The sequence below is a fragment of the Podarcis cretensis genome (assembly GCF_951804945.1).
Source record: "Podarcis cretensis genome assembly, chromosome: 4".
NCBI lineage: Eukaryota > Metazoa > Chordata > Lepidosauria > Squamata > Lacertidae > Podarcis > Podarcis cretensis.
This window is the reverse complement of record NC_137173.1, coordinates 106,159,225-106,231,313: the sequence shown is the minus strand read 5'-3', so window position 1 is coordinate 106,231,313 and position 72,089 is coordinate 106,159,225.

Genomic DNA, 72,089 nt, shown 5'->3' with positions numbered 1-72,089 from the left:
GGGGTCATGGTGCAAACATGCAAAGGGGTTAGCAGAATAGGAGAGAGGACTGGAAATGGGGATGACTTGTGTGCAAAGGCAAGTTGAGAAAAGGAAGTAGGCAGGGGGGAAGGAGGGGGAGGGGGGAAATGGAGGGGTTTCAATGGAGTTGAAGATGAAAGCAGGGGTGTGAAAGGGTCTGAAGAAGACCCTTCTGCCACCCAATAACATTTCCATGAATGTTATTGGAGATATGTTGGAGGGTATGGAGTTATCTGACCCCTGTGGCATCTGAAGGCAATCCTGTATAGGGAAGTAGTTTTTTAAATGTTTACTATTTTATCATGTTTTTTTCTATATGTTGGAAGTTGCCCAAAGTGGCTGAGGCAACCCAGTAAGATGTGTGGGGTATCAATGGTAAAATTATCATTATGCAATGGGACATCCCTATTTTAATTGGAGAAATGTTGGAGGGTATGTCATGGTTCCCAGAGTATTTGGGGTTGATTGTAATAAGGTCCCCCCTCCCCACATCTGTCAATCGGCAATGGATGCAGGCAGGTTTGGCAGCCAGTTGTGGGGCAGCCCACAAAGTACTGTCTGCTAATACAGCCAGGGCTAAGGTGTATGCAATTTAAGTGCTACAGCAATGAGAACAGCAATGGCTGGTGAAGGTGAGGCCAAGGAGGCCAGGTAAACCATCTGCACACATTGAGGATGCACTCAAGAACATGTCCCAGAATGCTTAGCAATTGAATCTATATGAGAAAGGTATTTTAAAAATAGAAAGTATGAAAACAATTGCCCTGATGCTGTTATGCAGGCACACAGGGTCCATGGGCTAACACATTTTGATGGGGGCTGGACAACTGACCTTTTCATCAGTTCACCAAACATTCCACAGTCCTGAACAGAATCCTTCAGTGGGATTTTTCCCTCACCCAAATATCATCTTGTCTATTCCCCAAGCCATCCACAATATAGAAAAAGAGGGAATGTTTCAAAGTATCAGTAACCTTTGAAAATATCTAAGCTTTGCTAAGAGCTGTAAGCTACAGCCAAAACTGAGCGGTTTTCTATGAATACCACATTATTTTACCCTTAGATGCTGATGAAAAATGGCACAGACATGCTTTCCCCACAATGGAAACTTGAAAAACTGCAGACTGCAGACTGATTTTTCTGGAATCAGCTGCTATTATTATTATTATTATTATTATTATTATTATTATTATTATATTTGTCCTCCATCTTCCCTTCTATAATTGATTTTATGATATTGTCTCTTGAGTATAATTGTATCTGGCTGAACCGGGGCCAAATATCACAACTGATATAGTCTGAGGTTCTAGAAATGAAATCTGATGTATAGTTTTGTATGCCTTTGGTCAGCTGAGTTCAAAGGTCCTGATTGAAGGAGCATGACGTTGGCTCAGTGGATGTACTGTTGGAGTTTGGAACCCCCTTTCAAAACGAAGTCCAAGTGCTCCACTGAGAATTGGGAGCGCTCCAGTTTCCACAGCACTGTGATACTGAGCTCATGGCTACAAGGGCTTCAAAAGTTTCAGTTTTCCAAAGTGTGACGGAAGTTGAATAGGTACGGAAAATATCATGTTGTTTTGGCCCGCAGATGTCCTAACCATTAATGTTTCCTTGTTTGACCACTCAGATGATTTCTGATTGCTTTTCTCCTAGTACCTCTTTCCTCCTTGTGCCCTCTGTGCTCTGTCCCTATGGACTCTTCTTCCTTCTCCTCATTGTTCAGCATATATAGCTTTTGCTCCTTCTAATGCTAAACAAAGTTTTCGTCTCCCTCCTTTAATACTATGGCATATAGAGAAGACCATTCCCTGTTTCTTCAAATGTAAGGAGAAGCAGATGGTACACCAGGCTTGAAATCTTGGTGCATTGTGCTCCTGGCATATGCTGCCAACTCACTTGCCACCTGCTTTCTAGATCAGCTGTAGCTTCCTAGTAGATTCCTATTGTGTTTGACTTCAACCAGCATGGAGCTTCACTGTGGGTTTATGAAACTATAGAGTTGTCTATTAGTTTCAGTTATTATAATTGCCACTTTGGATTTTATATGAATAGTTAATTGGTTCAGTGCAGAGTAATCTATGCTCACTATTATAACAGCTCTCTCTTTCAAACTTCTGACCAAGGTGACAGTTACTGAATTGTGGAGGCAGCAGACATGATCTGACAAGCTTCTGTGCATAGGAATCACTTATTTATTATAAAACTCTCTGAAAATGCAGGACAAAAACGTTGGCAGGTGTATTAGAAAAATGAAAGACTTTGCCTATCTTTCAGCCTAACTCACTCCTGCATCCTTCAGACGATGATGTAGCAGGTAACAACTACCTGAACACAATATACATATTAACTGAATCTCAGTGCTGCAAAAATGGCAGTAAAATGCAGGAAGCCAGTAGTGCTGGCATGAAGCATTCTGCCATAAAGCGCAACTGCTGAAAAATGCAGTGTGCTGCAACAAGGAGACAATTCTTCTTAAAGAGCTCTCAGTTCTAAGCATTCAGGAAACAATCTTCCACGGACAATATGATAGTTTTAATGACAGAGTACTTCTCCCTCAAGTTCCCTCTCAGTAAGCTGAGAAGCTGCGACTCTCCCAGGTCCTTTAAATTTCTTTCCCAGTTGTCTCCTTCAAAGTTTTTCTTTTTTCTTTTCCTTACACCTTTTCATTTTGAAGTAGTTTCCTGTACCCTGGAACCATGTTAGTCTTCTTCCAAACTCCATTACTAGACTCTTTCTTCTCAGTTGCAAGGAGGTCAGGGAGTTCATGCTTTAAAGAGAGGTTAAAAATAATATTAAAAGGTTTATTTGGCTATGTTGGAAGCAAGAGGAAGAAAAAGAAAGCAGTAGGTCCTCTGCATGGAGAAACACAGAAAAATGCACACCCCCCCCCCAATATTCCTCCAACAAAAATAGGGACATCCTAAGGAAAAGTGGGACATTCCAGGATCAAATCAGAAACTGGGATTGTTGTTGTTGTTTAGTCGTTTAGTCGTGTCCGACTCCTCATGACCTCATGGACCAGAGCACGCCAGGCACTCCTGTCTTCCACTGCCTCCCGCAGTTTGGTCAAACTCATGCTGGTAGCTTCGAGAACACTATCCAACCGTCTCGTCCTCTGTCGTCCCCTTCTCCTTGTGCCCTCCATCTTTCCCAACATCAGGGTCTTTTCCAGGGAGTCTTCTCAGTGGTGTAGTGGTTCCAGGGAGCCAGTGTGGTGTTGTGGTTAAGAGCGGCAGTCTCATAATCTGGGGAACCGGGTTCGCGTCTCCGCTCCTCCACATGCAGCTGCTGGGTGACCTTGGGCCAGTCACACTTCTCTGAAGTCTCTCAGCCCCACTCACCTCACAGAGTGTTTGTTGTGGGGGAGGAAGGGAAAGGAGAACTCTAGCCGCTTTGAGACTCCTGAATGGGAGTGAAAGGCTCAAATCCAAACTCAAATCCAAACTCTTCTTCTTCTCTTCTCATGAGGTGGCCAAAGTATTGGAGTCTCAGCTTCAGGATCTGTCCTTCCAGTGAGCACTCAGGGCTGATTTCCTTCAGAATAGAAAGCATCAATTCTTTGGCGATCAGCCTTCTTTATGGTCCAGCTCTCACTTCCATATATCACTACTGGGAAAACCATAGCTTTAACTATACGGACCTTTGTTCATAGCTGTCAAGTGTCCCTTATTTGAAGGGACAGTTCCTTATTCCAGCGCCATGTCCCGCTGCTGTCCCTTATTGAGAGATGTCCCTTAAATCTCCCTTAAATGATGTCCCTTAAATTTCAAAGGAAGCAGCTCCTCTCCCTCCCTCCCTGCTGGCCAGGGAGGAGGGAGGCTCCAACTGTGTTGCTTGGCTGTGTTGCTCACCCAATAAGAAGTCTAAGAACGACTGGGGGTGGAGCTTGCACTCCTTGTGTGTGGCTAGTTAATGCAAGCTGAGGGGTTTTTTGAATGCTGGACGCCATTTTGTTGCACGTGCTGCTGCAAACTTTGCAGTGCAAAGCCAGGCCGGGGAGCCATCTTAAGCTGAGGCTGCATAGGCCTTGTGGTGCATGGGATTCAGATTCTATTCAGTTGAACCTCTGGTTACAAAGTTGGTTGAACAGTGTTCTCGAAGCTACCAGCATGAGTTTGACCAGACTTCAGGAGGACAGGAAGATTGGAGTGCCTGGAACAGGTGAGGCTGCAGGTCCCTTATTTTGGCTGCTGGTCCCTTATTTTCAAGGCTGCTGGTCCCTTATTTTCAAGTCTGTAAGCTGACAGCTATGCCTTTGTTGGCAAGGTGATGTCTCGGCTTTTTAAGATGCTGTCTAGGTTTGTCATTGCTTTTCTCCCAAGAAGCAGGTGTCTTTTAATTTCGTGGCTGCTGTCACCTTCTGCAGTGATCATGAAGCCCAAGAAAGTAAAATCTCTCACTGCCTCCATTTCTTCCCCTTCTATTTGCCAGGAGGTGATGGGACCAGTGGCCATGATCTTTGTTTTTTTGATGTTGAACTTCAAGCCATATTTTGCACTCTCCTCTTTCACCCTCATTAAAAGGTTCTTTAATTCCTCCTCACTTTCTGCCATCAATGTTGTGTCATCTGAGATTGTTGATATTTCTTCTGGCAATCTTAATTCCGGCTAGGGATTCATCCAGCCCAGCCTTTCACGTGATGAATTCTGCATATAAGTTAAGTAAGCAGGGAGACAATATACAGCCTTGTCGTACTCCTTTCCCAATTTTGAACCAATCCGTTGTTTCATATCCAGTTCTAACTGTAGCTTCTTGTCCCACATAGAGATTTCTCAGGAGACAGATGAGGTGATCAGGCACTCCCATTTCTTTAAGAACTTGCCATAGTTTGCTCTGCTCGACACAGTCAAAGGCTTTTGCATAGTCAATGAAGCAGAAGTAGATGTTTTTCTGGCAGTCTCTAGCTTTCTCCATAATCCAGCGCATGTTTGCAATTTGGTCTCTGGTTCCTCTGCCCCTTCAAAATCCAGCTTGCACTTCTGGGAGTTCTTGGTCCACATCCTGCTTGAGCCTACTTTGTAGAAATTTTAAGCATAACCTTGCTAGCGTGTGAAATGAGTGCAATTGTGCGGTAGTTGGAGCATTCTTTGGCACTGCCCTTCTTTGGGATTGGGATGTAGACTGATCTTCTCCAATCCTCTGGCCACTGCTGAGTTTTCCAAACTTGCTGGCATATTGAGTGTAGCACCTTAACAGCATCATCTTTTAAAATTGTAAATAGTTCAGCTGGAATGTCATCACTTCCACTGGCCTTGTTATTTGCAGTGCTTTCTAAGGCCCATTTGACTTCACTCTCCAGGATGTGTGGCTCAAGGTCAACAACCACACTACCTGGGGTGTACGAGACATCCGTTTCTTTCTGGTATAATTCCTGTGTATGGCTTCTCTAAATCAGGAAAAGAGGGGCACTTGGAGGGTCTGCCATGACAAGAGGTGGAGGATAAGGTCATCTCTGGCCGACTCGCCAAGGATTACTCCAGGGACGTGAAAGCCATACAGCCACACCTGATGGTCTCAGAACCATAGCCTCCAGCTGGGTCACTGCTGCTACTGGAACCGGATTGCTTGAGGAAACAACATTCTTCCTCAAGAATGTGGGAGGGGGTCAGGAAGACAAGAAAAAGAGACATCAAATTTCATTTTAACAGGGTTTATTTGCTAGATGAGACTACAAAGTAGAAAGCATTGGAAAAAAACCCACAGATTATCTCATGTCCTTTTGAGTTGCTGGGATATTTCTTTGTGAGTTCTTATGCAAAATTTCTACATAAAATTAACTCCTTAAAGGTCACAACCAGGAAAAAAAACATTGTTTCTGTGATTGTAAGTTATTCGAAACTTTTTGCAATATTGTGTTTTATTTGTTGTAACCCACCCTAAGGCCTGAGGGTGAAGGTGAGCAACTAAATAATAGTAGCTGAGCAGACTGATGTCTCCACAGAAAGTATCAGATAGATAACATGCTGGATGCCGCCTCTCTCCTCATGATCACAACGTCTCTTCTGTGTTTTCCAATATCACAATCAAGCAATTCTACTGCAAATGATTTGTAGTTTTGGAAAGACTGGAAGCTGCTTTGAATTCCTAAACAAAATTTCCTAAACAATTCCTAAATTGTCTCAATAGGCAAACAGGCAATCTTTTTTAAATGTATAACATGCTAGTAAAGTCAGCTTCACTCTGCGGACCAAAATATGTGTTCTGAGTGCAGAATACAAGTGTGCCTCAAGTAAGATGGCTGTATCCAGGATGAATTGGGTATGTAGGTGTACAGTGGTACCTTGGGTTACATACGCTTCAGGTTGCATACGCTTCAGGTTACAGACTCTGCTAACCCAGAAATAGTACCTCGGGTTAAGAACTTTACCTCAGGATGAGAACAGAAATCACGCAGCAGCAGCGGGAGGCCCTGTTAGCTAAAGTGGTGCTTCAGGTTAAGAACAGTTTCAGGTTAAGAACGGACCTCCAGAATGAATTAAGTTCTTAACCCGTGGTACCACTGCATTTGGGGAAATTCAAGAGGCAACAGGCTAATCTTTTCCTGTTGCCACTTCTAGGGCTGAAGAGATAGGTGCCTGATTCTACATACCTCGTGTTTGATGGGCAAGCTGTGGATTCTGCACAAAAAAATATGTACAAAAAAGTCAGAATTAGCTCTTAGTCTTCAGCTCTTATTTCATGTTGTTTCCCACCCACTTCAGTCTGTTTCTGTGTTTTGCCAAGAACCTCACAATCTTTAGTGCATATAACAGTTTTCTTTAATTATGATGACTAATTTCTTGCCACTGCTGGTTTCCTCCCACTTGAGCCGACTTCAGCAAATGCTAATCACAAATATTTTAAAGGCCATATGGCTTTATCTAGCCAAAAACATTAATACAGTGATATTTGTGCACCCTATTCAGTGCAGGGCTGAGACCACAAACTGAAATATGAAGTGAGATATATTTTATGTATATAGCAAACATTAAGCCAGGTGATTTACATTGGTTTTTCTTAGACTCTTAGATTACTTTGGAAAAATCATACAAGGCCAACACATAATGATGGCAGATTTATTAAAGACAAGTGATGTATTAAAACTTGGGAAGTTATATTTTAAGTTAAAGGTAAATTAAAGCCATAAATTTAACATGGGCACAGATGAGCCCAGTCTTCAGCAAGCAGTAATCGGGTGCTTGCTTGTTTAATTACCTGGGAATGGATTCCTTCCTCCTTACCTGCCAGGGCACATCCTGCTCTCTTCCCAACACCCAGATGCCTGACGTTTTGTTCATTAGCATAGGCCTGCTTGATCACTGCAATGCAAGATAATTTTGTTAAGGGGAGATGATTGTCTCACCACATCATAATTGGATTTGGAAGACACATCTGCTGTTTTTCAAAGTGACATCTTTGAGACGTTGAAAAGGCAACTTCCTAAAATGGCTTTCTCTGCCTTGACAGTAGAGGTACAGTGAATAATTGTAGAATTGTAGAGTTGGAAGGGACCACGAGGGTCAAGTAGCCCAACTCCCACTGCAAAGCAGGAATCTTTTGCCCAATGTGGGGCTAAAGCCCTAAGATGAATAGTCTCATGCTCTACCCACCAAGTATGGATCAACAGCACCTTTGCTTTCCAAAAAAGGAAACGTGGTTCTTTGTCACAGCCATTTAGCTCACGTGATGAGAAATTATGCCCGGTATTTTGTTTATAAGACAGGATATGGTCCTCCTCACCCCACATGAGATGTGTGATAGGAGTTGCCCTTAGGATTCCATCAGATCTGTGAACTTCATCTCCCACACGACCTCTTGGCAAAGGGCAACTAGTACTGAACACAATGCCACACATACAACCGTTACCTGGAACAGGAAGCATTTGTGGTGGCTTTCCAGTGATGATAATAAGCTCATCACAAGAGAACATTAAAACAGAATCACTAAACCTGCAACTCAGCACACTGAACCCAGCTCTGCCAGGTGCTGTTCTCATGTCAGCCTTTTGAGAAACCGACTTGGTTTTGGCAGTGCCAAGGCAGTCCTAAAACTGGAGCTCTAAAACTTAGCTTCTGGTTGGCAGCCATTTAAAGGTTTTAGGTTGTGTTTTTCATCTCATTTTAATGTTTTAGTGATATATATAACTGCTCACCACTTAGGAGATTTTTTAAAAATATTAACTGGTTTATAAATGCTCTCATATGGCTGCTGAACTGTTTGCTTTGATGGATTACAAGACCAGCAGAGCTAATGTGTTATGTTGCCTTTCATAAAATTGGAGCTGGGTTTATGAGCTGTTGTCAGATGGGTCCTTCCAGCCTTGTGATGTTGTGATCCTTAGCCTTGTTAGTGTGGCTATAAAGCAGGAAGGGGCAGAGTAGGGGAGATAAGGATCTGGGCCATTCATCAGCCCCTGAACATGCACCTACTATGCAAATGTGTGTGCATGCACAGCAGGCATCGTTATTGCACGGTATAACGCCCAGTCTTTTAGGATCTGCATGAATGCAGTACTATGCATGGTTTCCTGGAAGTAAGCACCAGTGAACTCAGGGATGCTTAGTTCTGACTGCATAGGTTCATCTTCTTAAACAATGAACTTTAACAAAATCACATGAGCCATCCAAAATGCAACCTTTAGCTTATAATCTGAAATGCAAACAATCTTACAAAAAAGTGTTTCTATTTGAACCGCTAGCATGATGAAGAAACCTCATCATAAAAAGTGAAAGAAGTATTCAGCTGCGCTTGATTATTTCCCTCACTCTCTAACTTCCTCATTGCTAATTTGTCATGAAAAAGCCTCAAAAAACCATGAAAACCTCATTGTCACCTTATTTATTTGTCTGTCAACTACACTGGTGTACTGGTAGATGATGTCATTGCATCTGCTCTGAAGAAAGTCCCAGAACTGCATTTCTCTTGCTCCCCCTTCACTTACTCCACAGATATAAAACCAAAATAAAAACTTGGATCAGCTACTGTAGCTAAGGTCTCTGCAGTTCTCCTCCAGTGAGCATATATATCCCCAGTTAAGTCTTGTTTATTGCAAAACTGCTCTCCTAACAACTCCTTGCATGCTTTTTATATGCCTAACTTACTAGTTAGAGTGCACAAAAGAACCTTGCCAATGATTTTGTAAACAAGGAGATTATACCTGGAAACTTCATACCATTCCGAATCGAGAACAGGACTGTGTCCAAGGGATTTGAGCTTATCAACAAAACTTTAACCACAACAAAACAAAGGCCTGTTCCAGTCTTTTTTCAAATCCATTGCAGCTATAATCTTCTTCAAATAATGGCTTTTATTTTTTACACATCTTTAAAATATAAAGCTAACTGAAGCTAGCTCAGACTTTTATTTTATCATTCTGCTTCCTTTGGACCTATGTAACATATGATACACAAACAAATGTAAATGAACCTGCCAGTTTCCTCTGGTTTTCCAGATGAATCTCATAATTTTGGAACCCTGTGGTGGTCATGGAAGTAGCTGGGAAGACAAATGGACAAATCTCTCAATTTCTCTCAGTTTCTTGTTTTTCCATTTGTCTGTTCTCCACATTTGTGCATCATTTTGTGATTTATTCTTTAAAAAGACCTCAGAAAACTCAGTCATAATTTTAGTGCAATCCGCCCCCTCCCCTGCAATACATAAATGCTGGGATGCAATTTTACTTCATACATTTTCAAGCATTTTCCCATCATATAATTCATTTTATATCTCTCTCCCCCCCCATAATAATATACAGTCGTACCTTGGTTTTCGAACAGCTTAGTTCTCGAATGTTTTGGCTCCTGAATGTCGCAAACCTGGAAGTGACTGTTCCAATTGGCGAACTATTTTTGGAAGCCAAACATCCAACGGGACTTCCAGAGCTTCCTGCAGCCAATCAGAAGCTACGCTTTGGTTTCCGGATTCCATTCCGCTTGCAAGGTACAACTGAATATGTGTTTTGCATATACTTTCCTTTAATATACACTCTTTTGTACAAATAATTTCCTTGGAAAACTGCATCTCCAAATTTGGAGAAGTGCGATTTTCAAAGAATAGCTGTGTTTCAGTTCGTGTATTGATTCAGAAAGTATGAAGTAGTTGCATTAAAATCCTAACTGGGTAGAGTAAATGTTAAATGCTCCTCTTATCTTTTAATTGTGGCCTTTTCCTTGAAAAAAGGTCATTGAGTTTTGGTTTCTTTCATTTAAATGCAATTGGGCCCTATTATCACTGAAATATGGGAGTTGGGTTATATAATTTTTTAAAAAATTTAATGCTATCATATGCCACAATAAATTCTCAAAAGCACTGATTTTGGGGAGAAAGGGAATTTGCAAGCTTCATAAGCTTGAAATTATAGACACTGCTGATACTCATTTTTTCACAATTCCATTGAATGCCTTGGTTTTCCAGCTCTGAGCAGTTTATGTTCTAAGATTCAAGGCAGGATGAAGAAGGCAAGGAGAGATGCCTGAGAAATTAGACCTGAAACAAAGAAAGTGACCCATACCAGGTACAGATCAGAATGAAGTTATGCATTGGATTCCACACTTCCCTGACTGTTGCAGTCTAAAATAAAGGAACAAAATGTATTTTAACATGCACCTTTTGAGATCCAGTATGTTTTGAAATGTGTATTTTAAGAAAAAAGACTATCAAAAATATGTATTTAGATACATTTTGTGCTGATTCCCTCACCCCAAATGCAGTCTAATGCAGAAATGGAACAGAATGGACTTATAACTGAACACATATGAAAGCAACTTGGACTAAAAATAGATTGATTTGTCCATCCCTCAAGGAAGGGGAAAGAAGTAAAGAATGAGCATTTAGTGAGTTTTAGAAGGGTATAAGGACTAAAGAATTGTGCTTCACATAAAAACTGGGTTCGAGGAGGGATCTGAAGGAAGACAGAGAGATGACTTCATGAAGCTGGGCAGGGTGACATAAAACAAATTCAGGTGCAAGGCTTTCTGTGAAATTTAGCAATGACACCTGTGACTTACAATTAGAGATATTGTAAAAATCTGTTGAAAATGGACTAGCAGACAAATTTCCTTTCTTTTGCTCATTCAACGCCCATCATGAAACACTCTTTTCACCTTAGTTCTCTAAAACAAAAGTTTTTTTAAAAACTTTTTTTAAAAAAACTTTAGACATGCAAACTTCATATGTAAGTATTGCTTTGCAATGTACATTATTTTCCTATTAATGGGTGTGTAATTGCTGCTGTCCCAACAGTTGCTTCATTGTTGTTCTTTTGTCTGACATGTTATTGGTTGACTTTGTGTAAGTTGTTTCATTGTTAGAAGCAGCCTATATGCAATGAAGTTAAAATTCTAACCGTGTCTACTCAAAAGTAAACTCCACTGAATTCAGTGGGGCTTACTTCCAGGTACATGGAATAGTTCATTGTCGTTCTTTTCATATCATCTCTTGTTTTAATCTCTTTAGTTTTCCATAGCTTCTATCTGTGCTTCTTAAGTAAAGTCTAAGCCTCTTTGTTAATGTGGGGAGAAACATCTTTATTTGGATCCATCCCCTAAATAAAACTTTGTTTTCAAATCTTTTCCCATGCTAAGCCAAATCCCAAAACATTTAAAGCATAAATTAGCTTCACCATTATTTTTCAGCTGAGAAACGCATGACCATTTTCTGAATGAAATATACATTTATGAAATAAAATGTTGCAGTAAAAAAGGGCTTGTATGTTGTTAAACAGCATTGCAACTGAGTGAAGGGGTGATTAATTCAATCCAGGACACAAAGAGCAAAACATCCAACTGTCCCTCCCTGGTGCCTAAATAACACAAAGGAGACAGGATGGTAGGTTTAGACTGAACTGTGAAATCCAGCTAGTGAAACAGACTGCAATCCAAACCCCACTGATCTGGGAGCAAGCAAATAGGACTTACTTCTGAGTAGATGTTGCCGCTGCCCTCCACCTCAGCTAGCAAGGCCCAGTGGCTAGAGGTGATGGGCATTGTACTTCAGCAACATCATGAGGGTAACACATTGGTCAGCCATGCTAGAGGATTCGCTACAGGAACTGGAACTGGAACAACTAGGCTGACTGTGTTTTACTGTACTTCAGAGAAATGTGCACCCCACGGTTTTGCTGTGGAGTTCAGGTGCCCTGTGCCTTCCCTTCAGCATTGGCACCTGGGCCACCAATAAACTGCATTTTTAAACTGCATAAAAGTTAAAAGATGTCCAAAATGTGTTATTTTCTTATGGTTCTGGAAATCACATTTTCAAATGTAACTGTGTGTGTGTTCTGCTGGTATATGTGCACATTAAGAACGTCCGCTTCAGAGGTGATAAGGGCATATCCAAAGCTGTTTTTCATCTTATTTTCGGACAGCTCTTGCCTGGAAATCCATAGAAGATAATGCCAGAACCAAAATGCATGAATATTACCTTATTAAAAAGTAGCTGGTACTTGCATTTCGAAGGATAGTCTGAGACACTCCATTCAGCTGTTGGGGGAGAAATTCCATTCAACATTACTGAAGGTGTGGGCTGGGAGAGGTAACAGAGCAATCCTCAATTTTTCACTAAATGTTTTCTCTATGCCCTTATATTTTATATATCCATTTCCTTTTCCTGATTTTAATCCTGGATAATCCAATTATACCAGATAATGTAATTTTAGTAGCACACTTTGGGGTGGGGAAGCCAAATCTTTATAACAATATCTTTATATAACAAATAGTGACCTTTACGTTTTGTTTTATAAAACAAAAAACTAGCAGTGGAGCCTTATAAAACAATTATTTATCTAAGATATATTATGAGAAACAGAATAAAGTATTAAAAGTTAGAAATACATAATTTTGCCAAAGGCTTCATAAAATTCTATTTTATAATCCATTAGAAGGGAAGAGTTTCATTTTGTCTTCAAAATTTCTCCAGTACTCCAGATATAGATACAGAACAATTGGCTCTGTAATAATAATAATAATTTATTATTTATACCCCGCCCATCTGGCTGGGCCCCCCCAGCCACTCTGGGCGGCTTCCAAAAGAATATTAAAATACTGTGATACATCAAACATTAAAAGCTTCCCTAAACAGGGCTGCCTTCAGATGTCTTCTAAAAGTCTGGTAGTTGTTGTTCTCTTTGACATCTGGTGGGAGGGCATTCCACAAGGAGGGCGCCACTACCGAAAAGGCCCTCTGCCTGGTTCCCTGTAACTTGGCTTCTCGCAGTGAGGGAACCGCCAGAAGGCCCTTGGTGCTGGACCTCAGTGTCCGGGTAGAACGATGGGGGTGGAGACGCTCCTTCAGGTATACTGGACCGAGGCCGTTTAGGGCTTTAAAGGTCAGCACCAACACTTTGAATTGTGCTCGGAAACGTACTGGGAGCCAATGTAGGTCTTTCAAGACCGGTGTTATATGGTCTCGGTGGCCGCTCCCTGTCACCAGTCTGGCTGCTGCGTTCTGGATTAGTTGTAGTTTCCGGGTCACCTTCAAAGGTAGCTCCACGTAGAGTGCATTGCAGTAATCCAAGCGGGAGATAACCAGAGCATGCACCACTCTGGCGAGGCAGTCCACAGGCAGATAGGGTCTCAGCCTGCGTACCAGATGGAGCTGGTACACAGCTGCCCTGGACACGGATTTAACCTGTGCCTCCATGGACAGCTGTGAGTCCAAAATGACTCCCAGGCTGCGCACCTGGTCCTTCAGGGGCACAGTTACCCCATTCAGGACCAGGGAGTCCTCCACACCTGCCCGCCTCCTGTCCCCCAGAAACAGTACTTCTGTCTTGTCAGGATTCAATCTCAATCTGTTAGCCGCCATCCATCCTCCAACCGCCTCCAGACACTCACACAGGACCTTCACCGCCTTCACTGGTTCTGATTTGAAAGAGAGGTAGAGCTGGGTATCATCCGCATACTGATGAATACCCAGCCCAAACCCCCTGATGATCTCTCCCAGCGGCTGCATGTAAATGTTGAAAAGCATGGGGGAGAGGACAGAACCCTGAGGCACCCCACAAGTGAGAGCCCAGGGGTCTGAACACTCATCCCCCACCACCACTTTCTGAACACGGCCCAGGAGGAAGGAGCGGAACCACTGTAGGACAGTGCCCCCAGCTCCCAGCCCCTCAAGACGGTCCAGAAGGATGTTATGGTCGATGGTATCAAACGCCGCTGAGAGATCCAGCAGAACTAGGAAACAGCTCTCACCTTTGTCCCTAGCCCGCCGGAGATCATCAACCAGTGCGACCAAGGCAGTTTCAGTCCCATGATGAGGCCTGAATCCCGACTGGAAGGGATCCAAATGGTCCGCTTCTTCCAGGCGTGCCTGGAGTTGTTCAGCAACCACTCGCTCAATCACCTTGCCCAAGAATGGAAGATTTGAGACTGGGCGATAGCTGGCCATCGTGGCCGCATCTAAAGATGGTTTTTTAAGAAGTGGTTTGATAACCGCCTCTTTCAGCGGGTCTGGGAAGGCTCCCTCACGGAGGGAAGCATTCACCACCCCACGAAGCCCATCGCCCAGTCCTTCCCGGCTAGCTTTTATAAGCCAGGATGGGCAAGGATCAAGGAGACAGGTGGTTGGTTTCACTCGTCCAAGCAGCCTGTCCACATCCTCGGAGGTAACAGATTGGAATTGATCCCATGCAATTTGACTAGACAGGACTCTAGCACTCTCCCGCCCCGGCCCTGCTCCCACGGTGGCGTCTACCTCTTCCCGAATCTGAGCGACTTTATCTGCAAAAAACTTTGCAAAATCATTGCAGGAGATCATGTGGCCCGTACTGGGCCCTGATGTAGCAGGTGGTTCCGCTAAATTGCGGACCACCTGAAAAAGTCTCCTGCTGCTGTTTTCTGCAGATGCAATAGAGGCGGTGAAGAAAGTCTTCTTCGCCGTCGCTACCGCCACTTGGTAGGCTCGACATTGAGCTCTAACCTGTGTCCGGTCAGCTTCAGAATGAGTTATCCGCCACCGGCGCTCTAGCCGTCTCAACGATTGTTTCATTGCCCTCAGATCCGTGGAAAACCACGGGGCTCTCCGGGCTCCATGCAATCGGAGAGGGCGCTTCGGAGCCAAACAGTCAATAGCCCTGGTTAACTCCACATTCCAGCGGGCCACCAGGGAATCAGCTGAAAGGCCATCAACATGGGATAAAGCATCCCCTACCACTCTCTGGAAACCATTTGGATCCATTAAGTGGCGGGGGCGGACCATCCGAATCGGTCCCACCTCCCTGCAGAGGGGAAGGGTCGCGGAGAAGTCCAGTTGCACCAGGAAGTGATCTGACCATGGCACTTCTTTTGTTTCACTTTTAGTTAGTGTCAGGTCACCAACATCCGTAGAGGTAAACACCAGGTCCAAGGCATGTCCGCGGCTATGGGTTGGGCCAAACTTATTCAGGGACAGCCCCATGGAGGCCATGCTGTAGTCATTATTTTGTCATTTCTCCTTTCAATTTCTTTATCTTAATTTTTAGGCAATCTTATGTTCTAGCCTGAACAAAACTGGTGCTTGCGAGCAACCTCTAAAATCAGCACTAATGTTGCACAAAATGCCAACATTCACTACAGAAAAGTCTCTACCATTGGCAAATCTTCCCAAATTTTGCAGCTCTGGCTCATAGTGTGACAAGCATGGGGCACAGGTGTGCATTCATTTCACATTTAATTTAAAATTGAACCCAATGGGCACTGTCATTGGGGGGGGGGAGCAATAAATATTGTTTGTAGTATCAAACTTGTATCCATTTGCTATTCATTCAGGGCTCGAACCCCCCACCTTCTGGTTAACAGCCAGTGCACTGAGACATTGCGCCTCCTGCTCCCTTATTCAGCAGTCTTATTCCATTAAAAGTAGATTGGAATAGCCAAGTCTTTAAATCCATTGCAAAACAGCCAGAGAGGGATAAAAGATGCTCTGGAAGGATACAATGTCTGTGGCATTCTGAGAAATTAGCATGGTAGTTGGAAGGGCTGGCAGTCAAAACCAGCTCTGCTTGCTCCACAAGGGGCAGAAATAAAATGTTCATGCAAAAGGGAAAAACAAAACAGTAAAAGAAGTAAAGAAGCAAATGAGTGATCAAACAAACACTTTTTAAATAAAAGAACAAAACAAAACAAACAAGGTCTAATAACTGAAATTAATTGAATATTGAAACAAACAGAAAATCTTGTAGATGCCTTACATGGGGCAAAACTGATTTTCTAACATCAGAGACCCCTTAGATAATTCCAGAAAAGACTTCACTGGTGCAACACTCTTCCCCCTGCATACTGGTGCAAGGAGATGAACCCTGGTCTTTTTTTGAACTGGTGTGCAGGTAGGAAGGTGGGTAAAGTTCAGGACCTTTCTGCTTTGAGACCACCCTCTATTAGTGCATATGTTTCCCTGTGAAAAATGGGGACTATGGCCACACTGAAGCCCCTCTGAGAAGAACCCAAGCAGTGGGGGAACAAAAGGATGCTCTTCTAGATCTGGCTGCCTGACATTTTGCCCCAGTATCTGGTACTCAGCTATATGCTCCCTCTGCATATGGAGCTTCTTCTTTCTATCTCGGCTCATTATACCATCATCTAGTGGCCTTCACTGGGCAGCTTGCAAGTGTGGGCTTTTGGTCTGGCAGCATTCCCAGGGAAAGCCATTTATGAAAAAATACTTCTTTGTCAAGCCTTACAGAACTGTGGTGACTCAATTGGGGGCCAACACAACTGCAGGAAACACGGTGTCTCCTGGAGAAAGCAGCCTTCACATGCAGTGCCTTTGCTCAAATGTAACAATTGCAGAGCTGGTGTGCTTGATGCTGGCTTAGTTTATGCTGAACTTGCTTTATTCTACTTTCTTGTGTGTAGGATTGCTCCCTTACTTGATTTCTGTGCAAGTTCCCAGGAGCACTTTTTAAATGGGAGGAGGCATTGGCCAATAATAGTTAAGCAACATCTTCCTCATCAATAAAAGTAAATTGGTCACCTCCACACTTCCAAGATGCACCTTCTCTTAGTGCATCTTAGAAATCCTTGAAAACTTGCTTTAATGTTTTTCATTACTGATACAATTGTTTTTTGCAACGGGGGTAGGAAGCACAACTATTAGTGCCACACACCTCAGTTCCTTAGCAGCAAACCTATCTCACCCTGACTGTGTCAGAAGAGACTCCACCTTGCCTGCCAGCCAATCCATCGTTCCAGCAACTGGTATAAGCAACCAACTCACAGGAGGATCCTTCTAGCAAATAGAGCAAGGCTCCAACATGAAGATGCATAACCAGGAGAATGTGGGGCACCTTTGCTGGCCCAGGCATTTGATCACTTCTGGATTGGGGCTGAAATACCAAGGGGACGCGTAGGTCCCCTCGGGGAGGTTCCTTAGGAAGCTGCCCTGTTTGCTACACTGCCAAGACCATCAGTGATTACGGGGCAAAGGTCTTAGCTCCCAATGTCTCAACCAAACGGAGAGTGTATTAACTCTGCTCTTAAACTGGCAGGTGTTTTGATCATTGAATAATTAATCAATTCAAAGTTTAATTGAATTTTATGTCATTTTTATATATTGATGGAGATGTGTTGGTCTACTTCTCTTCAGAATCAATCCCCCAATGATTAAAAAGGGTAAAAAATAATGACTTCTGCTATCAGTGTTGCTACAGTCATAAATATATAATATACATTTTAAATGAATCATATAAAACAAAGAAAAAACAGGATTAGTGTTTGTTTTTGTTTCATTAGAACCAGCCATAATGTGCCCCATAATGTGCCAAAATAACTGAATTTGAAGCTTTAAGTAATGTACAGCATAGATCAAATATGAGAAGCTATCTTTGAAAAAAATACTAAAAGGTATAGAAAATCAATGTCTGCTGCGAAGTGGATTTTCATGCCTTTAAAGAGTATATTGTCAACCAAGACCAGCCTAAATGCCAGGTTCATAATACCATATACCACGACTGATGGATTGCACATTCCATTTTGTGTGGCAAGAGTCTCAAAAGAAAAACCTGCAAAAGACAGGACTGGGAATATATTTATTCCAGTTTCTATCATGTCCCATATCTAGAGTTTAGGCTAGATAAGACTGGTAGCACAATGGAAACAGCAGTATGGAGACACCTGCTGAAATGAAAAGAAAACACACACACACACACACAAACACATTTACTGTTCCTTAGTCCTAGCTATAAAAAGCCAACCCAAGCTAAAGTCTTTCATTGATGAGCCTCTAGAGAAAGCAAATCCAGAACTGTGGGGAAATAATTTGCAAGTATTTGTGCTTATTAAAATTTAGGGTTTACCTACACTTCCTCTTTTCCCACTATTTTCCCCTTAGGGAAATTGACTCTTTAGTGCTCAATCAGAGCAAATAGCAATCTTAGTTTTTTCCAGATTGACGTTTGCTCTGATTTAGCACTAAAGAGTGGGTTTTCCACAGGAAACAAGTGGGACAAGGGGGAGCCTGCTTAGACCCATGCTTTCCAGGCATGGGGCAAGTGAATCCATTGGCTGAGTGGTTTAGACCACAGCGCCACTGATTGGAAGGTCAGCAGTTCAAATCTGCACAACGGAGTGAGCTCCCAGTGCTCTGTCCCAGCTTCTGCCAACCTAGGAGTTCAAAAGCACGCCAGTGCAAGTAGATAAATAGGTACCGTTGCGGTGGGAAGGTAAACAGTGTTTCCGTGTGCTCTGACTTCCATCACGTTATCCTGTTGCTGGCCACATGATCCAGAAAGCTGTCTGTAGACAAATGCCAGCTCCCTTGGCCTGAAAGTCAGATGAGCGCTGTACCCTATAGTTGCCTTTGACTGGACTTCACCATCCAGGGGTCCTTTACCTTACCTTTACCTTGTTAGCTGAGACGGGTCTGAAAGGTTAGACTGAGAGGCAGTGGCAGGCCCAGGATCACCCAGCGAGCTTCCCAGCCAAGTGGGGATTTGAACCGTGGCCTCCCAGGTCCTAGCATAGCACTCCAACCACTGCACCTGAATGAGTGATGGAGTTCTCAAATCAAAGTCCCATCCATCAAGGTCAAAGCAAATGTGAGTGATTTTTCAGTGCCTCTCAGGGCAGGGGGCATATTGAAAACCCTCAGGGCTGTCAGACGTGGAGGAGAATCAACCCCCAAGCCCTGAGAATGCAGGTGCCGAAAGGTCTGGGCCTGGGCTGATGAGCAACAACAGAGTATGAATTTACAGAGCCAGAGTAATTATTTGACTGGAAAGGAGAGATCTCCTGAAGAACCAAGTGTCTCCTCAAGAACAAGCAACTCCTAAAATACCTTTATCCCTGGCAGCTGTGATTTATGAGGCCAGATTTCATCAGATCTTCATTCTAAACGTTCCAGTTGCAAGAAGCAGCACTGATCGTTGCCACCTCGGATTTAGGGTTCACAGTGTGTTGTACCTTCCCTGGATTGTCTTTGGTGTTAACCTGGTGCTGATGCCTGCCTGTGCCTCTGGGTTATATTTTTATGGAATCATAGAACTGTAGATTTGGAAGGTACCCCAAGGTTCATCTAGTCCAGGCATGTCCAACACGATCACGATCGACCAGTCGATCAAGGGATTGATTTTCATCAACTGGGAGAGAGAGAGAGAGAGAGAGAGAGAGAGAGAGAGAGACCCTGCGCGCTCCGACAGGCTCCTCAGAAAGAAAGGGCTGGTTTAGGGAGTTTGACTTGAACAGGGAGCTTCTGTTTCCAATGGAAATCTCTTTGGTGTTGTCCCTGCAGGCTGGACCTACTGGGGGCAACTCACCACCTGCCATCAGGCTCACTCTTGTGAGCCTCACCTGCAGGCCTTTGTGCTATGGTTTCTTGTCAATCCCAGTCCAGCTACAGTTTACTGGGAAAGGAGCAGCAGCCACAGAGAGAAGGGGGAGGGCAGAAGTTGTTGAAGTGTCACTCCTTACTTCCTCTGCTGCTGCTCCCTTCCTGCTGTTTGAGTTAATTTGTATGAAGTTAATTTGAATTTGAATAGTCTGTATGAATTTCTGACCTCATCTGTATAGTAGAGTCACACTGAAGTCTTAATTCTTGTGCTGCAATAAAGGGGGAAACACTGTAGTTTTTGTTTAACTTAAAAGGAAAATAATTTAGTTGCTCTGTGAATGCCTTTTTGCCTTAATCACTGAGAGATCTGCAGGATGATTATGCCAAATTGTCTTATTTTTCTCGTTTAAGGCAGAAAAAAGAATAATTCAGAATGGCATCCTTTTTCATTTATGCTACTTCACATATTCAAATGCAGCACCTTCCAAACAGAATCAAGAAAACGAGCTGTGATGATGAATCACATCTGAAAACTATGTATACACAAAATCTATTTTGCATTATGTTATTCTAAACACACTTTGACAGGCTCTTAACTAAAGTATACTTCTGAAAGGAAAGTATGTTGCATATGGGTGCCATTTCATTTTCCACATGTTAAATTCTCCTTACCAAAATATATCTATGGGAAAGATATACAGAGCAATCCTATAAAAAGATCCACCAGAATCAGAGGGGCTGGGATCCAGCAGATCTCTAGTTGAGTGAGGAGGTTTCTGGTGCGGCCAGACTATGTCAGCTTAACTCCCTCATCCTGGGGGTGGAAGGCAGAGCAAGAGTGAAATGTTCAGAACAGGAAAGTTAAGAGGGTGGGAGCTCCTCTGACGCCCCCCAGCCCAGGCTGTTGAGCAATGGAAGGGAGGAGTAATAGTTGGCAGCTATAGAGGGAGCAGATATTAAAGGCAGGCAGGCAGGTGAAGTCAGGATAGCAGGCAGAGAGAAGCATCTGGAAAATAAGCTGGAAGGAGGTGCTGGAAAGAAAAACACACAACAGCACACAGGTAAGAACTTCTGAGAGCTCTGAAGTGAGAACTCTGCAAATATCAGACAGCAGCACTGGGGATTTACTAGGAGAGGCTTCAGGAGTGAACTATCTTCAGCTGCAACCCTTCCAAAGAAACAATTTCTTAAGAAGTTAGTGACCAAGCTAGTCTACTTCTTTTCACTGTCCGATAACTGATGGAAGAGTCTCCTTCCCCCTTGGACCTTCATGCTCTGCCTTCAGAAAGATGCCCTAGGAAGGTTATAAACAGACGGTTATTAGTGGAGTCCCCACAGGCATACCCAGCTGGCCACTACTGGATTTCTATCCACAAAAAGTATTGGATTGTTGCCTCAATTTTAGGGTAAAGGGCACAGAATACTGACAAATTGACTAATTTAGCATGTGAAAAGTTTAATTTATCCTGTTTAAAAGTTTTTTATCCTATCTGAAAGAGACCCTTTTGAGTCAAGGGTCAGAGTAAAAATTAATTAATAAAAAGAAGTATTATGTATTTTCGTCTTCAATTTTCAGTGAAGAAGCTAAAGTATTTGATGCACTTGTTATCTGTAAAGTAAGAAACTTATATGTTTAAAGGATAGATCATACATTTCATTTCTTCTTGTATTTTTATGAAGGAATCCAAATAGAAGAAAAGAGTTAAACAGTCTTTAAAAACAACAACCCAATGTGGATTTTGAAACTAAGCCAAGTTAAGAGGAAATCTTCGTTAACACAAGGTAGATAAAATTCCAGTGTGTGTTTTCTCCTACCAAGCCCCAGGCTTAATAGCTGGAAATTCCTGTAGAGCAGAGGACTGTGAGTTGAAAATAATTGTAGAAATGGTTCTGGGCTTTTTGAAATCTCAGTAGAAAGCCAAATCTCTTTCAGCAATTTACTGACATCTCCAGAATGTTCTTTCCATCGATCTTTTTCTTTCCCAGGATTTTCTTCCTCTTGTTATCTAAGTACCAATTCTCTGGGGGTAACCTGGGCTTACATTTCATCTACCCTAGATTTCATCTGTGTGCCCCTCTCATTAGGGATCAAGCTAATGTTTACTTTCTGCTTTTTCTTAGCTCATTATAAAAGCAATATTTCCAAAAGCCTGAACGTTCTCAGCTGGAATACAGCATTCAATCTTTAGAAGCAGAGTTTGAAGATGAAGGGAGGGGGAGAGAGAGAAACGTACTTTTCAAATCTGCAAATCAAATGCTTGACTTGCTGGGCTGAACATGCGCATTCAGATGTGCAACAATCACTTGCAAAATAACTTGATTAATTTTTCTGCTTCAAACACCATACTAGCAAAGTTCTTCTTCTTTGGCGATCACTCATAGCCGAGTAAGATTGTCTTCCATGAACACGGTCTTATCTATGGATCCGTAAGTGTGGAGGCCAATTCTGGATCTAGACATCCTTCCAAAGTGGGGACATGGATTTCTGGGAGGGAGTTGATCACTATGAGGGTTTGCCAAGCATGCCTTCCTCTTAGCGTGTTTCTCCCTTTCGTCCTGAGTTTGAGCGTCTTCAAAACCTATGACACCTTTGGTAAAGGCTGTTCTCCAACTGGAGTGCTCACAGGCCAGTGTTTCCCAGTTGTCAGTGTTTATACTACATTTTTTTAGATTTGCCTTGAGAGAGTCTTTGAACCTCTTTTGTTGACCACCAGCATTACACTTTCCAATTTTAAGTTCGGAGTAGTAGTAATTGCATACCGTCCAACTTTTTCAAGTCCTAAACTGGGATCCACATCTTCACACCCACCTAGCATTTGCAGAAATCACAAGTGGAGTAAATGGGCAAATAGGAACTTGAGTGCTCAAAAAATCTGTGATAACACCATGATGAACATCCCGGAAGGTTACAAGTAGCTGGAAGTACAGGAGGAAGCATCTGGAACCCAAGAGAAGGCAGTTTCCATAAAAAGAATCTTGAGAAAAGAAGACTTGGAAGGGGGGGAAATGACAATAGCTTTCAAGTATTTTCCAGGATGGCTTTTTTAAAAAAACAACAACAACCAAAAACCTGAAGTAAGGAGATAATTTTGAACTCATTAAAGAAGTGTCATAAAATGACTGTGAAGCCTAACAGCAGTAAGGTTATGCATATGGCTATGCATTTTTCACAGTGGGAAAGAGCAGAACACAGTATTTCTCTCTCTCTCTCTCTCTCTCTCTCTCTCTCTCTCTCTCTCTCTCTCTCTCTCCCTCAGAGCACAGAACAAAGGCCAGGGTTCAACAAAGTTTGATTCAGAGTAGATCTGTTGAAGTGGTTGAATGTGGCTGAGGGATTCTCCACACTTCTGGTCACCCTGTGATTTCTAGGCCTGGGTCTGAAAGGAAAACCCACTGCTTACTGTTGAATTGGAACAAATGTGAATCAAGTTTCCTGTGGAGAGATGTTTGCTCCAGTCCCAGGGAAAGCAGTGGGGCAAAAGGAAAATCTCTCGGACCTGCGTCTAGAAATCATGGGACAAAGTTTGGATGAGCTTTCAGTTAGGATCATTAATTGCAGTGGATTTACTCTGAGTAAAACATAAACAGGAAGTTAAAGAACATGAAGAGAGAAAAACAGCAGCATCTCAGTAGATGTGGCATTACAACATTATTGAAAATGGAATGTGTCAAAATGACCATGACATTAATAAAGGAATGCTGGAAAAGCAGAGGTCCCAGTTTTACTTTCATCACTCTTTTTCTGTGGGATTGCCAACCTTTGCAATGCGTTTTCCTGAAACTTTTTTTGATGCGTCTAGATCTAGCCCACTGCTTTTAGATGTTCTGTTTTCTAGACCTGGAAGACCGGCTCGCTGCCTAGCAGCCCTTTCCCCACCTAGCCTGGGAGGGCAGGGCCCAGACTGATTCCAGCTACAAAAGCTGAGGCTGCTGGATAGTCTCTTGGGCAGAGGGGACTTCGACAAACCAAGTTTTGTTTGTTGCTACCAAAACTAGAACAACAGAAAGCAAAGTAGTTGGAAACTTAAACTCCATCCACCAAGCAGCAAATTATTTCATGAGGAAATTATAGTGATTTGCATGCTCGCAGAGCAGAGCTGTTAATTGAAATAAATTAGCAGAAAATTAAAATAGGTTCCAGCGAGAGTCTTCCTGTGTCATATTGCACTCCATTTGGCTTACCACATACAAAAGTCTCGGCATTCTTCTTGAGAACTAAGGGCAGGTAGTGTTGCACTGATCAAACCTATTAGTAACAAGCATATTTTCTTTTCCGGGACAGCATTTGTCTCCCCCTATGCACACTTAACGGTACATATCTGTGAACTGTATGTAAGAATCAGAGCAGCTGTTTCTGAACTAATTGTCACTGGCCCAGTTTGGAGGATGCATGAAGATAAGATGCCACTACAGCCAGGGCCAGCACAAGATGCTCTGCCACCTGAAGCAGAGTTTCCTGTGCATCACCCACGCACAGTGACCTCCATCTCCTGCGCCCTGCTAGTCCCCCCCCCCCACTGATGCTCTGCACAGTCGCACCCCTGGCAGGGCCTCACTCTAACAAAGAACCCTGCAAAAAATGCCTACTCTGCTGCTGCTTTCCCACAGCAGCAATTGCTCCCTGTTCTTAAGGTGTTTTCCTTCTGGTTCAATTAAACGTATGAACAATCCTTATAGATTATATGCAGCATTATTTCTATTATTCCAAGCAGAATTATACATGTCATCATACGTCTAATATTATTTGTATATGATATGCATTTAGACTCTGAATTTACTAAAGAAACCAGCACTTGAACAGATACATACAACAATGCACATAACTGTATAAAAATACCTCTGTATTTACAAAATTATTTTTTTTTTGTATTTACAAAAGTATATTATCTCATATTATGAAATATTATGAAAATATCTCATATTGTGTGTTACTACATTTCAGAAGTGTAGTAACACATAATATGAGATATTTTCATAATATTTCATAATATGAGATAATATACTTTTCCATTTACATTTTTGTACAGTTTTCTATACATTTTTTTACACTTTAAGGAGGGCGAAGGCTTGGACATAAAAGAGTGCTTGATGCAAGAGACTGTCCCAATGTGGGCAAAGCTCGATCAGGTCAAAATTCCAGGTATGGAAATTTTGTTGGAAGCTGATTCCTCCTGCACCCCTGGCAGGCCCACTCCAGAGCTCCCTCTCCTCGTCCGCAAGGTCTTGGTGACCCCGGAAGAGCTCTGCTGAATGCTTTGCTGCAACAACAATGTGGCAGCAGCTGCCCTGGCACTATATGGTGGTGGTATGTGGGTGGCTGAGACCATGAAAGGTGCACAAACCCACCACACTTCCTTTTTCACCTTCTGAGACAAATGTGGCCCGTGGGTTGGGTGGTGGTAGCAATAGCTGGGCAGGCAAGCGGAACAAACTCGCTGTCTCTAACAATGGTTATGCACAGAAAGGCAAACACAATCAACACAATGACAACTATGTGGGCATGTGGTTGTACAGGTCACTCTGCGGTTCATTTTATTGGTGACAAATGATACACTTATTTTTGTAACATTTTTATTTTTCAAACAATATAAATCAATATAACAATGTTGGTATGACAAAATGTGAACATATACCGTATTTTTCCATCTATAAGACACTCCCGTCTATAAGATGCCCCCTATTTTTGGAGCCTCAAAATTTAGAAAATAGGGGGGATTGAGTTTTTGGGAGGGATTATTTGGGGGGAATGCCGAAAATCACTCACCTGCCAGATCGCAGTACACAAGCACTCGCTTCACTTACAATTACTTTTTTTTTATATAAAATATTTATTAAAGTTTTCAAAGAGTTATCTAAAATAGAAAAAACAAGAAAGAAGAGAAAAAAAATACATACAAAACATAAAAAACACATACAATAACAAGTATAATTTCAATCCCTTATATTCATAAAACTTACTTTCCCGACCTCCTCATACCTCCCCTTCCTGTATTCCAATCTCTAATTGATTCAATTCAGCAAATCCTTCCCCTAATTTCTGTTTAATTTTTAATCTTTCTTTTCTTAATACCAAATCATTACAGCTGAAAACCCCTTAATTTCTAAATCAACATCGTTCTACCATTCAATGATTTTACAATATTTCTTAAGATAATCCTTAAATTTCTTCCAATCTTCTTCCGCCATCTCTTTTCCCTGGTCTCGGATTCTGCCAGTCATTTCTGCCAGTCCCATATAGTCTATAACTTTCATCTGCCATTCTTCAACGGTGGGTAGATCTTCTGTCTTCCAATACTTTGCGATGAGTATTCTTGCTGCTGTTGTAGCGTACATAAAGAATGTTCTATCCTTCTTTGGCACCAATTGGCCGACCATGCCCAGGAGAAAGGCCTCTGGTTTCTTCAGGAAGGTATACTTAAATACCTTTTTCATTTCATTATAGATCATCTCCCAGAAAGCCTTAATCCTTGGGCACGTCCACCAAAGGTGAAAGAATGTACCTTCAGTTTCTTTACATTTCCAACATTTATTATCAGACAAGTGGTAAATTTTTGCAAGCTTGACTGGGGTCATGTACCACCTATAAATCATTTTCATAATATTCTCTCTTAGGGCATTAAAGTAAAGGTAAAGGTACCCCTGCCCGTATGGGCCAGTCTTGACAGACTCTGGGGTTGTGCGCCCATCTCACTCAAGAGGCCGGGGGCCAGCGCTGTCCGGAGACACTTCCGGGTCACGTGGCCAGCGTGACAAAGCTGCATCTGGCGAGCCAGCGCAGCACACGGAAACGCCGTTTACCTTCCCACCAGTAAGTGGTCCCTATTTATCTACTTGCACCCGGGGGTGCTTTCGAACTGCTAGGTTGGCAGGCGCTGGGACCGAGCAGCGGGAGCGCACCCCGCCGCGGGGATTCGAACCGCCGACCTTTCGATCGGCAAGCCCTAGGCGCTGAGGCTTTTACCCACAGCGCCACCCGTGTCCCACGGGGCATTACATGCCGTAAATTTAGGGCATTACATGCCGTAAATTTCATGCCGGTGGTCCATAACTGTTCCCAGTCAGCAAACATAATGTTGTGACCAATATCTTGAGCCCACTTGATCATAGCTGATTTAACCGTTTCATCCTGCGTATTCCATTTCAACAGCAAGTTATACATTCTTGATAATATTTTAGCATTGGGTTCTAACAGTTCTGTTTCCAATTTTGATTTTTCCACCTGGAAACCAATTTTCCTGTCTAACTTATAAGCCTCCATTATTTGAAAATAGTGTAACCAGTCTCGCACTTTATCTTTCAGTTTCTCATAACTCTGCAATTTCAATTTATCCCCTTCTTGTTCCAGAATCTCCCCATATTTCGGCCATTTGGATTCCATATTAAGTTTTTTTACAGCCTTTGCCTCCATTGGGGACAGCCACCTTGGAGTTTTATTTTCCAGCAAATCTTTGTACTTGACCCAAACATTATACAATGCTTTCCTGACAACATGGTTTGAGATTAGAAATGAGATTAGAAACTGCTTCCAGAAATATTTTAAACAACTATATGCACAAGGGCCGCAGAACGAAATGGACATTGATTGTTTTTTGAAATCAAATGGATTACAAAAAATATCAGAAGAAAGTAAACTAGAGTTGAACTGTAAAATATCTGACCAGGAAATAGAAGGTGTCATTCAAAACATGCAACTGGGCAAGTCTCCGGGACCGGATGGGCTGACTTCCAGATATTATAAAGTTTTGAAGGACTGGTTAATACAACCTTTGAAGGAAGTCTGCAATGAAATTTTGGAGGGGAAAAGAGCACCAGAATCGTGGAAAGAGGCTTTCATTACACTTATACCAAAGACAGAGACTGAAAAGACCCAACTTAAGAACTACTGCCCTATCTCGTTATTAAATGTGGATTATAAAATCTTTGCTGACATTTTGGCTAAGAGATTGAAAAAAGTTTTGATGGAGGAGATTCATAGAGACCAAGCGGGCTTTCTCCCAAGAAGACACTTGTCAGATAATGTAAGGAATATAATTGATATTTTGGAAAAATTAGAAGTGAACATAAATACTAAAGCAGTTTTGATTTTTGTGGATGCGGAGAAAGCCTTTGACAATATTTCTTGGAGTTTCATGAGGAAAAATCTCCAGGGGATGGGGGTAGGCCAAGGGTTTGAAAATGGTATAAGTGCAATATACTCTGAACAAAAAGCAAAGTTAATTCTAAATAATGTGGTTATGGAAGAATTTAAGATAGAAAAAGGGACACGTCAGGGGTGCCCAATCTCCCCACTACTTTTTATATCAGTCCTGGAGGTTTTGCTGAATATGATTAGAAGAGACCAGTTGGTTAAAGGTAAACAGGTCGGAGCCAAACAGTACAAATTGAGAGCATTTGCAGATGATCTTGTTCTTACATTACAAAAACCAGAATCTAGTACTAAAAGGGTTTTAGAATTAATTCAAGAATTTGGTCAAGTAGCAGGATTTAAACTGAACAAGTTTAAAACTAAGGTATTGGAGAAAAAATTAACACCTATTGAAAGGGAGAGGTTTCAGAATGAGACAGGTTTAACTGTGGTTAAGAAAGTTAAATATTTGGGGATTAATATGACAGCTAAAAATGCGAATTTGTTTAAAGATAATTATGGGAAATGTTGGACAGAAGTGAAAAAAGATTTGGAAATTTGGTCAAATTTGAAGCTTTCCTTGTTGGGGCGAATTGCAGCTATAAAGATGAATGTATTGCCTAGAATGTTATTTTTATTCCAAACATTGCAAATAGTTGACAAGATGGACTGTTTCAAGAAGTGGCAGAAAGATATTTCTAAATTTGTCTGGCAGGGCAAAAAGCCCAGAATAAAATTTAAGATTTTAATAGATGCAAAGGAAAGGGGGGGATTTGCCCTGCCAGACTTTAAATTATATTATGAAGCAGCAGCTTTCTGCTGGTTGAAAGACTGGCTACTTCTGGAGAATACAGACATTTTGGATTTAGAAGGTTTTAATAATGCTTTTGGGTGGCATGCATATTTGTGGTACGACAAGGTGAAAGCTCATAAAGCTTTTAAAAACCATGTTGTCAGGAACGCTTACAATTACTGCTTACAATCTCGGGCTTGCACTTCTTTCTGACGGGTGAGCAATTTTCGGCATCTCACCCCCCCCCCCACCCAACAATCAAGTGGCCAATCGCCGCTAAAAACCTGGGCTTATCAGCTCCCCGATTGCCGCCAGCAGCTGCCAATCACGCTTCCGCTTGCTGCGACAAAGGCAGCTGTCTATTGGCTGCCACAGCAACAAACAGGAGGGCTAATGGCAGCAATCAGGCAGCTGCGATGGGAGCAGTTGTGTGCTGCATTCCGGCAGGTGAGCAATTTTCGGGATTCCCCCCCAAAAAAACCAATCAAGCAGCCAATGCTGAAAATCACTCACGGGCTGGAACAAAGTGCAAGCCCGAGTTTTAAAGTGGTGCATCACTGGCCGTTTGATTGTTGGGGGGGGGGAGATGCCGGAAATCGCTCACCCGCTGCAATGAAGTGCAAGCCCGAGAATGTAAGCAGCAATTATAAGCAACATGAGCGGTTATGTGCTGCGTTCTGGTGGGTGAGCGATTTTAGGCACCCCCCCCCCAACAATCAAGCAGTCGATCGCCGCTTACAATCTCGGGCTCGGACCAAAAAACCATTCACGCGTCCTCCCTCAGCACTACCCGTGTATAAGATGAACCTAAATTTTGGGGTGAAAAAAGCTCGTCTTATACACGGAAAAATACAGTATTTAGTCATAACTCATAGGCATAGCAGCAAAGAAATACAATAATATTATACATACAGGTAAAAATGTAAAGCTGTGAAAATAAACCAGATAAACAACTCCATATTTTTAACAGTGCACCTTGTGTTCCCCAGTGGCTAGTTCCATGTAAGAAGTGGTAAGTTAATTGGGCAAAAAATATTTTTAGGTGATGAAAGAATTTTTCCTGAGCCCTGCACTATTTACAGAGGTGAAAATCATGTGGAATGCTAAACTCTATATAATGTGCCTTAAAAGTAAGTAATTGCCCTTAATTTGTGTACCAAATGAACGTATGTGGAGCAGCCCTGTGGTGCATGTGGTAAAATCATAGTGAGAAGGTGCAGGAAGGTTTGAACAACCCCTTCATGTAACCCTCCTGCGCAGGTCACGTGACCAGGGAACAAAGAGGAAAAGGAGGCTAGACTGCTGAAGCTCTAGCCCTTCTTCCCTATGCTCAGCTGATCTATGGGAGGGCATGTACTGAGCCACGGAAGAGTCGGCAGAGGGTGCAGCCAAGGGGCCAGATATATGGAGAAACATGACTCAAAGAAGTAGGAGGCCCAGGGTTCGCTCTGATTGTTTAGAAATACACAATCGCTTTGAGGTCCTCTCCCCTAGCATGGAAGACGAAGAGCAGACTCCATTTGAGGATCTCTCCCTCATTACAGTCGATCAGGTATATGAAGACGAGCAGCAAAGTCAGTCCTCAGGGAATGTGCAGGCGACCTTGGAACAGACAGCTCACGAAAGAACTCCAACCAGACCTAAGAGGAGGCGTGTAGTGGTGATAGGGGATTCCCTACTGAGGGGAACAGAAGCAGTGATCTGTGGGCCTGACAAGATGTCTCGGGAAGTGTGCTGTCTCCCCGGGGCTAAGATCCAAGATGTAACTGAACGACTGCAAGGAATCATAAAACCCACTGACAAATACCCCTTCCTCTTGGTTCATGTGGGAACCAATGACACTGCAAGCAATAGCCTCCAGAAGATCAAAAGAGACTACAAGGCTCTGGGCAGGAAATTGAAGCAATTAAATGCACAAACTCATCTCATCTGTCCTCCCAGTTGAACGACGTGGCCCAGGGAGAGAGGGAAAAATAGTGGAAGTGAACAGCTGGCTTCGCAAATGGTGTAAACAGGAATGGTTTGGATTCTTAGATCACGGACTGCAGTTTCTTGAAGATGGACTTCTGGCAAGCGATGGGCTGCACCTCACAACGGTTGGGAGGAATGTTTTTGCCAAAAATCTCAGAAACCTCATCAGGAGGGCTTTAAACTGACTAATGTAGGGGAAGGAGACAGTGCTCCTGAAGGTAGGAGTCTATCAATTGATGAAGATGATCATCCAAATGTCATAGACCAAATGGAGCAAACAGCATGCAGACCTAGTGGTGGGAGGAAAAAATCCTTAAATAAGAGACACGGGGGAATGATTAATGGACTTCAATGTCTGTACACTAATGAGCAAAGCATGGGAAATAAACAAGATGAGCTTGAGCTCTTGGTACAGCAAGGGGAAAAGAGAGGACCCAAATAATTACCGCCCAGTCAGTCTGACATCAATACCAGGGAAGATTCTGGAACAGATCATTAAGCAAACAGTCTGTGAGCACCTAGAAAGGAAAGGATCACCAATAGTCAGCATGGATTTCTGAAAAACAAGTCATGTCAGACTAACCTGATCTCGTTTTTTGACAGAATTACAAGCCTGGTAGATGAAGGGAACGCAGTGGATGTAGCCTACCTTGATTTCAGCAAGGCATTTGACAAGGTGCCCCATGATATTCTTGTAAAGAAGCTGGTAAAATGCGGTCTTGACTATGCTACCACTCAGTGGATTTGTAACTGGCTGAATGACTGAGCCCAAAGGGTGCTCATCAATGGTTCCTCTTCATCCTGGAGAAGAGTGACTAGTGGGGTGCCACAGGGTTCTGTCTTGGGCCCGGTCTTATTCAACATCTTTATCAACGACTTGGATGATGGACTCAAGGGCATCCTGATCAAATTTGCAGATGACACCAAACTGGGAGGGTGGCTAACACCCCAGAGGACAGGATCACACTTCAAAACGACCTTGACAGATTAGAGAACTGGGCCAAAACAAACAAGATGAATTTTAACGGGGAGAAATGTAAAGTATTGCACTTGGGCAAAAAAAATGAGAGGCACAAATACAAGATGGGTGACACCTGGCTTGAGAGCAGTACATGTGAAAAGGATCTAGGAGTCTTGGTTGACCACAAACTTGACATGAGCCAACAGTGTGACGCGGCAGCTAAAAAAGCCAATGCAATTCTGGGCTGCATCAATAGGAGTATAGCATCTAGATCAAGGGAAGTAATAGTGCCACTGTATTCTGCTCTGGTCAGACCTCACTTGGAGTACTGTGTCCAGTTCTGGGCACCACAGTTCAAGAAGGACACTGACAAACTGGAACGTGTCCAGAGGAGGGCAACCAAAATGGTCAAAGGCCTGGAAACAATGCCTTATGAGGAACGGCTAAGGGAGCTGGGCATGTTTAGCCTGGAGAAGAGGAGGTTAAGGGGTGATATGATAGCCATGTTCAAATATATAAAAGGATGTCACATAGAGGAGGGAGAAAGGTTGTTTTCTGCTGCTCCAGAGAAGTGGACACGGAGCAATGGTTCCAAACTACAAGAAAGAAGATTCCACCTAAACATTAGGAAGAACTTCCTGACAGTAAGAGCTGTTCGACTTTGGAATTTGCTGCCAAGGAGTGTGGTGGAGTCTCCTTCTTTGGAGGTCTTTAAGCAGAGGCTTGACAACCATATGTCAGGAGTGCTCTGATGGTGTTTCCTGCTTGGCAGGGGGTTGGACTCGATGGCCCTTGTGGTCTCTTCCAACTCTATGATTCTATGATTCTATGATTCTATTCTATGACCACAGATTGCACTCCTCAAGCAGAGACAGAAAGCAAAGGTTTGCGGACTATGCACACTGTCCAGGGAATGGGCATAACTGCATCTTGCACATCCTCTGGCAATTGTGATATGTACATTCCCCAAGGCCTTCGTTGTCTTTATGTTGTATGCTTTATTTACACATATATACAAGTTTCAGTGGAGGGGGTCACAGCAACAGCACCCCAAAACACTCCAGTTTATTCCATAGTGGCAGCTTCAGCTTCATCCTTCCTCTGCAGCCTCTCTTGCTCTGCAGGCCACATCCTGGCTAAACTGCTCCTCTCGGCTTCCTGCTTCCATTACTCCACCCTTCCCTAAACTAAACCCTCTTTAGCTCTTTCCTTCCTCACAAAGACTTGCTGATTTGGCTAGGAATACAATGTTGCATACACAACCCAGGAAGTGTGCCTACTTGACTAGCTAAATTACTGATGCCTAGAATACACATTAAACTTCCTTAGATTCTAGCCCTAGATAGTCTGACACTTAGTTTTTTAACACAAATTTAATTCAACACCTCAAATCTTAATTACATTCTGGCACTAGCCTTGTCATTTAAACTTGTAGCATGAAATACAAATCCTGTCAAAGGGAAGGGAAGAAGTACCTAGCCTTTGCTTGATTATTGCCCTCATTCTCTGACCTTCTCTATACTAATCTGCCACAAAAAGCTTGAAGGCCTCATGTTTTTCTCATTCAGTGGCCAGAGCAAAGAGGACCCATCAGTTGTTCCAGAAGATACTGTCGCTCCTGCACCCCCCACTCCACTACACCTCTGGGTGGAGGAACGTATATTTTGCTCACAGATGATTCTGGGTTCAATCCTCAGCATTCCCAGTGAAAACATTATGTGGAAAGCAGGGCTGCAAGGAGTGTCTCTGCCAACTAATGTATGCAATATTAGCAGTGCCAGCCCAAGACATTCTGCTGTCCAAAGCAGAGTGCAAATTACACATATATACCAAAAGCCCTTACTGTAACCTACAGATACCAATTCCTGCTTTTGCCTACAGCCACTACCCCTGCAGTGGTTCGTGGTGCAGCACGGGTGAGGTGGCATCGCTCCCCTGGCTTCCCAACCCCCCAGTGACACTGCTGGTTACGGAAAGGGAGATGGGGTCAAGAGAAGGCTGAGGGCTGGCAATTGGATGGCACAGTGATGCAGCCAATCTGGCATGGCCACGGCCACACTCCCTGCCACCTCACTGTCCTCCGCCTCAGCAGCTGGCAGCGATGTTCAGTCTTTGGAAGTCAGGTGAGCATTGGTGCCCTGCTATCTCCCACTGCCCTGCTCTTCGTGGTGCCTGGCGGAGGCTCAAATGCCAGTACTCTTTGCTTGGGACTGTTAAGCCGAGGCACCAGGCTGCATTTGGCTGCATGCCTTTCGTCCAATTTGATATTTGTATCCTGCTCAAGTCTGCTTTATATTAACTAATAAAATGAGGAGGAATGAATTGTGGGATCATGTGTGATTTGATCCTTACCATTAATCAGCTTCCTATGTCTGCATGCCATAGGAATGCAGAAGTTCATCATCCCATGTCGCTGATTAAAGGAGACTGGCATCCAGACTGAACTTCACCTTTGATGAGAACTGAATTTGTATGCAGATTTGCTCCCTCCCCACAGCCCAGAATAACCAGCACTGCATGTTCTGCTGGATAATAAGCAGAGGTATGAGAGCACTTAAAGTTCTTATTGCATTAAAAGTTTTAAGACTGGATCAGCTCAACTGTACTGAATGCTCACAGCATTAATGGACACCAAGTGAACAAACCCATCTCCTGTTTCATTAAAGCATTAACTTTTCCAATTAAAGTTCAGCTTTTTAAAAGTCAATTTACATAGGCATCATCCTAAAACAAATAGAAATGCAATTTATCACTATTTCAGCTTTCTGAAACATTATCATGATGAACTTATTCACTGTCACAGTTACTGAAGTAGAACTTAGATAAAGAATTTGATTAGATAAGAAAATGGAGAGAAGCTTAACATTTTACAAACCACAGCAAAGGTGTTTGACCTACTTGAAATGCTGTATTTGCTACTTAATTCCCCTTCAGGCTGGCTCTGTCGTCTCTTGATGAGGCAGCCTGTAAAACAAAGCCTCCTAGTACCTGCAGTGGTTGACATTTCCCAAGGCTGGCTGCTACATTCATTTCTGCATGAGACATCATAGGGAAAGAAGCCTCCCAGAACCTGTAAGTAAAATAAAGTAAAGGGACCCCTGACCATTAGGTCCAGTCGTGACCGACTCTGGGGTTGCGGCGCTCATCTCGCTTTATTGGCTGAGGGAGTCATGTGGCCAGCAGGACTAAGCCGCTTCTGGTGAACCAGAGCAGCGCACGGAAATGCCATTTACCTTCCTGCCGGTGTGCTTTCGAACTGCTAGGTTGGCAGGAGCAGGGACCGAGCAACGGGAGATCACCCCGTCATTGCAGGGATTCGAACTGCCGGCCTTCCGATCGGCAAGTCCTAGGCTCTGTGGTTTAACCCACAGCGCCACCCGTGTCCCCCCAGAACCTGTAGTGATTGTCAATTCCCAAAGCTGCAACAGGCATTTGATCCTCATCCTGACAGCAGCATAGCGCTTCATTGTTTATTTATGTTATTTTATTGCTAGAGAGAACAAGGAAAGCCGTGTCCCATATCTTTTCCTTCCTAGTTGTCTTCCCTGCACTCACCGGCAGGTGGAGAATAGAAACATTATTCCCCACGGGGAAGATCCTGCCTAGCATAGAGATGTTAATGCATTGTCATCTGCTTTGCATAGCTTGGCTCTGCCCTCCTCAAGCTGGATTCAGATGCCATGGTAAGACATACCAACTTCTGTAATCTGTTAGCATACGGAGAGAACATACCAAATTTCCTGCCTAAATTTCACAAATGGAATCCTTACTTTGTTTGCTTTGAACACATCTCCATACACATCTGAAATCTACTTTCAGGGAGGAAGCCCTTCCAGAACAGCAAGATTTAACTACTTTATCTCTAGTGCTAGAGAAACCTTTCCTTCTCTAGTGCTGGCTCTGACAGGGGACAATCAGAGCCAACTCAGTCCTGAAGCAAAATCCATTTGTTTTTTGTGATCCTTTGTGTACCTTTCAAAAGACTCAGGAATGTGTTTTGGGTTGTTGGTTTTTTAGTATTTGGAAGAACAAGGAATCGAGATAAATGAAGGCCATTGATCACTATCGTATACTAACCTTGCATAAACAGCATTTGTAAGGTAAAGGTAAAGGTACCCCTGCCCGTACGGGCCAGTCTTGACAGACTCTGGGGTTGTGCGCCCATCTCACTTAAGAGGCCAGGGGCCAGCGCTGTCCGGAGACACTTCCGGGTCACGTGGCCAGCGTGACATCGCTGCTCTGGCGAGCCAGAGCCGCACACGGAAACGCCGTTTACCTTCCCGCTGGTAAGCGGTCCCAATTTATCTACTTGCACCCGGAGGTGCTTTCGAACTGCTAGGTTGGCAGGTGCTGGGACCGAGCAGCGGGAGCGCACCCCGCCGCAGGGATTCAAACCGCCGACCTTTCGATCGGCAAGTCCTAGGCGCTGAGGCTTTAACCCACAGCGCCACCTGCGTCCCCTAAACAGCATTTGTAGAATAGCTCAATTAGATAATTTCCTTAAATTGAGAGTTGTTCATGCACTACTAGAAATATATACACAAAATGTATCTAAAATGTAGATAAGATGTGTCCTAAATATATATTGATCTGCATTTAATAGGTTGAGGAGGAAATTTAAGCAAATTTATCTTTTCTCATCCCTGCATGCCAAACTGCACCTGCTGAACTTCTGTCTCCAGAACAAATATAAGAATCCTACATTCCTTGTCATCTGGCCACGCTCCTAGCTGCCTGTCCATGAGACTAAGAAAAGATTATTATTTCAAGTTAAAACCTATGAGCCAAATGCAGCTGAAGTTAAAATGCAGCTGATCCCAGTGGAAGAATTAAGCACAGCCTAATATTTTCTCCTAAACTATGGCTGGATTGTGTCCTACGCACTCAATTAATAGAGCAGATATTATTAGTGTGCAGTTGCTATTTTGGAAATGCAGAGATCCCCATGTCCATGAGACTAAGAAAAGATTATTATTTCAAGTTAAAACCTATGAGCCAAATGCAGCTGAAGTTAAAATGCAGCTGATCCCAGTGGAAGAATTAAGCACAGCCTAATGTTTTCTCCTAAACTATGGCTGGATTGTGTCCTACACACTCAATTAATAGAGCAGATATTATTAGTGTGCAGTTGCTATTTTGGAAATGCAGAGATCCCCATGGAATTTACATGCCTTTGCTTAGCATGTCCCATATATCTCATCATGATTGTGAAGCCTCATGCCTGATTAGGCTCAGGCAGCCGACATGCAGGGAAGATGTTCTGTTGTTCAGATGCAAGTACTACTGGGTAGCTGGAAGAAAATATGTATTGCAATACATTGCTCACATTTGTTCTTTCAATTAAACTGTTGTTCTCATCTTTACCTGTCAAATTCTAATCAGATGTGCAAAAAGTGATTTTGTGAAAATCTTAAGAGTCAAAATCCCAAAACAAAACCATCCTGTCCTTGAATTCAGGTGTACAGGGCTGTGTGAATGATACTTTTTCTAAGAAAACAGAAGCTACCAACTTGTGACCATAAAAGGCTCCTGCATAAGGATGTGTGAAATCTACCTGAAGACATCAAACATTTTTGGCAACGCAGGTCCAGTTCATGATTACACAAAATTACCGTATTTTTCGCTCTATAGGACGCACTTTTCCCCCTCCAAAAATGAAGGGGAAATGTGTGTGCGTCCTATGGAGCAAATGCAGGCTTTCGCTGAAGCCTGGAGAGCGAGAGGGGTCGGTGCTTTAGAGTTCCCGCCGGGCTCCCAAGGCTTGCGGATAGCAGCCTCCAAACCCGACCTGGTTTGGAGGCTGGTGGTGGGGGAAAGCAGCGCTCCCCCCCTCCAGCCCCAAAGAGCAGGTCGAAAGGAACCCAAAGCCTCCAGAGCCCAGCGGGAACCCATTGAACGCACAGAACGCACCTTGACTTAGAGGGGCAGAACAAGAAAAAAAAAATTTCCCCCTGTTCTCCCCTCCTATGGTCCGGTGTGTCCTATGGTCCGGTGCGTCCAATAGATCGAAAAATAGGGTATATAGTTTTATTCAGTGATATTTTTCTAGAAGTCTCATAATAAGCGTGGGACGCCTTTGCCTGGCAGTGATGTGGACCATCCACTGCAGCAAAACACATCTCTGTGTGATGTGCTCATGGGAGAAAGCCCTTGCTGAAGAGGGAAGGGGAAGGTCTATATAAGGCTGCTTCCCTTGGAGTTCAAAGCCATTTTGCTTTGAGAGCCTTTGACAGGCATGATCTCTTTATTCTTAAAACACCTCTGGAGGGTGAGGGGAAGGTTGAGAGAGCACAAGCCCTACGTGCTACAGTTCCCACTCATGTTTCATGTGCATGTGCTTGGCACAGGAAGACAGCTCATAGTTCTCTTGAAGAACTTCAGGTGCTACAGGAGTGTACCAAAGGCTGTAAAATTCAGAAATGTGGAAGAGCCATAAATTGTAAGGCTTGCAGAAAGGCAAAGGTAAAAGGGTGCAGTTATCCCAGGGTGGAGAGGGTAACTACAAAACCTTTTGAGCTTGTTCACATAGATCTGTTGGGTCCCATGGAGGAACCAAGTCTGGGAGGGGCCAGGTTTCTGCTAACGATGCAGGATGACCATACCCAGAACTCCTGGACTCATGCTCTGAAGTCTAGGGAAGATGCAGCGCAACTGATTAAAAGTTGGGTTGAGGAGGTGGAACTAAGGTTCTCCACCAAGGTGCAAGCAGTCACTAGTGACCGAGGTGTACAGTTTACTGGGTCTGCTTTGCAGAAGTTCTTTCACCAGAAAGGGATACGTCACAAGGTGACTTCTCCTCAAGAGAGGGGGGTGGCAGAGCTCAGAAATGAGGCTCTGGTCAAGGCTGCACAGGTGTTGCTGTCAGACTCTAGATTACCTCCAAGTTTTTGGATGGAGGCAATTAAGAGTGTGAATTTCACCTGGAATCGGACCTACAATTCAGTGGTAGGCGACACACCTTTTTTCATGTTGCACGGCAGGAAACCCCAGATTCATTTTCTGCGTCATTTTGGGTCGGCTGCATCTGTGCCGGTGCCTAAAGCTTTGCAAGGGCCAGATGGACCCAAGTTCCAGAAAATGATCTTCTGTGGGTATGAGCCGGTTTCTAAAGCATGGAGATTTGCGTACCCAGCAGGTGATCAGAGTAAGCTGCTGATCAGTAAACACGCTGAATTCTATGAGCAGGATGAAAGGCCAAAGACTCCTGCAAGGCATGATGTTCTCTCAGAATGTCTTTCTGATTCAGAGCAGGAAGGTTCTGATGAGGAGGGAGAAGAGCCAGGGGCTGAGTCTGTTGATGAAGATCAGGTCACTGACCAAGGTCAAGAACAGGATGGGGCGTCTCCACAGGTTGTAAAAAGAGAGCCCAAGAGTGAGCCTAGTTCTCCTGTTAGCGTGATGCAAAGGATTCGAAGACGCTTTAAGTCAGAGGGGGAATCCCGTGATGCAGAGGACACACCTGCTGACCGCAGTGAGTCAGAGGAAATACCTGAGTTTGTGCCCAGGCGGTCCAGTCACACAACGAAGGGTATTCCACCTGAAAGGTATCAGGCCACAGGTGTGTGGGTTGGTTTCGCACAATGCGAATCTGAGAGTTGTGAGGAGGTTTCACAGGTGCCTGACAGAGACGCCAGGAAAAGGCGCAAGGCATTGGGGAAGGGATTGATCTCACAGAAGCCACAGGTCTCGTCAGAATGCAAGGCGAGAGGGGGTGGGGAGATTCAGAACTTACAGGGTTAAGATGTTCTGAGTGACGCCTCACATTCTGACGTCAGGTTTGGAAGAAGGGAGGAGTTTTGTTCTTTGTCCTTCTTGTTCTCTGGAGGAGAAGGCAGCCATGAGTGCTAGCAGCCCAGGAGAATCTGAGAAATGTTGATCTGTAAATATTCTGCTGTAATAAAGGCTAATAAATAAGCACACAAATGCCTAGTGTGTTTGCAAGGATTTGAAGCAACAGTTTTTCCCGCTGTGTTTTACTCTGCAAGGCGTGACGGAGCGAAGCAGATCGGCGCAGCTGAGAGGGAAACATGCCGGACCGCTATAAACTGCACCTAATTGGGGTCGTAAACCAATTAGTCACGCTTAATTATTCAACATTTACCACAGTTAATCTCAGAAACCTCATCAGGAGGGCTTTAAACTGACTAATGTGGGGGAGGGAGACAGTGCTCCTGAAGGTAAAAAGGTAAAGGTAACCCTGCCCATACGGGCCAGTCTTGACAGACTCTGGGGTTGTGCGCCCATCTCACTTAAGAGGCCAGGGGCCAGCGCTGTCCGGAGACACTTTCGGGTCACGTGGCCAGCGTGACATCGCTGCTCTGGCCAGAGCCAGAGCCAGAGCCAGAGCCGCACACGGAGCGCACCCAGCCGCAGGGATTCGAAGCTCCTGAAGGTAGGAGTCTATCAATTGATGAAGATGATCATCCAAATGTCATAGATCAAATGGAGCAAACAGCACGCAGACCTAGTGGTGGGAGGAAAAAATCCTTAAATAAGAGACACGGGGGAATGATTAATGGACTTCAATGTCTGTACACTAATGCGCAAAGCATGGGAAATAAACAAGATGAGCTTGAGCTCTTGGTACAGCAAACTAAATATGACATAATAGGCATCACTGAAACCTGGTGGGATAAGTCCCATGACTGGAATGTAATAATGGAGGGATACAATCTATTTCAGAGAAACAGACCAGACAATAAAGGAGGAGGAGTGGCGTTATATGTCAGGGATGTGTATACCTGTGAAGAGATCCAAGATTTAGAACCTCAAAGCCAAAGTGAGAGCATTTGGGTCAAAATTAAGGGAGAGAAGAATAACAGGGACCTCATTGTGGGAGTTTACTATAGATCCCCAAGCCAAACGGAGGACATAGATGATGCCTTCCTGGAACAGATGGCCAAGCATGCAAAAGGAAGGGAGATAGTAGTAATGGGGGACTTCAATTACCCGGATATTTGCTGGATGTCAAACTCAGCCAAGAGCATAAGGTCAAACAGATTCCTCACTGGCCTTGCAGACAACTTCATTGTCCAGAAAGTGAGAGAAGCAACAAGAGGAACAGCCATTTTAGATCTGGTCCTAACCAATGTTGATGACCTGGTTAGTGGGGTAGAAGTGGAAGGATCATTAGGCGCGAGTGATCATGCTCTTCTGAAGTTTACTATACAGCGGAAATGACCAGCCAAGCATACTAGGACTCAATTTCTTGACTTTAAGAAAGTTGACTTCATAAAACTTAGGGAAGTGCTGGGTGAGATCCCATGGACAGTAATACTAAAAGGAAAGGGAGTTCATGATGGCTGGGAGTTTGTTAAGAGGGAGATAGTAAAAGCACAACTTCAGGCAATACCAATGAGATGGAAACATGGAAGGTGCCTAAAGAAGCCAGGGTGGCTATCTAAAGAACTTTTAACTGAGTTAAGATTAAAAAAGGATGTGTACAAAAAATGGAAAAGGGGGGAAACCACCAAAGAAGAATTCAAACAAATAGCCAGCACGTGTAGACACAAAGTCAGAAAAGCTAAAGCACATAATGAACTCAGGCTTTCTAGAGAGGTTAAAAGCAACAAAAAAGGCTTTTATGGGTATGTTCGTAGCAAAAGGAAGAACAAAGAAAAAGTGGGGTCACTCAGAGGAGAAGCTGGTGAAATGCAAACAGGGGACACAGAAAGGGCTGAACTCCTCAATGCCTTCTTTGCCTCAGTACTCTCCGATAAAGAAAACAATGCCCGACCTGAAGAATTTGGAGCAAATGATTCAGCAGAGGAAACACAGCCTAGAATAACTAAGGAGATAGTACAAGAATACTTGGCTAGTTTAGATGTATTCAAGTCTCCAGGGCCAGATGAACTGCATCCAGGAGTAGTAAAAGAACTGGCAGATGTGATCTCAGAACCACTGGCAGTCATCTTTGAGAATTCCTGGAGAACAGGCGAAGTCCCGGCAGACTGGAGGAGGGCAAATGTTGTCCCTATTTTCAAAAAGGGGAAAAGAGAGGACCCAAATAATTACCGCCCAGTCAGTCTGACATCAATACCAGGGAAGATTCTGGAGCAGATCATTAAGCAAACAGTCTGTGAGCACCTAGAAAGGAATACTGTGATCACCAATAGTCAGCATGGATTTCTGAAAAATAAGTCATGTCAGACTAACCTGATCTCGTTTTTTGACAGAATTACAAGCCTGGTAGATGAAGGGAACGCAGTGGATGTAGCCTACCTTGATTTCAGCAAGGCATTTGACAAGGTGCCCCATGATATTCTTGTAAAGAAGCTGGTAAAATGCGGTCTTGACTATGCTACCACTCAGTGGATTTGTAACTGGCTGACTGACCGAACCCAAAGGGTGCTCATCAATGGTTCCTCTTCATCCTGGAGAAGAGTGACTAGTGGGGTGTCACAGGGTTCTGTCTTGGGCCCGGTCTTATTCAACATCTTTATCAACGACTTGGATGATGGACTCAAGGGCATCCTGATCAAATTTGCAGATGACACCAAACTGGGAGGGGTGGCTAACACCCCAGAGGACAGGATCACACTTCAAAACGACCTTGACAGATTAGAGAACTGGGCCAAAACAAACAAGATGAATTTTAAAAGGGAGAAATGTAAAGTATTGCACTTGGGCAAAAAAAATGAGAGGCACAAATACAAGATGGGTGACACCTGGCTTGAGAGCAGTACATGTGAAAAGGATCTAGGAGTCTTGGTTGACCACAAACTTGACATGAGCCAACAGTGTGACACGGCAGCTAAAAAAGCCAATGCAATTCTGGGCTACATCAATAGGAGTATAGCATCTAGATCAAGGGAAGTAATAGTGCCACTGTATTCTGCTCTGGTCAGACCTCACCTGGAGTACTGTGTCCAGTTCTGGGCACCACAGTTCAAGAAGGACACTGACGAACTGGAACATGTCCAGAGGAGGGCAACCTAAAAGGCCTGGAAACGATGCCTTATGAGGAACGGCTAAGGGAGCTGGGCATGTTTAGCCTGGAGAAGAGGAGGTTAAGGGGTGATATGATAGCCATGTTCAAATCTATAAAAGGATGTCACATAGAGGAGGGAGAAAGGTTGTTTTCTGCTGCTCCAGAGAAGCAGACACGGAGCAATGGCTCCAAACTACAAGAATGAAGATTCCACCTAAACATTAGGAAGAACTTCCTGACAATAAGAGCTGTTTGACAGTGGAATTTGCTGCCAAGGAGTGTGGTGGAGTCTGCTTCTTTGGAGGTCTTTAAGCAAAGGCTTGACAACCATATGTCAGGAGTGCTCTGATGGTGTTTCCTGCTTGGCAGGTGGTTGGACTCGATGGCCCTTGTGGTCTCTTCCAACTCTATGATTCTATGAAAAGATGAATAAAATTCACATATTAGCTCAGGCGGTTAGACCATGGTGCTGATAACATCAAGGTTGCAGGTTCGATCCCTGTACAGGACAGCTGCCTCTTCCTGCAATGCAGGGGGTTGGAGTAGATCCCTTCCAACTCTATGATTCTATGATTCAATTTAGGGAGGAACTGTTTTGCAAAAATGTGTGTAATAAGCAAAATGGCACACAAAAATGTTTATATTAGGGGAAATGTGCACTGAATTTCATGAGGACTTTTAAAATTATTATTAATAATAATAATTACAACAATCACAAGTAATGTGGAAACATGGAGAACTGAGTTGAAGACTTGGAAATTCGAAACTGAGAAAATTGAAACTGGTAGATTCACTCGTTCTAGTAGGAGGAATCAAACATTCAGAAAACCTTTGGAATGGTGGGGTAACACTGAGGATGGCATAGAAATTGTGGATTGGCCTTTGTGTTTAGGTGTTTTAAAAAGGCTTACAAACTGGGGTGCTTCATCCATTTTTCTCAAACTCTGAGTGTGCTCTTTATTTTCTCTTCTGAGGGACCAAACACTGAGATTTATTGAATGTCCAGGAAACAGACACAGTGTTGACTCTGCTGCCAAATGGTCACCTTCTAACAGCTAATGGTCCTTGAAGAACCCTAATGCATGATATCCATCTTCAGAACTAAATGAATCTCAAGTTCTATTTCCCCACATTTTTCTGGCAAAGAGGAGTCGGTGAGCACGTGGTAGCAAAGAGACTGCCCACATCTAGTTTCTTCTGCAACAGCAACAAGCTGTTCCCTGAACAAAGGGATGTCCTTAGGGTGGAAAACTCCTGCTGGTGCCTTTTTTCTTTTTTTCTTTGTTAAACATGGTGATATTAGAAGTCAGGGAATACTGACTGGCTGATGGCTACAGTGAAGTAACAGACTGCCTCACAATTCTTGTGGAGCCTTCTGGAAAGTACACAGCATGAAGAACAAATTGGTTTTGAAGGGGAGTGGGTGGGCTGCAAATGGGAAGCTTGGTGTATATTTGAATATATTAAAGTCTTATCCATTTTCTTGGGGTGAGTTCCGAGAAAGGCTGAGCTGTGAATAATGCATCTGTCAGCTTCGCTATCAGAGGGCACTTTCCAGATGAAGAGTGTACTGGCAAGGACAAGGACAAGGTGGTCCCCATGAGGCTTTCTCTTTGATCTCCTTGTGGAGGATCTTTTTCAGAAAGGGGGTGGGCTGCCAGCCCACACAGCACAGCCTCTGCCAAAGTTAGGTCTCTATCTCTATCACACACACCCCCACACACTGGGCATTGAACCTAGGGAATAATAATAATAATAATAATAATAATAATAATTTATCATTTATACCCCCCAGCCACTCTGGGCGGCTTCCAACAAAACACTAAAATACAATAACCTATTAAACATTAAAAGCTTCCCTAAATAAGGCTGCCTTTAGTTGTCTTCTAAACGTTTGGTGCAAGCAGGATTTAGAAGAGGCAGAGGAACCAGAGACCAAATTGAAAACATGCGCTGGATTATGGAGAAAGATAGAGAGTTCCAGAAAGACATCTGCTTCATTGACTATGCAAAAGCCTTTGACTGTGTCGACCACAGCAAACTATGGCAAGTTCTTAAAGAAATGGAAGTGCCTGATCACCTCATCTGTCTCCTGAGAAATCTGTATGTGGGACAAGAAGCTACAGTTAGAACTGGATATGGAACAACTGACTGGTTCAAAATTGGGAAAGGAGTATGGCAAGGCTGTATATTGTCTCCCTGCTTATTTAACTTATATGCAGAATTCATCATGCGAAAGGCTGGGCTGGATGAATCCCAGGCCGGAATTAAGATCGCCGGAAGAAATATCAACAACCTCAGATATGCAGATGACACAACCTTGATGGCAGAAAGTGAGGAGGAATTAAAGAACCTTTTAATGAGGGTGAAAGAGGAGAGCGCAAAATATGGTCTGAAGCTCAACATCAAAAAAACGAAGATCATGGCCACTGGGCCCATCACCTCCTGGCAAATAGAAGGGAAAGAAATGGAGGCAGTGAGAGATTTTACTTTCTTGGGCTCCATGATCACTGCAGATGGTGACAGCAGTTACAAAATTAAAAGATGCCTGCTTCTTGGGAGAAAGGCGATGGCAAACCTAGACAGCATCTTAAAAAGCAGAGACATCACCTTGCCAACAAAGGTCCATATAGTTAAAGCCATGGTTTTCCCAGTGGTGATGTATGGAAGTGAGAGCTGGACCATAAAGAAAGCTGATCGCCAAAGAATTTATGCTTTTGAATTATGGTGCTGGAGGAGACTCTTGAGAGTCCCATGGACTGCAAGAAGATCAAACCTATCCATTCTTAAGGGAATTAGCCCTGAGTGCTCACTGGAAGGACAGATCGTGAAGCTGAGGCTCCAATACTTTGGCCACCTCATGAAAAGAGAAGACTCCCTGGAAAAGACCCTGATGTTGGGAAAGATGGAGGGCACAAGGAGAAGGGGACGACAGAGGACGAGGTGGTTGGACAGTGTTCTCGAAGCTACAAACATGAGTCTGACCAAACTGCGGGAGGCAGTGGAAGACAGGAGTGCCTGGCGTGCTCTGGTCCAGGGGGTCATGAAGAGTCGGACACGACTAAACGACTAAACAACAACAAAAGTTTGGAAGTTATTTTTCTCTTTGACATCTGGTGGGAGGGCATTCCACAGGGTGGGCGCCACTACCAAGAAGGCCCTCTGCCTGGTTCCCTGTAACTTGGCTTCTTGCAGCGAGGGAACCACCAGAAGGCCCTCGGTGCTGGACCTCAGTGTCCGGGCAGAACGATGGAGGTGGAGACGCTCCTTCAGGTATACTGGACCGAGATTGCTTAGGGCTTTAAAGGTCAGCACCAACACTTTGAATTGTCCTTGGAAACGTACTAGGAGCCATGGTAGGTCTTTCAAGACTGGTGTTATATGGTCTCGGCGGCCACTCCCAGTCACCCGTCTAGCTGCCGCATTCTGGATTAATTGTAGTTTCCGAGTCACCTTCATAGAGTGCATTGCAGTAGTCCAAGCCAGAGATAACCAGAGCATGCACTATTCTGGCGAGACAGTCCACGGGCAGGTAGGGTCTCAGCCTGCGTAATCAGCTGCCCTGGACACAGAATTAACCTGCGCCTCCATGGACAGCTGTGAGTCCAGAATGACTTCCCAGGCTGTGCACCTGGTCCTTCAGGGGCACAGTTACCCCATTCAGGACCAGGGAGTCTTCCACACCTGCCTGCCTCCTGTCCCCCCAAAACAGTACTTCTGTCTTGTCAGGATTCTCCCTCAATTTGTTAGCCGCCATCCATCCTCCAACCACATCCAGACACTCACACAGGACCTTCACTGCCTTCACTGGTTCCAGTTTGAAAGAGAGGTAGAGCTGGGTATCATCCGCATACTGATGAACACCCAGCCCAAACCACCTGATGATCTCTCCCAGTGGCTGCATGTAGATGTTGAAAAGCATGGGGGAGAAGACAGAACCCTGAGGCACCCCACAAGTGAGAGCCCAGGGGTCTGAACACTCATCCCCCACCACTTTCTGAACACAGCCCAGGAGGAAGGAGCAGAACCACTATATAACAGTGCCCCCAGCTCCCAGCCCCTCTAGGCGGTCCAGAAAGATGTTACGATCGATGGTGTCAAAAGCCGCTGAGAGATCCAACAGAACTAGGAAACAGCTCTCACCTTTGTCCCTAGCCCACCGGAGATAATCAACCAGCGCGACCAAGGCAGTTTCAGTCCCATGATGAGACCTGAATGCCGACTGGAAGGGATCCAAATGGTCCGCTTCTTCCAGGCATGCCTGGAGTTGTTCAGTAACCACTCGCTCAATCACCTTGCCAAAGAATAGAAGATTTGGGTCTGGGTGATGGTTGGCCATATTGGCAGCATCTAAAGATGGTTTTTTAAGATCGGTGGAAAACCATGGGGCTGTCCGGGCTCCATGCAATCGGAGAGGGCGCTTCGGAGCCAAACAGTCAATGTTGTTGTTGTTTAGTCGTTTAGTCGTGTCCGACTCTTCGTGACCCCATGGACCAGAGAACGCCAGGCACTCCTGTCCTCCACTGCCCCCCGCAGCTTGGTCAGACTCATGCTGGTAACCTCGAAAACACTATCCAACCATCTCGTCCTCTGTCGCCCCCTTCTCCTTGTGCCCTCCATCTTTCCCAACATCAGGGTCTTCTCCAGGGAGTCTTCTCTTCTCATGAGGTGGCCAAAGTACTGGAGCCTCAGCTTCACAATCTGTCCTTCCAGTGAGCACTCAGGGCTGATTTCCTTCAGAATGGAGAGGTTTGATCTTCTTGCAGTCCATGGGACTCTCAAGAGTCTCCTCCAGACCATAATTCAAAAGCATCAATTCTTCGGCGATCAGCCTTCTTTATGGTCCAGCTCTCACTTCCATACATCACTACTGGGAAAACCATAGCTTTAACTATACGGACCTTTGTTGGCAAGGTGATGTCTCTACTTCTCAAGATGCTGTCTAGGCCTGTCATTGCCCTTCTTGTTCCTTTCATATCTCCAATTTTCTTGAACAGATCTCTGGTTCTTCCCATTCTATTGCTTTCCTCTATTTCTTTGCATTGCTTGTTTAAGAAGGTCTTCTTGTCTCTCCTTGCTATTCTTTGGAAATCTGCATTCAATTTCCTGTATGTTTCACGATCTCCCTTGCATTTTGCTTGCCTTCTCTCCCCCGCTATTTGTAAGGCCTCATTGGACAGCCACTTTGCTTTCTTGCATTTCCTTTTCATTGGGATGGTTTTCGTTGCTGCCTCCTGTATAATGTTACAAGCCTCCATCCATAGTTCTTCAGGCACTCTGTCCACCAAATCTAAATCCTTAAACCTGTTCCTCACTTCTACTGTGTATTCATAAGGGATTTGACTTAGATTGTATCTTACCGGCCCAGTGGTTTTTCCTACTTTCTTCAGTTTAAGCTTGAATTTTGCTATAAGAAGCTGATGATCTGAGCCACAGTCAGCTCCAGGTCTTGTTTTTGCTGACTGTATAGAGCTTCTCCATCTTTGGCTGCAGAGAATATAATCAATCTGATTTCGATGCTGCCCATCTGGTGATGTCCATGTGTAGAGTCGTCTCTTGTGTTGTTGGAAAAGCGTGTTTGTGATGACCAGCTTGTTCTCTTGACAGAACTCTATTAGCCTTTGCCCTGCTTCGTTTTGATCTCCAAGGCCAAACTTGCCAGTTGTTCCTTTTATCTCTTGACTCCCTACTTTAGCATTCCAATCCCCTGTAATGAGAAGAACATCCTTCTTTGGTGTCACTTCTATAAGGTGTTGTAAGTCTTCATAGAATTGGTCAATTTCAGTTTCTTCAGCACCAGTAGTTGGTGCATAAACTTGGATTACTGTGATGTTAAAAGGTCTGCCTTGGATTCGTATCGAGATCATTCTATCATTTTTGAGATTGCATCCCAGTACAGCTTTTGCCACTCTTTTGTTGACTATGAGGGCCACTCCATTTCTTTTACGGGTTTCTTGCCCACAGTAGTAGATATGATGGTCATCCGAACTGAATTCACCCATTCCCGTCCATTTTAGTTCACTGATGCCCAGGATGTCAATATTTATTCTTGCCATCTCATTTTTGACCACCTCCAACTTACCCATGTTCATGGTTCTTACATTCCAGGTTCCTATGCAATATTTTTCTTTACAGCATTGGACTTTCCTTTCGCTTTCAGGCATATCCGCAACTGAGCGTCCTTTCGGCTTTGGCCCAGCCGCTTCATCAGCTCTGGATCTACTTGTACTTGCCCTCCGCTCTTCCCCAGTAGCATGTTGGACGCCTTCCGACCTGAGGGGCTCATCTTCCAGCGTCATAACTTTTATATGCCTGTTGTCTTTGCCCATGGAGTTTTCTTGGCAGGGATACTGGAGTGGCTTGCCGGTTCCTCCTCCAGGTGGATCACGTTTGGTCAAAACTCTCCACTATGACCTGTTCATCTTGGGTGCCCTGCTCGGCATAGTTCATAGCTTCTCTGAGTTCTTCAAGCCCCTTCGCCACGGCAAGGCAGTGATCCATGAAGGGGTAGTGATCCATGAAGGGGCAGTGATCCATGAAACAGTCAATAGCCCTGGTTAACTCCACAAATCAGCGGGCCACCAGGGAACAGCTGAAAGGCCATCAACATGGGATAAAGCATCCCCTACCACTCTCTGGAAACCATTTGGATCAATTAAGTGGCGGGGGCGGACCATCCAAATCGGTCCCACCTCCCTGCAGAGGGGAAGGGTTGCAGAGAAGTCCAGTTGCACCAGGAAGTGATCTGACCATGGCACTTCTTTCATTTCGCTTTTACTTAGTGTCAGATCACCAACATCCATAGAGGTAAGCACCAGGTCCAAGGTATGTCCACAGCTATGGGTTGGGCCAGACTTATTCAGGGACAGCCCCATGGAGGCCATGCTTTCCACGAAGTCTTGAGCGGCTCCTTGTAAGGTCTTGTTGGCATGGATGTTAACATCCCCTAGGACAACCAAACTAGGTGTCTCCAGGAGAACATCCACCACGACCTGAAGCAGCTCGGGCAGGGAATCCTTGGTGCAGTGGGGAGGTCAGTACACCAAAAGGAATCCTGTTCTGCCCCTATTGCCCAACTTCCAGAACATGTACTCAGAGAACTGGGTCTTCCCAATAGGATGCCTGGTGCAAACTAGTGACTTCCTAAAAATCACTGTAACTCCCCCTCCCCACCCACAAGGCCTGGGTTGCTGTGCGTAAGAGAAACCTGGTGGCCAAGCAGTGGCAAGAACAGGCCCATCTGCTTCATCCAACCAAGTCTCTGTTACATATGCCAGGTCAAGTCCTCCATCCATGATCAAGTCATGCATGGTAGTGGTCTTATGAATCATTGACCTGGCATTGCACAGCAGCACCTTCACGTCATGTGAGTATCCCTTGCTGATTCTAGAATCTGTCTGGTCAGGACTAGACCGGAGGCAAGGATAGTCCTCAGACAACAATTAAACCAGCCTCCTCTGTAATGACATGGTCTGGTCTTAGCGTAACTCCCCCTCCTACCCAGGATCACTGAGATCCCCCCTGTGGAACATCCCCCAACCATTTTGTTGACTGGGACCCACTCCCCGGCAGCCCTGACCCCTCCCCTTAAGAACAAAATAAAACCTTAAAAAAAACCCACAATAAAACAATACAAACAAAAAACTGTAAAAATTACAAATCCGTCAAAATCAAACAAATTCCCAAGCCCAACCAAACATCCATCCCACCCCACCCTCCACATACAAAAAATTCAAAAGGGAAAAAGAAAATTTTAAAACATTTTTAAAAGAACTCTGCGCCGCTCCGAGTCCTCCTGGACAGCAGCAGCAGTCACAGCAACCGTCCTTATGAGGCCTGTCAGGCCCCGCCCTGGGCCAGGTGGTGAGTAGCAGGAGCGGGGCCCTCAGGCACTCATGCAGGGTGCTGCAACTATGAAATAGTCAGAGTGAACTGAGCAGAACAGAAGGCAAGAGGCCTCTATGGCCTCACACAGGGCGCCACTGAAATTTGAAAAACCAAAGTTCATCCCTGTGTGTGCGCGCGCACACACACACATCTTCTCAAAGTGAGGGAGCCACCAAGAACAAGCACAGTCGTTCCTAAATTCCTGTGTAGCCTAGAACTCTCTAATTTCTCTTCATGCGGAGAACTTTTAGGAAGGGGGCAGGCACACTCAGCCTCTCCCTCCCACCAGGAGTGCAGGGAGTGTTTGCGTGACACACTTACACACTGCAGCCGACACATGAACGTGTTGCGACAAACAGTTTGGGAAGCTCTGTTCTAGCATGTCAACTCTTAGTCACCTTTTCTCAAAACTAAAAATTCCCCAGGTCACACTCAATGCAGAGTTGCTTAACCCCCTTGATCATTTTGGTTGCTCTTCTTCAATGACTACTAAGCTTACTCAGGAGTCTTTGGTGAGACACCTTGTTGAAAACTTTTGGAAAGCCCAAATATACAATGTCACCCAGATCACATGTATCTATTTGCTTGTTGACACTCTCAAAGACACGTCGATCACGAGCCCCTTGTGGACCGCAGGGTTGTTTTTGGTCGATTGCAGGGCCTTTCTCTGCAACCTCAGATGCAGCAGCAGCAGCAGCCACTGCTGCCAGTCTCCTCAGGGATGCAACCTGAGGAAGGAGGCATGAGGGAGCTGGGGAGAGGTCTGTGCAATGCTGCTGCTGGAAGAGGGGAGGTGGGCTCAGTCAGGGCGGCTTTCCTGATGGGAGAAGGGGGCGGCTGCCGAAGACCGAGAGAGGAAGAGGAAGGGAGGGCAGGCACTACTGGGATCCACATCAGCTGTGTGGCTCCCTTTGACAGGGGGGAGAGAGAAGCAGGGAAGTAGAAACACGGAGCAAGGAAGGAAGGAAGGAAGGAAGGAAGGAAGGAAGGAAGGGAAAGAGTTCAGAGTTCAGAGAGAGAGAGAGAGAGAGAGAGAGAACGAGAGAAAGAGAGAGAGAAAGAAAGAAAGAAAGAAAGAAAGAAAGAAAGAAAGAAAGAAAGAAAGAAAGAAAGATGGCTCCTCAGCTCTGTGCAAACTAATATAAAAATATAGTTTGACTTTTCTCACTTGTTTAGTTACTTGTCCATCTAGTAACTATTTGGATCTGTCATAATGATATCCAAACATAACTACTGTATCTGTGAAATAAAGATCCATTTATTTATTTCATAAACTTAAATGACTTCAGAAGGTGGTAAATCACTGCCAATTTTTGATACCTGTTGGTAGATCGCAGGCAACGTGCCTGGTTTAGGAGACAGGACTTGCCATTGAAGAAGCCATGCTGGTTCTTCAGTAAGAGTAGCTCTTCTATATGCTTGATCATTCTAGCTTTAATAATGTTTCCACCAGTTTTATTAGAGCAGATGTTCAACCAACTAGCCTATAATTTCCCACAAATACCCCACCCTGGATCCTTTTTAAAAAAAGGGGAAAAAAGGATTGGTGTTGTGTTGGATACTTTCCAGTCCTCAAGTGTGGAGGCTGATCTAAGGGACAAGTGACATATTTCTGTTAAAAGATCACCAATTTCACATCTGAGTTGTTTGAGAACTCTCAGCTAGATGCCATCCAGACCAGGCAATTTGTCCATTTCCCTCCCTATTAGGCCTAGAAGTTCATCTCCCCTCGCCGCTATCTACCTCATCACCTCAGATGCCCTTCCTTCAAAAGCTAATTCAGGCACTGGGATCTGTGAAGACAGATATAAGGCTTCCTTCAGCTTCTCTGCCGTCTCCTGTCCTGATCTTTCAGCTCTTTCTCTCTATTTGCAGACAGGTTTATATATTTATTCCTGTTCATTTCTATCCTGCATTTCCTCCCAATGGAATCCCAGCGCAGTTAGCAGTACAAATTGCAATAACTACTGTACAAACATTTCACTAGTTAAAACTTTTCTTTCATATCTGGCTCTCCACACTTCAACATAAACCCATGCTTATTTTTTCCTTTGCTTCTTTAAAAAAATGTAACTATTTCCCTCTCTGGGTTTCCTCTTCTTCCCCATTTGCAGTTCTCTCTGCAGTCTTATCTTAAATAGTAGCATTTTCCCCCCCAGAATATATTTTTGCCTGCAGATATTTTTACCTCCTCTCTACAGATGCTGACTCAAAAATACTTGGTAACTCTGCAAGCCTACTTTGTGGTGAAAGAATCCTCTGATGCCATTGCAGGAGCTTTCGTTTTAACTCTTTTTAAAAACAAAAATCCAGTTACTAGCAATAAAAACAACAACATTAATAATGGTGTCTTGTCTACCTCACTCCTCTTTTCTGCCACATAGGAAAAGATTAAATGGATCTAGACAGACTGATAACGTTTCTTCTTCAAGATCTTACCGGCTTCTTGGGACTGGTAGGACCATAGAGTTTTCCACAGACAAGAGACTAAGAGGAGGACAGCTGTCCATTGCTGTATGATACGTACAAAGTAAGTATATGAAAATCACAGCTGTCCTGGGAAAATCCTGGTCCTGGGACTTTTGAAGCATAAAATTATGCACAACTAATCAGCTTAGTTGTTGATGACAATTAATTGATATACTTTTACTATGATATGCTACACATTTACTATTGAAAAAACACGTAAACATAATAGGCTGTATAATAACAATTGTAAAGTTATTTACTAGAAACTACCGGTACTTCTCAAAATTAAAAACAGTTTCTCATAATGTCAAAATCAACACCATGGCATAACATATTAAAATGTAGCTTATTCAATTAACCACCAAGTCCTGTATGTACAGAATGCAATTCCTATTTTGTCAGTCCCATAGTATATTCATTTCTTCATCTTCTCTTGTATATTTCTATCTGACGGAGAGTACCATGGAATAGTCTTCTAAGTGTCTAATGATGATGATAAGGTTGGTAGACATAAGAAACTGGCACTGGTGGATGCTGCACAGGCAGACAAGACAAGGATTCCTGGATATTCCCCTATTTCGCCGCAAGGGGCTTCATCAGCTGTGCGTAGTTGTAAATCATATAAACATAGACACTTTGTAATATCTTAGCTGTACAAATTTCAAAGAAACATTACACTTATACCAAAGACTGAGATTGATAAAAAACAGATCAAGAACTACCGCCCTATATCATTACTTAATGTGGATTACAAAATTTTTGCAGACATTTTGGCAAAAAGACTGAAGAAGGTGCTGGTGGAGGAGATTCACAAAGATCAGGCAGGCTTTCTCCCGGGTAGACATATATCTACCAATGTAAGGAATATAATTGACATTATAGAAATGTTGACAGTGAATATTAATACAAAGGCAGTTTTAATCTTTGTGGACGCGGAGAAAGCCTTTGACAATATATCTTGGAAATTTATGAAGAAGAATCTCCATGGGATGGGGGTAGGCCAAAAGTTTGAAAATGGTATAAGTGCAATTTACTCTGAGCAAAAGGCAAAGTTAATTGTAAATAATGTGGTCATGGATGAACTACCTATTGAAAAAGGGACACGTCAGGGATGCCCAATATCCCCATTACTTTTTATATCGGTCCTGGAGGTTTTGTTAAATATGATCAGGGGGGACCAGCTGGTAAAAGGGATTCAGGTCGGAGCCAGACATTACAAATTGAAGGCCTTTGCAGATGACTTAGTATTGACCTTGCAAGAGCCAGACACTAGTACCAAAAGAGTTTTAGAATTAATTCAAGTATTTGGCCAGGTCGCAGGATTTAAGTTGAATAAACAAAAAACCAAGGTACTGGAAAAAAACTTAACAAATGTTGAAAGAGAGAGATTCCAAGAGGAAACTGGGTTAGTGGTGGTAAAGAATGTAAAATACATGGGGATTAACATGACATCTAAGAATGTAAACCTATTTAAGGATAACTATGACAAGTGCTGGTCAGAGATAAAGAAAGACTTAGAAATATGGTCGAACCTGAAGCTTTCCTTGTTAGGTCGAATTGCAGTAATTAAAATGAATGTATTGCCTAGAATGTTATTTTTGTTTCAGACATTACAAATTGTTGATAAACTGGACTGTTTCAAGAAGTGGCAGAAAGATATATCTAAATTTGTCTGGCAGGGCAAAAAGCCCAGAATTAAGTTTAAGATACTTACCGATTCTAAAGAAAGAGGGGGGTTTGCCCTGCCGGACTTAAGACTGTACTATGAATCGGCAGCTTTCTGCTGGTTAAAAGATTGGCTACTTCTTGAAAATGCAGACATTCTAGATTTGGAAGGATTTGATAATAACTTCGGTTGGCATGCATATATTTGGTATGACAAGGTTAAAGTGTACAAGGGTTTTAAAAATCACATAGTTAGGAAAGCACTATATAACGTTTGGATTCGGTATAAAGATTTACTGGAAAATAAAACTCCCAGGTGGCTTTCACCTATGGAGGCCAAGGAGGTAAAGAAACTTAATATGAGAACTAATTGGCCGAAATATTCTGAAATTTTAGAACAAGAAGGTGGTGAACTTAAACTACAAAGTTACGAGAAAATAAAGTCCAAGGTACGAGATTGGCTCCATTATTTTCAAATAATGGAGGCTTATAAACAAGACAGGAAAATTGGTTTCCAGGTGGAGAAATCGAAACTAGAAACAGAACTGTTAGAACCCAATACTAAGAATTTATCAAGAATGTATAACTTGCTGTTGAAGTGGAATACAATAGATGAGACAGTGAAGTCAGCTATGGTTAAATGGGCACAGGACATAGGTCATGACATTATGTTTGCTGACTGGGAGCAGTTATGGACCACAGGTATTAAATTCACGGCATGTAATGCCCTAAGAGAAAATATTATGAAAATGATTTAGAGGTGGTACATGATCCCAGTCAAGCTTGCGAAGATTTATCATTTGCCCAATAACAAATGTTGGAAATGTAAAGAGACTGAAGGTACCTTCTTCCACCTTTGGTGGACCTGCCCAAAGATTAAGGCCTTCTGGGAAATGATTTATAATGAGATTAAGAAAGTGCTTAAGTGCACCTTTCACAAGAAACCAGAGGCATTTCTCTTGGGTATGGTCGGCCAGCTGGTGCCGAGGAAGGATAAGAATTTCTTTTTGTACGCTACTACGGCAGCAAGGATTCTCCTAGCAAAGTATTGGAAGACACAAGAGCTACCCACGCTGGAGGAATGGCAGGCGAAAGTGATCGACTTTATGGGACTGGCAGAAATGACCGGCAGAATCCGCGACCAAGAGAAAGAGACTGTGGAAGAAGATTGGAAGAAGTTTAAAATATATCTTAAGAGTTACTACAAAATTGAGGAGTGCTAAAATGCTGAGGGAGAGGAATGACGTAGAATTGCAGTGGTAAATTGTGTTTAATTTAGGGCGAAATTGAAAAGGAGAATGAATTTATAGTTAAGTGGCTAAGAAGGGTTGCTGAACAATTGTTTAAAACAAAGGATGCAAAAAGGGGAAGGTATGGGGAAGTCCGGGAAAAGAGGTTTATGGAAATAAGGTAATGAAAATATGATTTTTGTGTGTTTGTTTTTATGTTGTTTTTCTGTTTGTTAAAAATTTGGAAACTAATAAAAATTTTATTAAAAAAAAACAAATTTCAAAGAAACATACAAAGATATAACAAATGTACATACCGTTACTGTATATAACAGCTACATGGGACTTATTCATAATAGATTTGCAGGCGTGATAAACCTGTAAGCCTGAGTACTTTATAAGGGGGCAACACCAGCTGAGGCGACAGGTGCAAATAATTCATGTTAATTCACAGCCGTCCAGGGAGAATCCTGGTCCTGGGACTTTTGAAGCATAAAATTATACACATCTAATAAGCTTAGTTGTTGATGACAATTAATAGATATACTTTTACTATGATATGCTACACATTTACTATTAGCAAATGCTAGTTTTGAAATAACATTAGATGTTATCTAACAATAGATAACATTAGATTATCTATTTTTATATTTTCAACTATCTTCATTTTATTCAACATATTCCAGTTAGTTTTAACACACTTGATGCATGCTCTACATTCCTTTCTTAGGAATAATTATTTAAGAAGTAATCTGAAACCATTATATTTTCCTTCTTTCAGTTACCAAAATGAAAAAGTGGGTTGTTTTATTTTGGTTTTCTCCTTTTGGCATTTTTTGTGCTATCATGCTTCTGAATTAAGGAAAGAATTGAACCAACAGGTGAAACAGCATTTTTCCAAGCACACTCTGCTGCTTGCTCACACTTCTTCCATCCACATCTTTCTTCACTGGGCTAGGAAAAAGGGACAAGAAAGACCATGGGCTTTGCTGAGCAATTGCAGATCATCATATCCTCCCTAATATGCTCTGGACTGTTGTAGCAGACATCCAGCTGGAACCAACTTAGGGCCTAAGAGGTGGGATGGATGCTCTGAAAGGTTTATGGAGAGACCATATCACTTACTATTGCATCTGCAGAAAACAGCAGCAGGAGACTTTTTCAGGTGGTTCACAATTTAGCAGAACCACCTGCGACATCGGGGCCCAGTACGGGCCAGTACGGGCCACATGATCTCCTGCAAAGATTTTGCAAAGTTTTTTGCAGATAAAATCGCTCAGATTCGGGAAGAGGTAGACTCCACTGTGGGAGCAGGTCCAGGGCGGGAGAGTGCTAGAGTCCTGTCTAGTCAAGTTGTGTGGGATCAATTCCAATCTGTTACCTCCGAGGATGTGGACAGGCTGCTTGGATGAGTGAAACCAACCACCTGTCTCCTGGATCCTTGCCCATCCTGGCTTATAAAAGCTAGCCATGAAGGACTGGGCGATGGGGTTCGTGGGGTGGTGAATGCTTCCCTCCGTGAGGGAGCCTTCCCAGACCCGCTGAAAGAGGCGGTTATTAAACCGCTTCTTAAAAAACCATCTTTGTTGGAGGTGAATATAAATCCACCTTCGGGTAAAGATAAATTGCCGTCCAGCCACGCTTCCTCTGGGCAGCTCTCTGCTTGGAAGCTCTGACCTGGCAGGAGAGCAGAGTAGCAGCAGCGGTCCTGCGTCGGTGTGAGAATAGGGATAAATCAAGTCCAGACACAGATCGGTTCTTATCTCTAGAAGCATTTATTTACAAGCCATAAATCAGTCTCTTTCCATCGGAAACCTCCGCCATTCCAAAGGCACTCTCGCCGTGCTTCCAAAAGCACACATTCACAGCCTCTCTGTTGAGCTGTGTCTCTCAGTCAGAACTGAAAGCAACTCTCACAGACAAAGCCCTTGACATCCGGCCCTGCTTCGGGCTCCTCCCAGATACAGGACACCACAGAGTTTTAACCCTGTCTGTTCCAAACTCCACAATCTTTAGATGCGGCCACGATGGCCAATTATCGCCCAGTCTCAAATCTTCCATTCTTCGGCAAGGTGATAGAGCGAGCGGTTGCCGAACAATTCCAGGCACGCCTGGAAGAAGCGGACCATTTGGATCCCTTCCAGTCAGGATTCAGGCCTCATCATGGGACTGAAACTGCCTTGGTCGCACTGGTTGATGATCTCCGGCGGGCTAGGGACAGAGGTGAGAGCTGTTTCCTAGTTCTGCTGGATCTCTCAGCGGCGTTTGATACCATCGACCATAACATCCTTCTAGACCGTCTTGAGGGGCTGGGAGTTGGGGGCACTGTCATACAGTGGTTCCGCTCTTTCCTCCTGGGCCGTGTTCAGAAAGTGGTGGTGGGGGATGAGTGTTCAGACCCCTGGGCTCTCATTTGTGGGGTGCCTCAGGGTTCTGTCCTCTCCCCCATGCTTTTCAACATTTACATGCAGCCGCTGGGAGAGATCATCAGGAGGTTTGGGCTGGGTGTTCATCAGTATGCGGATGATACCCAGCTCTACCTCTCTTTTAAATCAGAACCAGTGAAGGTGGTGAAGGTCCTGTGTGAGTGTCTGGAGGCGGTTGGAGGATGGATGGCGGCTAACAGATTGAGGGTGAATCCTGACAAGACAGAAGTACTGTTTTTGGGGGACAGGAGGCGGGCGGGTGTGGAGGATTCCCTGGTCCTGAATGGGGTAACTGTGCCCCTGAAGGACCAGGTGCGCAGCCTGGGAGTCATTTTGGACTCACAGCTGTCCATGGAGGCACAGGTCAAATCTGTATCCAGGGCAGCTGTTTACCAGCTCCACCTGGTACGCAGGATGAGACCCTATCTGCCTGCAGACTGTCTCGCCAGAGTGGTGCATGCTCTGGTTATCTCCCGCTTGGACTACTGCAATGCGCTCTACGTGGGGCTACCTTTGAAGGTGACCTGGAAACTACAACTAATCCAGAACGCGGCAGCTAGACTGGTGACTGGGAGTGGCCGCCAAGACCATATAACACCAGTCTTGAAAGACCTACATTGGCTCCCAGTGCGTTTCCGAGCACAATTCAAAGTGTTGGTGCTGACCTTTAAAGCCCTAAACGGCCTCGGTCCAGTATATCTGAAGGAGCGTCTCCTCCCCCATCATTCTGCCCGGACACTGAGGTCCAGCTCCGAGGGCCTTTTGGCAGTTCTCTCCCTGCGAGAGGCCAAGTTACAGGGAACCAGGCAGAGGGCCTTCTCGGTAGTGGCGCGCGCCCTGTGGAATGCCCTCCCATCAGATGTCAAAGCGATAAACAACTACCTGACATTCAGAAGACATCTGAAGGCAGCCCTGTTCAGGGAAGTTTTTAATATGTGACATTTTAGTGTACTTTTCATCTCTGTTGGAAGCTGCCCAGAGTGGCTGGGGAAACCCAGCCAGATGAGCGGGGTACAAATAATAAATTATTATTATTATTATTATTATTATTATTATTATTATTATTACTAAGACTAGGCTTAAACATATTGCTTGACGGAAATACAGCAAGTAAAAGTCTAAAGAGCACTTCATACCTTACACACTGAGCAAAGCTGAGTTTGCTACTGAATAGCACATTCAATGGGGAGCTAAAACCAATATTAGCTCCCTGACAAGAGTTTCTGTATAATGCATTTGATTTGCAACATTATTTTATTTTATATTTTGCATTTACATTTAAAGCATCTTACGTGATAACTTAAAATGTAGTGTGTGCAGTGGCCCTTTTATATTCTGCTAACAATTAATAATAATGCTGCTTTTTTTAAACTATAGGCAATGTGACATTTTCTTATCTGCGGCAGATAACTCAGCTCTTTTAATTAGGAGACAGAAAGTTGCCACTGTGGCTGTTTGGCAGGTTTCTCTTCTTTTCCAGGCAAGGCTGCTGTTATTGAAGCCATTGTTTAATGATCATATAAGCAGAAAACAATTATCTAGTTATTTTCTTCTAATTTGAAAGCCTTATTACATGATCTGAAACCCAAAGGTAATTGCTTTTGAACTACTTGGTAACTTCAAATATAATTACTAAGTAATTTGCAAAATATGTGATTACTCAAAAGGCCATATGTTCTCTTATTTTATGCACCACTAAATGGATAAGGGTGCCTCAAAACTTTCTCCAAATATTTCTAACAGTTGCAGGTGCTACCTACACACATTCATTCATAACAGCATTTATACATTCTCCAGTAACCAATTTCTCTTAGTGGCTTACAAAGACAATCAAATATTAAATGAAAATCTGCTGCACCTGACTTGGCAGAGGCACCCGGACATCACTGTCATTATCAGGAACAGGAAAAGGAGGAGGAAGAGAAGGAGGATTGAACATTATTATTATTATTATTATTATTATTATTATTATTATTATTATTAACCTTCACCCAAGGATCACAAGACAGTTTACAATATAAAAACACAAAAATACACAGCATAGTGTCAAACAAAAGCAATACCCCCTCCACACAGTTTAGGAGACCCTAGATTAATTGGCCAAAGGCTGAGAGAAGAGGAATGCAAAGGAATGTAATTCCACCCACCCCCTCCTATAGCCCTGCCTCTGTTTCAGGGTTGCATAAGATGTGACCAAGCAAGGCAAATATATCCCTCTGTACATATCTGTTGGCCTACCGTGGATAGCATAGAGTTCATTTCTGCTGCCTTCATAGGGTTGCAAAAGTGTCACCAAGCACCTGCCATTGGCGGCTTGTGGGCTGCACTCAGCTTGATGCGTTGCAAGTTTCCTTTGTTCCACAGAACAAAAGCTTGTCACTCTAGTCCTTTTCCTGCCTGAAGAGTTCCACTTCCTACACTCACTCTACAAAATAAAAAACAAAATTTCTGAGGGAAGAGCAGAAGACTTTACACCCACCCCCCTCCACCTCACAGTTTCATAGGAAATCTTGTTATGGGGGAATAAAGTAAGAAATTCCAGATGAGTTATCCCAGTGCTGAATGTGATATTTCCTTTGCAAACCCAGCACAACTGATTATATGGAGATATAGGGCATGTATTTCACCTTCTTTCTGTTTGTCCCTTCCTCTGCCCAAAGTGAGACCTTCCTTCTTTTGGGGGGCATATAAGGCACTTTCTCTTCATCCCCTGTCACCCTGCAATAGTCACAATATCAGGGTGCAACATACGGCAGAAGGGAAGGGGTACAGCACTGCTCCCAGAAAAGTTTGGTACCTCTTCTTGACATTTTTCACCCCAGCTAGTCATTAGAAGAATTTGTCATTAAGATCTCGTACCTGAGTTTACATATTTCCTCCTCCTTCCCTATCCATTTTCCTTTTGTGTCATGCCTGAGGCAGGGAATGTCTTTTTGTTTGTGATCTGGAAACTACACTTAAAACTAATTTTGGCTGAAAGTGGGATAAAAAGTAAATAAATAAATAAATAAATGTCATGTAAAGGTAAAGGGACCCCTGACCATTAGGTCCAGTCATGGCCGACTCTGGGGTTGCGGTGCTCATCTCTCTTTATTGGCCGAGGGAGCCGGCGTACAACTTTCGGGTCATGTGGCCAGCATGACTAAGCTGCTTCTGGCGAACCAGAGCAGTGCATGGAAACGCAAAAACAACTTTATAACCCAATTTCATTGATTAATGCTTCATTGATTAATCCCAGACAAATAGCACCGACACATCTGTAGAGCTACTTCCCAGATGAACTGTCATGAGTGGCTCCACTTCTGAGGTTTCAGTGGGGAACCAGGCAGAGGGCCTTCTTGGCGGTGGCATCCTCCCTGTGGAACTCTCCCATCAGATGTCAGGGAGATAAAGAATTACACCACTTTTAGAAAACATCTGAAGGCAACCCTGTTCAGAGAAGTTTCTAATGCCTGACATTTTATTATTGTTTACATTTTGCTGGAAGCTGCCCAGAGTGGCTGGGGAACCCTAGCCAGATGGGTGGTGTTATGTACTGAAGTTCTCACCCTGGGCCAGCAGGGGGATACTGTAGATAGTTATGCAAATGAAGGATCGAAAGTGGCATTCAGTGATTGGATAGTTTTAGAAAGTTGCTACAGTAACGTTGTACTGGAGCTCTGTATAAGCAGGCTGACTGAGCTCTTCAGTTCAGTTCTGTTCTGGCCTCTGAATAAACAAGAACTGTTTGAAGAATCGCTGTGTCGTCTGATATGTTCACCCACAACTTAACACTGGTGACGAGGATGGGATCGATGAACATCAGAGCACAGCCAGATGTGGCGACCCTCTGAACTGAGCTGAATCACTGAGTGAAATCACTGAACAGAACCAATTCAGAGCTGACTGTTCTGGCTAGAGCACTGTGTTCCATCCATCGCCCTTCACACCGGCATCAGAATCATGGCTTCACTTGTGCCTCTACCGCCGTTTGCGCCAGCCTCTGAATCATGGGACTCCTACCTCGCTCAGTTTGATTGCTACCTCCAAGCCAACGAGCTGACAGAAGTATCAAAGGAGCGGAAGTGGGGCCTATTCCTCAGCCTCTGTGGGCCTGAGGTGTTTGAGATGGCCCGAGCATTGGTTGCGCCTGAAGCAGTCCAGGCAACACCATGGGACACGATCCCAGAGAAGCTCCGCAACCACTACGCACCAAACCCGTCCAAGATTGCTGCCCGCCATGTGTTCTACCACCGGAACCAGGCAGAGGGGGAATCAATTAACAACTACACCACCGCCCTGCGACAGGCTGCAATGCACTGCGAGTTCCAAGACTTAGACGATGCCCTGATAGATCGAATCGTCTGCGGGGTCTGGGACATCCGTCTGCAACGGCGTCTCCTCGCCAAGCCAGACCTCACGCTGCAGAAAGCCATTGAGGAGGATGTGGCCTCGGAAGCTGCCGAACGCTCCGTCCAGGAGATCAGCAAGGCCAGTAGCCCACGTCTTGCTAGGAAGCCAGTTCCAGTGCATCATGAAGAGGCCAGCAATGATGAGGCATCCTCCAGTGAAGATGATGACGTGCACCAGACAAAGCGGGAGCGCAGGAAGTTCCAAAAGAAGTCCAAGGGCCAACCGGAATGTGCCGGCTGCGGAGGCAACCATTCCCATGCCAAGTGTCGATTCGGAAATGCTATCTGTTGGAAGTGTTCCAAAAGGGGCCACATCGCTAAGATCTGCCGATCGGCTCCGGCTGACACCCCCCCTTCACCGACTCGCAAGTCCAAGTCTTCACTCCAGTCCACCAAGGAAAGATGTTTTGCTCTCACCAACTGCCGCTGCCCGTCTGGAACCACGATTGGCCAAACCGACTCGCCTACGCGATGCAAGCTGAACGTCACGGTGCTCATTGAAGGAGCTCCATGTGACAGGGAGATTGACACGGGTTCTGCCCTGTCCATCGTGTCTTGGAGCACCATCAAAAGACTGGTACCCAGAGTGTCCAAAAGGCAACTCGACTCTCACCGCGTACACCTGATAGACTACCAGGGAAACAACATTCCCGTGGTAGGCGTTGGCCGGTTCCGGATCGCCTTCAAGGATTTTTTGGGCCTGCTCTGACTGGTGGTGGTCGAAGGTCAGTGGCCAAGCCTCCTAGGGCTTGATGCCCTCGGCCTGGAAGGCACCGACTTTGCCGAGGTTTTTGATGGCACTTTGGGGCAATATACAGGCATGCCCTGGTTTGATGCCCTCGGCCTGGAAGGCACCGACTTTACCGAGGTTTTTGATGGCACTTTGGGGCAATATACAGGCATGCCCTTCTCCTTTACCCTTGATCCACAAGTCGCCCCCATCAAGCTAAAGCCACGCCGGGTTCCCTTTGCTCTCAAGGCTAAGGTGGATGAACAACTGGACAAGCTGATTGCCCCATCATCACGCCTGTCAAGCCAGACGGGTCAGTGAGAATCTGCGCTGACTACAAGTGCACAATCAACAAGGCACTTCAGCAGCACGCTTATTCGGTTCCTGTTGTCCAACACCTGCTGCATTCCCTGGGTGAGGGTAAGGTCTTTGCTAAGCTGGACCTTGCCCAAGCCTATCAACAACTGCCCGTCGATGATGCCACTGCTGAAGCCCAGACGATCGTCACCCACCGAGGGGCATTCCGTTGCCGCCGTTTGCAGTTCGAGGTGAGTGTGGCTCCTGGCATCTTCCCAAGCCTTATGGAGCGTCTCCTGCAAGGGCTTCCAGGCGTGGTACCATATTTTGATGACATCTTGGTGTCCGCAGACTCACACCAGCAGCTGTTCGAGCGCCTCCGTGCCGTGCTGGCCAGGTTCCAGGAGGCCGGGCTCAAGGTAAAGTGCCAGATCGCCGTTCCACAGGTGGAGTTCCTGGGCTATCTTATCAACGCCTCCGGCATTCACCCGACCACATCCAAGATCCGCGCTATCCAGCAGGCCCCCATCCCAAAGAACAAGACAGAGTTGCAGGCGTTCCTGGGACTGCTGAACTTTTATAACATGTTCCTGCCCCACAAAGCCACGGTGGCTGAGCCTCTTCACCGACTCCTCAGCACAAAGACACCTTGGTCCTGGGGTCATCGGGAGACGGCGGCCTTCAATGCGGTCAAGGCTCTCGTTTCATCGGACAGTGTGCTGGTACAGTACAGTGAAGCCAGGCCGCTGGTCCTTGCCTGCGACGCCTCACCTTTTGGCATCGGCGCTGTCCTTAGTCACTGTTTTCCAGATGGAAGAGAAGCACCGCTCACCTACTTTTTCAGGACGCTATCTCTGACTGAGTGGAATTACAGCCAGCTTGACAAGGAGGCACTGGCACTTGTGGCCGGAGTGAAGAGGTTCCATGAATACCTCTACGGCAGGACTTTTGACCTCATCACTGACCACAAGCCACTCCTGGGCCTCCTCGCCGGTGATCGTCCAACTCCACCGGTCCTCTTGCCGCTCATGCTGCAATGGACTGTTTTTCTGGCTGCCTACCACTACCGGCTCGTCCATCACCCGGGGAAATCGATGGGCCATGCTGATGCCCTCAGCCGTTGCCCTCTTCCAGCGTTTGTGGAAGACCCGGCTCCTGCTTCATCGCTCCTCCTAATTGAGGATCTTCCAGCAGCGCCTGTATCGGCTGCCACTGTGGCCTCCGCATCTGCCCAGGATCGCACCATCAGCCGTGTGCTCAACTGGGTGTGGAGGGGGTGGCCACAAGGGCCTTTTGCATCGGAGTTCCAGCCGTTCGCAACCAGACTTTGTCGTGGCCGAACCCCCAGGCTGTGCCAACGCGCCACGGTCATTTGTTCCAGGAAACCAGGTCTTTGCCCAGAACTTTGTGGGGGACATTCCTTGGGTGCCAGCCACAGTAGTGGGAGTCACTGGACCTCGCTCGTACCAGGTGGCACTCGAAGACAGACGCTTGTAGCGCCAGCACATAGACCAGCTTAGGCGCAGGGTTGGGGACTTGGACACTACTGTGGTGCCCCCACCTGCACTCGTGGCTCTGGAACAGACACTTACAGATGGTGAGGCTCCACCTACACTTCACTCGCAGACTGCGGGCGTGGAGCCGAACCAAGCCACTTCAGAGGGTCTGCCAGACTTACCACAGACTCAGACCACTGCCGTGCCTGACATTCTGCCAACTCCACTTGTGGAGGTTCCACCCACAGCAGCGGATCCAGGGGACTTGGTTTCAACGCCACCTAGGGTCGCACCACAGCCTCAGCAAGAATTGGGTGGCCCCCCCGGACTTGGCTACCAGTCCCCGGCGGTCTTGCAGAGTTTCCAATCGCCCAACTTATTTAAAGGACTATGTTGTTGGACATGTATCACTGTTGGTCTAAGTATGTGGAAGTATGTGAAATGTAACCGATATGCTGTTGTGCCTAACTGAACCATTACATGTAGTCCTATATATAAGATAACCATTACGATTGTAACTAATGCCTTATCTCGGTGGGGAGGGGTGTTATGTACTGAAGTTCTCACCCTGGGCCAGCAGGGGAATACTGTAGATAGTTATGCAAATGAAGGATCGAAAGTGACATTCAGTGATTGGATAATTTTAGAAAGTTGCTACAGTAACGTTGTACTGGAGCTCTATATAAGCAGGCTGACTCAGCTCTTCAGTTCAGTTCTGTTCTGGCCTCTGAATAAACAAGAGCTGTTTGAAGAATTGCTGTGTCGTCTTATATGTTCACCCACAACTTAACAGGTGGGGCACAAGCAATAAAATTATTATTATTGGCTCACTGGTTTTAATTGGAGTTCCCTGAACAATTTTGTCCCTCCCTAGCGAAGCCAGATGGGCTCCCTCCTTGCTGTCTTTTCAGTTCTGGTACACCTTTGGCAAATGACTGCTTCAATGAAAGGGCTGGTTCCATGCTATTTTTATTGTAATTACTGGTATGTTTTAAACAGATTTTGTATATGTATATAATTTGATTCTTTCAATGTTTAATTGTACTTTAATGATTGATTTACATCAGGAAAAAAATTCTGTTAGTAAGAGCTGTTTGACAGTGGAAGAGTCTCCCTCAGGAAGTGGTGGACTCTCCTTCACTGGAAATTTTTAAGCAAGGGGTTGGACTAGATCAGAGGTGGACAACTCTCAAGAGACTGTGATCTACTTTCATAATTAAAAACTGGCAGTGATCTACCCCCATTTTTTTTAGGGAGGAGGAAAGCCCCATTCTGGGGGGAGGTTCAGCTCAAAATTGTTGAGCTTTTATACAAAGGAAGAAAGTCCCGCTTTTTTAGGGGTTAAAAAAAAGTTTTTTGGGGGGGAGTTCCATTTTCTGGGGGGGGTTAAAAGCAAGTGACAAAGGGGTAAAGTCTCTCACAAAAAGATTGCTATGGATCAAAACAGCAGCACAGAGAAAGCTCTGTTTCCCCTTCCAGAGATCATACAACAATGGAGGGCGGGGCATAAGTCAGTTTTAGCAACACTAAGGAAAGGGAGCCAGAGATCGATCGCAATATACCAAAACCTTGCGGGGATCTACCAGTAGATCACAATCAACCTGTTGGACATCCCCGGACTAGATGATTCTATTATTTTTCTATGTTTTCAGCAGTGTCAGGAACGTGGCCCCCCATAGCACAGGGGAAGAGTCAGACTCAGAAATTGAGCTAAATGAACGAGGGACTGGCTCTGCAGATGAGAGCTGGCTGACAGAGTCGAGAAAGGGCAGTTTGACACACCCCCCCCCCCTTCCCGGGGAAGATACTGTTCGTTCTCAAGAAGAGGAAGAGTGCTCCTAGGCAATCAGCAGATAAGCAAAGGTCTGAGACTGTGTCAGCTGAAAGTGGGGAGGGTGAAGGCCAGCCTCTCAGTCCCTGTTCTAGGAGACTGGATAAGATCAGAGGGCAACGGAAGGGCAAGAGGGGAAAGACGAGAGTTTGGGGTCCTTCCTGCTGTGGGAGGGGCAAAAAATCAGACTGACCAACTATTGTTAATGCGAGCAGGCAAGAAGCCGTGCTCTGGAGGCATTTTTGTTGTACATCAAACTGCCGGAGAGTCATTACTTCTTATCAGGGCTTGCTTGCCTGCCAGAGATCATTACACACATGATGCAAATCTTTCAAAATTAGCCAGTACACTGTAGAGTCTCTCATCCCCCTACAAGGAACCTTCTACCATAGGAAAAGAAAAAAATCCTGACAGTAGTGAGTCTTTTAAAGAACTGAATTGTAATATTGTTCCAGAGCAAAAAGCCTAAAGCTTGCTTATACTTCCAAATGTGGAATTTCTTGAAAAATGAGGTATTATTGCTTGAGTGACCTTTTCTGTCCATCTATGGAGTCTTAAGCTGATGAATAATTTTAGCATGATTTCCCCTCTTAGACCTTGAAGGCATCATGATGACAAGAGCACGAGCTGAATTTGAATACTGATCATGCATCATCATCAAAACCTTTAATTAAGTTCAGCTTGCTAAATCTTCAGTTTTGGCAATATTTAGAAAAGGGTGAAGGATAAACTGTGGGTGGTCCCAAGAACATACACATTTATTTATTCTGATATACATGAAGATGTAAGGCTACCATTGTGGAGCCCCCATGGGAGGATTTGTAGTTCACCTTGCCAACAAAGGTCCGTATAGTAAAAGCTATGGTTTTCCCAGTAGTGATGTATGGAAGCGAGAGCTGGACCATAAAGAAGGCAGATCGCCGAAGAATTGATTCCTTTGAATTATGGTGCTGGAGGAGACTCTTGAGAGACCCATGGACTGCAAGAAGAACAAACCGATCCATTCTTAAGGAAATCAGCCCTGAGTGCTCACTGGAAGGACAGATCGTGAAGCTGAGGCTCCAATACTTTGGCCACCTCATGAGAAGAGAAGACTCCCTGGAAAAGACCCTGATGTTGGGAAAGATGGAGGGCACAAGGAGAAGGGGACGACAGAGGACGAGATGGTTGGATAGTGTCTTCGAAGCTACAGACATGAGTCTGACCAAACTGCGGGAGGCAGTGGAAGACAGGAGGGCCTGGCGTGCTCTGGTCCATGGGGTCACGAAGAGTCGGACACGACTAAACGACTAAACAACAACAACAACAACATCACAATCCAAGGGCGCAAAAGAGGGGGTACTACTTCATCTGGAAAATGTAAATTCCCCAATTCCCAGACCAAGAAACTGTCCACACACAGAATTACCATTTCACTGGATTAAATTTAAGTTTATGGTTGTCACCCAGCCTACCACTAGATCCAGAAATTAATCAAGGCTGACTTGAGTCAGACGTATCAGAGAAATAGCTTATCAGAGATAATACCTTGCTCAAGATGTTAAGAGAGAGCAAGACACAATTCTACTACTTTGAGGAAGTGGCCACACAGGTAAGAGTGGAACCACTGCTGAACAGTTTCCCCAACTCCCACCTCATAGAGTTGGTCCAGGAAGATCTCTGGCTGATGGTACTGAAAGCTGCTGAGATACCCAGTATGAGCAACAGGGTGGGTCTGCCCCAATCCTTCCCCTGATAAAGGCCATCCATCAAGGCAACCAAGGCCAATTCAGAGGCCAAACGAGGCCTGGATCCAGTCTAGGTCAAGGTAATCCATATCCTCTGAAAGCATCTGCAGCTGGACTGCCACTGCCCTCTCAAGCATCTTGTCCGAAAGGGAGGTGTTTGTGGCTGGGCAGAAGTTCTCCTAAGCATCAGAGTTCAAGGAGGGTTTCCTTCAGAAATGCCCCCCAAAGCCACCTTTTTGAGGTGGCTAGTGCCCCACCCTTGTGCAGAGATGCATTGACCACATCCTGGGCCCATTTTATCAACCTCCCACATGGTGGAGATGCATTGAAAGGACATCCGGTTGGCTGTACAGAGGTATAAGCAACTGGTCCACATCCCTAGGCCACATCAATTGAAACTGGTCCCATAACATTGGAATAGATTAATAATCAAGTAGATTATGCCTCAGAAACCTCCTGCCCAATGTCACAGCACTGTTATTCATGTCACAGAATCACTGGTACTTAGGTCAGCAAGTGATGCAGGTGGTACTGTAGTCTAAACCACTGAGCCTCTTGGGCTTGCCAGTTGGAAGGTCGGCAGTTCAAATAGATACCGCTGTGGCAGGAAGGTATATTGCATTTCTGTGCACTCTGGTACTTGTCTCACTGTGTTCCGTTGCGCCAGAAGTGGTTTAGTCCTGCTGGCCACAACCCAGAAAACTGTCTGCAGACAAATGCCAGATCCCTTGTCCTGAACGTGAGATGACTGGACTTAACTGTCCAACTAACCTTTTTACTTAGGTCAGCGTGGAGGCAAGCAATTTTGCCCTTAAAATGTCTGACAGAATTGTTGCAGAAGGCTTCTAAGCTTTCCAGTGTATCATTCACTGGGGCAGATGTTAATATGCCTCACACCACTTGGAAAATTATGTTGGAGGCTATAATTGAAGAAGCAAAGTAGGCCTTCTTTTCTGCTCTGACTGCAATTTTATCAGCATGATTATGTGCTCTAGCATGTGTTTGGTCACCCTGACAATGAGTCATACACCAAGCTCTAGCCCAGGGGTCGGCAAACTACGGTTCCCGGGCTGGATCAGGCCCAATTGCGTTCAGGACAGCCCACGGACTGTCCGTGGATCGGCGTGGGGTTTCTGTTTGTTCAGGTGGTGCCATCCCCCCAAACTCACACACCACGGCAGCGCCTCCTCCCTCCCTCCTCCTGGCTTCTCCTTGCCCTGCCTAGAGGAGGAAGGGGGCTGGGCTGAGCTGGCTGAGCACCATTTTAAGCAGCCCCTCTACGGAGACAGCTCCTTCGCGCTGCTCATCTTCCCTCCACTGTTGCTGTTGCTGTTGCTGCCCTGGTGCTCCTGTGGGCCAGAGAGTGGAGCGGACGAGATCGCTCTGCCTACTCACGAGAAGCGGCAGCAGAGGTGGAGGCGGCAGCAGTGGCAGCTCCTGAGAATTTAAGCACAGGGGCAGGGGGTGGCGAGTGGGGAAGAGGAGCCCTTGCCACTTCTCCAGCCTGCCACAAGGTCTGAGGGACAGTGGACTGGCCCGCGGCTAAAAAAGGTTGCCAACCCCTGCTCTAGCCATCACTAATCTCCTCTAGAGAAGCACAGTGCAACCGCCCAAACTCTGCAGTGCTGAAACTCAGGTAGTGTGCTCTTCCGGCTCCAAAACAGAGAATTGCCCTGCAGAGTCAAAGGTCCATCTCATCTTAGCTTGCTTGCTGTTTCCAACAGTCATCAGCCCAATGCCGCCCAGAACCTGACAGGCATCACATGAATGCAAAAGTCAAGCTCAGTGTTCATCCCATGATCTCATGCTGATGGAGAGATAAGTATTGCATGTAGCCATATGTAGCCACCGACATAAAAGCAGACCTCTGCCAGGATATAACTGTGCCCCTAGATCAGGAGCCTGAATGCCTAGACAAAGAGAGACCACTAATATTCCTGACATTAAGCACGTCTGAGGCGGTCTCTATCCCAGTACATTGGTTTAACTAGAAATGCTGTTTGTAGGCTGGAACAAATAAATCAGTGAATACTAAAAGACATGTGTGCACTTGATAGTTTACAAATGTTTCTGCAGCATCATGCCCTCGGGCCTTACAGAAAATCTATTTTCAGGTGATTCGGAAACAGCTTTCCCATTTCTTTCACCTGCAAAAATGTTTGCTAAACAAGAGTCACCTGTGAATGGCATTTTGCTAAAATCAAATGTAAGGGTAACATTAATTATGTCCACAGATGGTGAAGCATTATGATTGTGTTATGGGAATATAAATGGCAAGTTACTATTTCTTAATGTATACCTTCTTTACCAACAACCCAACAACTCTATAATGATTTGACCTGCACAAAATAATATGCTATGGTGAAATTGATAAAGAATCTATTTTTTCTTGATGCAAGGTTTCTTTTTAACAGCCAAACCATTTTTTATATTTTTCCTTTATTTACTTTGTAACCATTAATGATGGAAATAATTTTTTTATCAGGAAGTAGTTGAAAAACGTTTCCTGTTCATTACTTGGTCAGGGAATATATGTATCACATGAGGAAAATATATAACTTCAAAGCACTGAAACAAATTCATTATTACTGGACATGGGCTTGAAAATTGCCTCACATGTTTTTTGAACTCCCTCCTCCCAAATGCCACCAGAATCTGTTCTCGCAGCAGAAAATGCATATTTGCTGTTATATATAGGTATTCCAGATAGGTATCAGGTTTGGAAATATGATTTCCATCACTAGATCCACGAAAAAGATGTAGTTTTTACAGATTTAAACCAAATACATGCACTAGTTCTTCAGAACTGCGTAAACTTAAACATCTTCTCTATAAGGGGGACAACGTGTTGTGGAATTAATTGCACATATCACAGCCACTTACAGCAAGATGACCAGGCCCTATATTGAGCCCAATGTGGTCGCATGACAGCAGTGAGACTGGCTCAGAGATTAAATAGATCCCAGGCGGGCCCAGCCCAGCCCCTCCCTAACCTTCAGATGCCCCATGTCAAGGCTTTCTGCTGGCCCCGACTGCCAGGGATTCCATTAGTGGCCAGAGTGGGGCTGACAGTGGAAGGCCAGCTTATCTGAAGGAGATGAGTGCAGGGACACCTCCACTCATCCCAGCCCCCAGCCCCCAGTCCAGCAGAAGAGGTGTTTGGATCACTCCACCCAGTGGAAGAAAGTAAATGGTGGCCATTAAGGACACCACTGGGCTCAAATTGCTCTTCCAGCCATTGTGAATCAAGGCAGACCCTATCTAAATATCCCAAATCATAACGCTTTACTTAGTCACAATAGAACAGGGGTGGAGAACTGGACCCAGCAAGTGGGTTATTCCCCTATAAAAGACCCAACAATGTGTCACATTGTATTGCAGGGGTGGAAAACCTTCAGAATGGAAGGGGTGCCAAAGC